Source organism: Lonchura striata, chromosome 15 (genome assembly GCF_046129695.1).
Source record: "Lonchura striata isolate bLonStr1 chromosome 15, bLonStr1.mat, whole genome shotgun sequence".
Taxonomy (NCBI): Eukaryota; Metazoa; Chordata; class Aves; order Passeriformes; family Estrildidae; genus Lonchura; species Lonchura striata.
Window position 1 is genome coordinate 12,473,603 of NC_134617.1, and position 72,089 is coordinate 12,545,691.

The following is a 72,089-nucleotide window of genomic DNA, read 5'->3' on the forward strand; positions in this document are numbered from 1 at the left end:
TGAGTATTGCAAGAGCTGATTGTAACTACCCCTTGACCATCCAGTCACTTTTTTCTTTTACTATCTTCTACCACAATCTTAACCCAGTGGATGGATGTTGCTAAGAACATTGCTAGGAATTGCTGTCCAGCTTCATGCTGAAAATGTGGACTTGTTCTTATTTCTGTGTCATACTCTGCTTTTATTCTGTCACTTGTAATATAGAGATTGGAAATCAATGAGTTTGACTACACTTGCTTAAGTGCCAGGATATTTTCCCACTTTTTGAGTCAATGTGCTGTAGCTCTGTGATAAGTAACATCAAAGCACATTTTGTTAATTCATTACTCTCCATAAGGTTTAATGTTGGCTGCTCTGCAGCTGTATTCCTTAAGCCTGTCTTACCTCTAACTTTTGATATATGAAAAATAGGAGCCTGTCATCTCAGTCAATTGGTTAGCTGTTAAACAAGGTGGATATTGTTTGAATAACTTTGTCAATACTGTTCTCTTTTAAAAGTGAAGGAATTGTACAAAATCTGGTAGAAGAATAGGAATGAACTGTAAATGTAGAATGTGAAACTGGAACCTAGGCTTAAATAAATAAATAAATATATATATATATATATATATATAAGGTTATACCTATTGGTTAGGATGGACAATACTTGCCACACGCTGGTTTCTCCATGCACAGTATGGATGGTCATGCAATGTGGATAAGATGAATCTTCAAAGTGGCCTGAATTATTATATTTTTTGCCCAAAAGTTAGTTAATTTTCTGTTTATCTTTATTGTTCTTGTTTAAATGGTGATTTGCAAAAAGATGCATGATGTCCCCAAACTAGCAAGCATAATATTCGTCAGGCAGTAATCACTGCCAGTATTTGAAGGATAAGATTATTGTAATGGAACTAGCAATGGTTGAATTAGCACTGAGCAGCTCTAAGTTGCAAGGCATTTATTCTTCATCAGGATGCAAAATTGGAAGGGCATCTCTTCATATGGTCATTTTTTATAGGAGATTTTAACAGCTATTTATTAAGGCTGAAACTTGGGTACTGCACAAAAGCTCTCATCAACTCTACTGTGTGATTGATAAAGCATGATATTGATAATTCATCACAATAGAAAAAAGATTAAAATCTTTGTTTAATAAGATTATTTTTCGTCACATCTTGAATGATGAGAACTCAACATCATAAATCTTTTTTAGAGGGAGGATCTTTCCTTTTCAGATCTGCTGATCAGATTTCTGCAAAATTGTTGACATGTTAGAAAGCAATTTAAAGAAGAGAAATACCAAATAGTCACCTTCAAAATTGTGCAATTGGACCCAGTTTGCTTAGGTTGCCAGTAAACTGCTGCAGAACTAGATTTGTCTGTAGAGCCTAGTTTTAAAACTGTGTGGTTGTAAGGAGAGGACTCCTTTCAAAGCACCAGTGTAAAGTTTTCATTCCCAAGGACTTTAATCAACCATCCTCTTGGCAGTGGTCAGTTATGGTTTAAAGGGTATTTAAGGAATAGGCACCATTTGACTATGAAAGCATGTTCAGTTTTGCTTATGTAAGAGGTTTTGGGCAAACCATAACCCTTTCCTTCTATGTTTGAAGCTGGAGCTCTGTATTAGTGCCTTCAAACTGTACAAGAGGTGCTGCATTTCTCATACTGCTCATGTTGTGCATGCAAGAGTAAAGCTAGGAAAGAATGTGGATGATTTTTGGGGTTTATTAGCCTGTAACAGATGTAAGAAATGCACATCTGAGTATGTCCAACTACTTAGAGAAACCCTTTCCATTGTTTTATACGGGTTTTCACACACCTTTTTTGCCTCTTAAATATGGAGCACTTCTTTATCAAGCAGCAGGAAGCTTTATAGTGTTTTGCACCAGTCATTTTAGTGCTACCATAAAACCTCCTTTCCCCTTCCACCTATAAAACTCATAATTTGCTGCAAACTCGGTGGAGCCATTTGTAATATTATTTTAGGTTAAGTCTTTACCATGAGCCCACTGGGTAGATTTACTCTGGAAAATGAGACTATAGGTTGAATGGCAATTTTTTGAGAGTTTGCTGCAGGGACAAAAGTTTTTGCTGTTGCATGTATACTACTATGTTTTTAAAGTAATTTGTTTTAAAAATTATTAAGTTTATTAGTCCATCATCAAACTAGCATTTTGAACTACAGTAATTGACATGTGACTTAATCCTCTGACTGTTTATATGAAACACTATGATTTATAGAGAATTGTTTATGAGGAATGCTTTTTGAGGTGTCTGAGAAATGCAGACCTAGAAAGTGCTGAGGTCTGGATGATGTACCTTGATGTAAATTTCAGAGTGAAAAACTTTGATAGAGCAATTAGAAATAAATTGAGTGACTCCGTTATACCTGGCAATCTGAAATTAATTTGGTTCATTAGTTCATTATAGCTTAAGCTTCACATTTAAATATCAAAAATGTTGTAATTTTATTTGCAGATTGGCTTTGTGTTTTTCTGCTTTCTGTGATACATGGGCAGCTGTCATTGCTAATTTCAGGGAAATGCAATCAGAGAGAGTTTAATTTCTTGCATGTGCAGCTTTTTTTTTGCTATGGTAACAAAAGCCTTATGAAGCCTTTTGTCTCTGGATCTCACAAACATATAGATGATGACCTATCCTTGAACCATAGCTATACAACGTTTTTCCATGGTGAAAGATTCTCTATTGTGAGTAAACCAACTGAGTTTGTTTTGACATTTATGAAAGGAAGAGAGGGAGAAAGCACAGCTTGGTTCCATTTAAAAAAAAGACAATTCCATTTTAAGTTTTGGTTTTGAATAGATTTGGGAACTTAAAGCTCAACTGTGCTGGAAGCTGTCCCTTAATGCAGGTTGCTTGCAAGAATGAAGTGAAATGTGGGGGACAAGCAGAGGCAGTGCTCATTCAGGGTCCCTTCAGTGCTGCCACCTCCCTCACCATGGCAGGGACCACAGTGCCTTCACACCAGTGTGTTCTGTGTTGGTACTTGCACAGATAATCTGATAAATAATACCTAAGCTTACTGTGTTTAGGGTAACTGGCCCAGCTGGTTCATCTCATTACTGAAACACGGTTTACATTAATTGCTGTTTTGGTCCTTAAATTGATTATGTGCTTGGACAACTCGGAGACCCTTAGTTTATCATGAACACTTGTCCTTGCAATCTAAAGAGGCCTCTTATTCATGCCTGTAATTGTAATGTCCCATTCCTAAACGAACTTCTGCCCTTTGGGGCCTGTGCTAAATTCTTGAAAATACTTGCACTGAAAACTTTCAGTTTTGAATGAATTCTTGTGACAAACTCAAGTAGTTGTTATGCTACTTAAGTAACTGCAGCTGGTTTCATATTCTCCTGTGGGTTTTTGTTTGTAATACCATAATTTTTAAGCAAATCTCTTCAAAATTACTTGCTAAAACATCTAGCTGGAGCAAAAAATAATGTATTGCCTGAGGTATTTGCCTTATTTAGGACATGTAGTTTGGACAGCAAGGCAATGAGCCTCAGCTTCATGAATAGTCAAAGGAGTCTGAAGAAAACACTCCATTAATTTAATGTTATGATTACCCATGTGTTATTCCTAGCCTTCAGTGGATCCTAAAATGAGGACTTGCACATCTAGTTAAATCATACACTCCTTTAAAGAATGGGTGTTCCAGTGTCTACAGTTGTTTTTTGTTGTTTTTTTTTTCATCTCTCTTTAAATGAGCATCTTGTGCTGAGCCTCCACACCTCACCATTTGTCTGTAAAGCAGTATCTTCCCTGACAACAATCCCTGTCAGCAATTCCCAAGCCCCCGGGAAGAGCTCTGGGGCAGGGTCTCTGGCCTATATCTTTCTTTAGCATTCTTGAACAATATATTTTATCTGGCTTTCTGCTTGAGCCCATCCAAAGATTACTTTTCAGCTTTGCTGCTTGCACATTGCTCTGCTGCTATGTTCCTGAATTTTGTGGGTTTTATCAGTAAGAATTTTTCCTCTGCTGTAATCTAGTTAAAGTTGGGGCTCCACTAAATCAATTGTTGATCAATTGATTGTGGAAATTAAGAAGAGGAGTTTAGTTTTGTTGCCTTTGTTTTGTCCTCATATAATTGTTGCCTTTGTAGGACTCAGGAGCTGCCCTGCACTGGAGGGTGCAGGTGCCACCAGGCTGAGCTGGGCTGATGCTTTGGCAGCCTGGGCCATCATCTGTCCCTGTCCCAAGGTGCCAGCACAGCTGTCCTCTCCCAGCCCGTGTGCTGAGAGCAGTGAGTGCCTGCAAGGGCAGGTGTCTGGCTCTGTGAGCAGACGTTCCTGCAGCTGGGTGCTGTTTGTCACTATAATGAGTTGGCTTCTCACCATCTCCGCTCTGAATTCCCTTAATGTGCTTGTAACCACCAGCCCCATATTGTGGCCACAGGCTGATTTATGGGCTCCTGTCTTGTTGACCACTCTGCCTGAGCTTCGTGCGTGCTGCTGAAGCACATGGAACGTTTGATGTGGTTTTAAAGCACCTGAACAGTCTAAATAGCACAGTGGCCAAATTGTGCCTTCTGCCCCAGTGAATATCATCTGCCCCCAACACACCCTTATCCTTTCCTGCTTTGGATCACTTAGCCAAAAATAATACTGACATTCAAAAAAGAACTTTAGAGTTCCTGAAAGCTATTGGAAAAGACCAGGAGCTGCATATGAAATTAGCTTCATTTGTTGACAAGTGGGTGAAAATATGCAAGAATAAGATTTCAGGTAACTATTTACTCCTCTCTGCAGTGTAGGTAGCTGGCACATTTTTGGAATGCTTTACTTTTGACTTTCATCCACAGGACCTCTTTCTTAGAGGGGGTTTCTGTCTCGTTGCCTGAGGATGCGGGATAGTTTCACAAAAAACTGTATCTCAGGTATTTGTAAAAATTTAGTCATTATTCCTTCAATAATACCTTTTTACTTCAGCTGGTTTATATCTAAGCTGCTTCTAAATGCAGCTTATATTTTTAAAGCCCAAGAAAATGGGCATACAAATATGAACACTTGTTAGGGAATTTAAATTTTTAACGAGGTTTTCACTTGTCAGTTCCCTTACCTGGGTTTTCCTTAGAGATATTCCCAGGGGAAAAGCTGTTACATGAAGGGCACTGCTTTGCTTGAAAAGGCTGAATAGTGAGGCTGACTGTTCTGTACTGGGCTCCTCCAGACAGCATGAACAAAACTGCTGCAAGCAATCTGTTGGAGAGGGATGGTGCTGCTGAGGCCAGGTGAGGACAGAGCTCCCCAGGCAGGGCTGCAGCCTGGCAGCACTTGGTGTTGGCTCCAGCTGATGCCCTCCTAGCAGAGGAAAAGTGACTGGGGCTACTTGGTTTTTACAGACTCCCTTCTTCCCTGTCATAATTTTTAGGGTTTTTCCTAATGAAGATTTTTTCTTCTCACAGAGACTATGGTTATTGAGAATCAAAACTTTCCCAATTGTGATGTATCCATCACATCCACACCTGCACAAAATACAAAAGCACACAAATTCAAATTGGCTGACATGAGAGCCATTCTATCCATGAATATGCTGCAGCATGGCTTTTCAATATCTACATTTCCAGCACTGATTTCTTATCAAAATTTTAGTCCATTTTTTAATGCAAAAAATATTTTGTCAATTGTTTATTATCAAAAAAGATTTTTGAAGGAGAAATCCCAGGTTTCTGTATATGAAGTGCATTCTTGTCGAAGACCTCAGCTGATCCTTCATTAGCAGATGTGTTTCTTCTTTACCAATAGAGGAATGAATTATTTATTCAGTTTGTCTAGAATTTAAATGCTGAAAGAAATATAACATTTACCTATGCCCTTTGGTAGACAACAATACAGTTAATTTCTTCCAATTTTGTCATGGACAACATAAACATGCCAGTGCCTAAACAACCAACTGGGAAATCCAACACTGCTGAGCATAATGCAATATGAACAGCACAGAATTATTCACTAAGGCTTGAAATAGATCTGAGTGCAGCTAAGTCAGTGCTGCAGTGCTCCAGGTAATGGTTCAGACTTTGAAAGTGAGAGTAACCAAAGCAACTTGAATTGATTTTGCTTCAAACAGCACAACTTAAGAGGATAAAATTGAAGGGAAGATAAGCAGCACTGTGTTGCACCAATACTTAGTGCTTCTCCTGGGGGTTTCTCCGTGTGTGTGCTTGTTGAGAAGTTCTGCAGACCATGGCACTTAAATCTGAAAGGTTACTGGCAAGGGCTTTGTGCCCAAAAAGCAGTTGGTAGGTTTTGTATTTAACTTAATATGAGGAATACGTATACCTAAAAAAAATTATGAGGTTCAATTTAATGTTTTCTTCTATGCACAACCCTATGTAGAGGGTTTGTGTGCTTTAAATATGTTTTTCTGTTTTGTGTGAGGCTGTTGCTAGACTTGCAACTCACAAGGAAGTAGTTAGGCACAGTTATAGTATTTTGAGAGATAGGTAACTACAGCTCTGATTCTGTTGGTAATGGGCAAGAGCAGAAATAATTCAGCTGGTTTGAGATGTGACCCAAAGATGTTACCTGGACGAGTGTGGTGTACAGAAAAGACACACATTCTTTGTGAGTAAGAATTATTAATGCACATTCTACAGCATAATGTGGATTGCTTAATCTGATTTTGGGCTGTTTTAGTAGCTAAGTATATATAGGGCTAGATTTTACGGAACGGAGAGGAGATATGTTAATGACAAGAGATTAGAGGACAGCAGTGAGACTAGGTCATCATAAACTAAATTGTTGCTGTTCTTTCCTAAATCTGCAGCCACTTCCACTTCAGACTGCTCTGAGTGCACTCCAGCATCAGTGAAGTTACTGCTGTCACACAGATCTTCCAACTCTCTTCTACAACTATGCCTTGGGCATTTCAGCAAAAGTCTGTCCTTTGATTTTTTTATTCCTAGATAGGTCACATCTCTGAGAATGTTTCCAAAGGTACTCTTTTAAAGAAAATAATAAGAAAAAAAAAACAACATTGTGAAATTGCTTTCTTCAATAAAGTAATTTTGCATTGTTTTCTGCTAGTTTTGGGATTCTCCTAATTCCAATTTTTTTTAGGTGCAAGCTAGAGAAGTAATGGAAAGGGAGTGAGGAAAACAAACCTTGCTACTGAATCTCAATCTGAATTTAGTTTCTTTAGTCTCTAGTCACTGCTGCACTGTTATACAGGCTACTTATTGTGAGGTACCATGCAAGAAAAAGAAATCTAATTTCTTACTGAAGTGGTTTAAAGAGATTTTTTTGGTGGTTTGTTTGTTTTTCCTGTGGAAAAAGCACTCAAGCTGGCATAGCAGTCTTAAAGGACAAAAATGGGGTACTGCATTTGTGGCTTAATGAGCTAAGTGGAGATCATGAAGAAACTGGTGAATGGAGGACGTTTATATTATTGTGAAGTTTATATTATTGTGACTGTGCACAAGGACAAGGCTGTCCAACAACAATGACAAAATCACCCTTTTAAAGTTCTAGGGGAGTAGCAGGGTTCATTATTGACAAAAGGCATAGGCTTGCTACAGTAAATGAGTTGATTGTTTGTGGGCACCTGCAGAGTGCAGGCACCTGGGAGAGGAACTGTGCTCAGTGAAGCTGTGGGTATTTACAGAAGTAAAGCTTTGCTGTGAAGAGCTGTAAAACTGCCAGAGGGCATAAACAATGTTTGAAATGCATTCAAACACACTAGTCATGAATTATAAATGTCTTTTTGTGACCCTTCCTTAGCAAACTGGCCACTGGGGTTAACTGTCATCTAGTCAGGGTTTATGACCCCATGGAAATGTGGTGTTGGATTACTTTGTGGTTCTGCAGCCTGGAGGAGATACCAACAACAGAGGGAAATAATTACAGACACGCTTAAAGAGAAGAAAGAGGAAAGAGCAGATTTCTAAATAGTTTTTATTGCATTAGTGTATTAAGAAAGGGGGAAAAAAGTCATTACTTTAAATAATAATTTAAAAACTTTAATTTCTAAACAAAAAATTTGTCATATTTGCTTTTTTATTCCTGTTATAACTTTTGATTCACATGGTGTTAATTTATTTAATGATTTGTAAATTAATTATGCCAAAGAGAGCTGCAATGCTTGTGCCCTTTTCTCAAAAGATGGTTAATGGGCTTCTAATGTTGATAACTTCATTTCTGTAAGGTGGTGCTGCAGTTTGATTTTATGCACAGCCATGTGGCTTCTTCAGCAGAATACAAGTTGATATAGAAACCATAATGTACATCACAAGATGTAGGTTGATAAAAAGAAGAAAGGCCTGTGTGTCTGTCTGTGACTGTGTGTGATAACTCATGCCCCCCAAAGGCACTGGGTCCATAATTTAGTGAGCCTTAGATAAGATGCCTTGTGAGTACTTCCTAAAGCAATGGTGCTTTCTGTGCCTCCACTAGATGGTCTGGGGCATATCCAGATAACTAAACCTTAAGATGTACAATTTTTCTAATGTTTACAGTACATGAAGCCCAGATTCAATTGGACCATACAAAAAAGTTGTGAATAAAACCATTTCTGGAGTGAAGGGGGTTTGAAAACTGCCAAATTAAGCAGTGAGTGGCTGCTTTTGCTGTGAATATGACACCTCTGATGGTGTTTCCTACATAGATCTGACAGTGAGGTGAGCTCTGCTATATTCCAGGAGAAAGATGGAGTGTTCCACAGATTGTACCTAACTAAATAAAGGTGAATTTCTCTTGATCCTGCAGTGGTCATTGTCAAACCAGCCTGACTCTCTTGGACAAATAATGTTATTCTTTTGGAGAATGTGCTGAATTGCCAAAGCATTTGTAAAGGAATCCCTGTATTCTGTTTTTTTTTTACTTGCTCTGCCTTTAGGAGATAGGTCCTTTTTGGAAAGTTACCTTGAAGTTCCCCTTGATTCAAGCCAGATTAAGGTAAAATGCAAATAAAGGATTTATTTTCATAATACCTAGAATACACAGCACAGTTGCAAGTGTTTATATAGAAGATATAAATGAAGGAATAAATAGGTGGGGGAGAGATTAAATCTGAAAATTCTCTCTTTTGTATATCTGCTTTACTGCAGCTGCTTTCCCAAAGAGATATTATCAGGGACCCTTTTTCTGTGTATTTCCTATCTCAGGGAGCATTTTTGAGAAAGTGACCTCTTGAATACTCTGGATTACTTGTCATGGTTTTCATTTCTACACAATAATTTTTAAATGAAAAATGGATGAGGTAGAAGTAGTCAGTTAGTAATAAATTACTGCTTCTTACTTCCTACATAATTTACTCTACTTTTCCCAAGCTGAATGCAGAAACACTTCATGTTACCTGATATATTTGTAGTAATTGAGTCAATCTGCATGGAAATCTTGCATTTGCAATTTTAAATTTCAGATTTTGGAGAAGGAGACCCATGAAAACTCAGTAGTTTTCTGTTCCTAGGTTATTCCATGCCTTCCACATCCCTGCCAAAGACAGAGGAGTTCCCTAGTTATTCAATAAATCTGTGTTTAGCTGGCAATTGAAGAATTCTGTGGGGTTTAGTTTAATTTTAATTCAAACACCAACATTGTCTATTTTTTCTGTCTGGAAAAAACAAACCTCAGTCCTGCAGTGACCATGGCCCACAGCTGCTGTGGGTGAGCTGACCTTGAGCATCCCCCTGAGCTGCAGCAGTTTCTCAGCTGTGGCCTGCCCAGGGCTCTTGTCACTGGTGCTGCCCTCGAGGTCCCTTCTGCCCCATGCAGGAAGGGCACCAGATAAACCTGAGAAACAAAATAAGAAAGTTGGTGTTGGCTGCACTGAGTAATGTTCCCTTTGCAGTGCTCTCGTTTGGAGTGCAGTGCTGATGGCAGATGGGAGGTGGATGAGTTATTGTTGTCAGATTATTTTTTCAGTTAATGATTATGCAGTGCTTTGAAGAACTAAAGTGCTATATCACTGTTAAGTATTATTATTATTCAGTTCCCAAAAGATCACAGAGCAGATAAGGTTTTTATGATATTTTTCCCTTGGATTTTTTACTAGTGTGGTTGAAAGCAGAATGTGAACAGGCTCTTTGGCTGTGGCAGTTTAAATGTGTGTGATTTAAAAAAAGATTAGATGTGATGTTTCTAACTATCTCATTCAAACTCATTCCAAAACACTTCATCTTCTGAGTGAAACAGTTCTCCTGCCTGAAAATTAATCCAAAACAAGATTCTGTGCTAGCTGTGAAGAGCTGGATTGAGCTAATTCATTTGTTGGGTCCAATCCATCCATACAAATGTGTGTAATACAGATCCTGCTTCTCGTGTCATTGCCTTCTTGAGACTATGCAAGCCCTGCACTGTTTTATCATCTTTAATAAAAATTGAGGCACTGATTTCTGAAGCTAGGAGCAAGACAGGGAGAATAATAAAACTGTAGAGCGAGATTATTTATGAATTTCAACACCTGTAGGTCTTTTCTTCCCCCGAAAAAGGATGAAATTGTACTCTTCTGTTATTCTGTTCCTAGCAGACATCACATTACACTGCATCTCTCATCAATATCTGTTAACTTTAACCTTGCATTATGATCTTCTATCCAAATCCCCTGGCTTTTAGAGATAGAGCCAAACCCCTCTTTGGGTACTTTGTTCCCTTTCTGGAATGCTTTGGCAACAGCAATGCATGCTCATGTATTTTTTCTTCCTAGGTTTGAAGCCACATAGCTAAAATAAATTTTCAGTGAGAACTGTTGCAGAATTAAGCCAAGAGGAACAGTTGCTTTGACTCTGAGGGAGACTTTGATTCATTGATTTGAGTCAGTGCATGCAATACAACTGAAGGATCTTTTATTTGGACTCCGAGTACAAGCTGAGTTAATTTTGGATGTGCTGTCATCTCCTGCTGCAGAGTGAGAGGTGGGTGATACCCAAATTCTTACTAGGTTTTCTCCTGGTTGGAAGGTGCTTGAAAAATACCAATTTTCAATATACGTGGTTAAAGTTTAAGTTCTGAAGAAGTTTCAGTGCTTGACAAAATTCTGTAAATTCTAATAAATTTTATTTTAGACAGAGGGAAATGTTTATCTGGGGAGAAACAGGAAACTTTTTTTGTTGTTCTTTTGTAGAGTGAAAGCTTTAAATGGTGCTATTGATTTACCATATTGAAATTTTAAAATGCTAAAAATTCACTTATACTGCGGGAAAAATTCCTTTGACATTTTCTTTCATAGAAAATAATAGAATCTTCATGACCTAGATTTCTTTGGCACAGCTGTTCTTTTAGAATGAAAACTTGTTACTACCTACCAAAATAAAATAGAAGATTCCATTTAAAAAGACCTGTTATCCTCAGTGACAGTTAGGATTTCTGGCTCAAATTCATTGCATAAGAGAAGTCTCTTCTGCTGTAAGGTTTTGGGAGCACTGGCACAGACAGTTGTGAGAGTTCTTGGGGATGTTCATAATCAACAGAACCCACTCCTGAGCATTTGTAGCTGACTCTGCTCAAAGATTGGGGTGGAGCTCCAGGTGCCATGTACAACCTCAAATATGTTTGGGTATGCACTTAATTCTTCTGAGTTTGTCTCTAAAATATATAACATTAGACAGTGGGAGAAGAGTTGAAAGAGGGAGGATACTGCACTTATTTTTGGGTTTGGGCTTGGCTTGCAGTGGATCTTGTTTCATTTTTCATCTTCACGCTTTTAAAGAAGTATCATGGTTAGTTGTGCTGTTGATCTTAATTGAAAGTCCTACAAAAATAATATTTTGAGTGCCTAGAGCAAAGGAGCTGGATGAATGAAAAGATTATTAAAGATTTAGATCTGGCATAGCCCCAGATCCATTATACAATGCAGTGGTCAGGACAAAAGGTGGGAAATGAGTACTTTGAGGCAAAACTTTCTTAGAAGATATTGTTGAACTATTTCTTTTCAAACATGTGGTAGCACAAGTGAAGGTGCAATTTAAATAAGCTGAACTGCAGATAAAGCAGCAAGGTTCTAAGCAGACCAAATTTGCAAGTGTGTTTCAATGTATTTTATACCCTGGGAATCCCAAACTACCAGGCAGCCTAGTATGCTAATACTGTGCAGCAATTGTTTTTCCTATTTTAGTGTTTTCACAGTCAGTACATTGCCAGCTAACTTCTGGCATGTGAAGAAAAAAGTGAATTTGTCATTAAGGACTGAAACTTGTCCCTAAATTCTAAATTTTATATAATTGCAGGCAGGTTGAACTGGATATTGTACAATGCATCCTCCACTGATTAATTTGTCTAATCTAATTCTGTGTGATCTGCTACCTGACTGTTTTAACACTGCAGGCCTGAGTTAAAATCTTCAGGGAATTGGAGACTGTGCTGGTTTTAACCAGTCTGGTTTGGAGGAGTAAAAGAGGACAAGGTATGTCTTTATACATTGGGACCTTGGTAATAAGTTGCAGTAGTCCATGTTTCTACTGTTAGCATTAATGTAGTTAGTTTTGGTATTATTAGAAGAGCAATTAACGCTTGCAGATATGATCAGAGATACTATCAGAGAGGAGGAATTCAATTTCACACTGAAGTTCAGCTTAGACTTTTATTTCTGAAACAAAAACTGGGTACACACCATAATTGTGGTGTTCTATTTTGAAATGTGACTTAACTCATGATAAAACTGCAATTATTCTAAATAATGCTTACATTACAACTCAGTGGGAGTAAGCATGCACACAATGTAAGGGGAGGACACTCCCTGGGAAGGGGTGATCCAGGCAGATTGCTCTCAAATCCTGTATTTGAGAGGTTTAGCAGCAACAACACTGCAGAAAACAGTTGTAACCTTGGAAAAAAGAAGACCACGAATTAGTTGTGGCTGTGAAAACTTTTAGGAAATATTGTCTCAGATCTGAAGTGACATTCACATATGAACACTTCATATGTTCATGTGGAAATACTTTGTGTATCCATTCTAAGTATTCCAACAACAAAATGTGAATACATGGAACACAGTGATGAGTAAGAGGAAGACCTGGCAGTGGTAACTGGCTGGAACAGATACACCACATGCAGATTCTCAGTGTTGGTGGTGCTTTTTGGCAAGCAATAGGTAATTGCTTTTAGACAACTGAGAAACTGATAGCACACGTATCACTTACCAACACCATGTCAAAAGAGGTGTGGTGGAAAGCTGAGAGCAGTACTTGAGACTTGCCTTGGAGTTCTGTCACTCTTTCTGTGTGGAGTTTCATATTTCACTGGGGATCCCTGACATGCTGTTCCTTATCAGGGTTGTACTTGGATGCACAAGCTGTGGCTGGGGTCACCAATTGCAGCCAGCCACTGTGCAGGAAGGATTTGTCACCTGTGCAGTGCCCTTATGGTTACAGGTGAAATACTGAAGTCCTTCTTGAAGGAGTCAAGACAAACAAAATGATGGAGCTCGAGGAAAAAATGTCATGGGGCAAATCAAGGGGGAAATTTTTTAATTTTGTCTCTCAAATAAATGGCACTCTTCACTATTTCAGGTCAACTTCTCAACTTTTCTGGAAGCAATGTTAGGGGACTCCTTGCTTACTGTGTGGCATCATGGAAAAAAGCAATTTATTACCATCCATGGGCTGAGAAACTTGGGTGCACCTATGTGCCCAAACTTTTAATGATGTTCCCTGTAGCCCAGGAGACTAACAACTTTTTCTTTTCTAAGCTGAACTTTCTTTTGTCACAGCTCAAGTTTTGGTTTCATGTTAGATTTTGATTGTTTGTTTTTGGGGATTTTGTTCATTTTAAAAGAGTGGAGTCTGATTAGAATAAATTTTCCAAATAGTTTGACGATAAATAGCACCAATACTTCCTGATAGAATTGCTCTCTCTCACTTTTTGGTCTCAGCTGAGACAGAAAACTGACAAAAACCAAGGAGGAAACCTCCAAGACATAAAACTATTTCCTCTTCCAGTGTGACAAATAATTACAGAGTGCTGATTGTCCAGCTAAGCCCCTGAAGCTCTGGCCCCTGTGCCCTTGATAAGGTAATCCTACAGGCTGTATAGAATGCCCTGGGCTAATACCATGTGGAGGTGTGGGGACTAAGCTGCTTAGGGCAGCTCTGGCTTTTGTTCTGGGCTGGTGTCGCCTCCGGAGCAGCAGGGCGAGATGGAGCCCTGGGCTGGGACTGAGCCCTGGGCTGGGACGGAGCCCTGGGCTGGGACGGAGCCCTGGGCTGGGACGGAGCCCTGGGCTGGGACTGAGCTGAGATGGAGCCCTGGGCTGGGACTGAGCCCTGGGCTGGGACTGAGCCCTGGGATGGGACTGAGCCCTGGGATGGGACTGAGCCCTGGGATGGGACGGAGCTGGGATGGAGCCCTGGGCTGGGACGGAGCCCTGGGCTGGGATGGAGCCCTGGGCCAGGACCCAGCCCTGGGGACGCTGCGGTGCTGATCTGCAGCAGTGAAGATCTTCCAGGCTCTGTGTGTGGGGGATTTTTTCTCTTTGCTTTTATACCCCAAAACTTGTAGCCCAGCCCTCCCAAAACCACCCAAATGTATTTTAACTGTGAATCAGCACTGATTATTTCTTTTTGTATGTATTTATTTATTTCAGGATATACTGTATTTAATTTTCCCCCTCAGTTTAGGTTTTCTATCTGCTAGAAATACCTTCTTCATATTGTCTTCCCTTTATCATGGTCAAAAGAGTGTTGCCTAAACTCTATGCCTCATACTCTTGAAAATGTCTGAATAGGCTTTTAAGGTAGAGATTTAGGTTTGCTTCAGAAAAAAAAAAAAAAAAAAAAGCACTAAGTGAAATTAAGGTTTTAGTAGGACTTTTTATGATGATTTAAAAGAGCTACTGGACAGAAAAAAATAAATTACAAGTAATAAAACATTGGCACAACAGGGTTTCTTAATGTATTCTTGTGCTACTTATGTAATATTGCTGTGCAGATTCAGTATTTGACAGATCTCTACAGTGGAAAAAAGGCTCCCAGAGCACCTCCCCAGCAAGTAAGAAAGTTCACAAGAAAAAATAAAATATTGCTCCTATTGACCACTAGGTGATAGCCTTGCTCAATTTATTCATTTTATCAAGGTCATTTATATAAGGATTAAAAATGTTTCACGCTGAAGCTCTTAAAGAATTAGATTCATGAAAAATAAATCTTTTCTTTCCTGAACATCAAACCCAACTTTACAGTTTTCCTAGTTTATAAATATTTATGAGTCATAACACAACCTTTTCCATTGCTGTATTGGATTTATTTTACTATGATGAGTCCCCAACAAACACACAACAGTGCACATTAAATGCACATATACTCACCTTATTAGTCTGCCTCAATGACACCAGTGCAGCTAGAACTGTTGGGCTTTGGTGTAGACTGAAGTGTTGACATTTTAAGTTTGAATTTTGTCATTATTAGTCTTCATAACCAAAGAGTCTAAAATATTTTTCCTGATGTTGCTATCTTCATCTATTATTTAATGGGCTATTTTTTAACAAACTAATGCCAAATTTTTTTATATCTCAAGACTCTGAGACACAAAAGTATTTTGATTTTGTGAAAGAATTTTCTCAAATCAGGCTAAAAAACCCAAAATATAACCTAGTTAATAATTGAAGCATTGAGCCTTCACAATATTGAAATTCTTTCTGGAGAATTTATTAAGGCTTCTCAAGACGTGACCAGCAATAGCCTTTGTAGATTTATTAAGTTAAGAAATATCCAACATTTATAGTACCAAGGCAAAACCAGTAACTTTGAAGATTTTTCTTAGATCCATTAGATACATTAATATTTGGTACTATTTTATTAATTCTCTACCATATTGTATCTCTATCTTCATATATTTGAGGAGTAATAAAAACTTCATGATAATTTCTTTTCTAGAGCAAGAAAAAGGTAAATACTTGTGAATGAATCCTTTGAATTGCATTCAGTACAGCTTTAGTGTCTCTGTGTCTTTGCTCAGATGTGCTGACAGTCTGACATTGAAAAGTAGCTCTCCACATTGCCTACCTTCACTTTCATGCCAGAAATCTCTAGTAAAGGTGAGTATAGAATAAACCAATTCTATGGAAATATTATGCATACCACTGTAGTGCTAGAAGTGAAAGCAGGACTCCAGAGAACATGCTGAAATCCATATTCTATGAAAATGTGTCTTTGAAAATTTGCATTGTTCAGGTTTCATTTATTTGTAAATCATCTGCTGAATGCTCACACCAGGATCTTCTTAGCTTTGCCAGAACTCAACTGCCACTTTTGTAAAATCACTTTCACATTCTTTCCTGTGAAGCTCTGGGCATGTAGGGCCCAGTAGCAGGGCGGAATTTTTGGAAGGATTGTCATGATGCAGATGATCCATTAATGATACTTGCATCCCTGTTCCAGTCCTGGCAGCAGTTACTCTTCCTTCTCCTACCAATCTGCAGAGTGTGCTTTCCAAAAGGCAACCAAATCTGCTCTTAAGTGAACTTTTATTGTTGCTTTGTGCTTGGAGTGCTCATGCCTGATGCATTGACAAGTGGATGTTGAAATCAGGGAACTTTGTCTTACCTGGCCTTGATGAAAATGCAGAATACTTTGCCTTACTTTGGGGAACCAACTTCACTGAGATCATGATTCAAAAGACATTTAATCCTGTTTGCCTGTGGTCAATAGCAAGCTTTCCTTACTCCTAATATTATTTAGAAATAGGAAGAAAGAAGAGTTATCATGTTAGAAAAAAAAAAATTCAAATAAAAACCAAAACTAACCCTGGAACAAAACATGCTAATTGTATTCCAGAGGTGAGTGTGTGATGAGTTTTAATGTGTAGCTCATTAGGTCATTTTCTTTAAACAAAGTCATCTCCTTCTCGTCTGTCAAAAGACCATTCCCTTTTCTCTGACACGGCCATCCCAAAGCAGAGCTGTATTTGTGACACCTGTCCCATCTGATCCTCCCCTGCCATTGCTTCCATTGCCTCATTGTCCAAAATAGCTCACACCACTTCAAAAAAGAGAGTACAGAAGATTGATGGGACTTGGAGCTTCTGGGAGAAGGCAGCTGGAACTGGCTGTGTCCAGATGTGGAACAAATTTGGAACAAGAGCTGATGAATTTGAATTAACTGAGAGGGTCAGAGAAGGTGGCTTCAGAGAAAACAAAGAACATTGTCATTTTTTATCTTTGAAGAATATTAGCCTGATGTCAAAGCCATCTACAACCCATCAATGTGTACAAACTTCAGCCAGGAATAGATAGGAGAAGACAAAAAGCAACAAAAAGTAAGGAAGGAGGCAAAATATTTCTGAGGCTCTTTGTGAGGAGTGAGGAGAAATGAACATGTGCAGCCCTGGATGGTGAGGCACTCAGTGATGGGCAGCTGGAAGGATGCTAAGTGGCATCTGCAGTTACGATACATTCCCATGTACCACAGTCTTTTAAAATAGAGTTCATTCAGATATAGGCTGATGACTGGTCTCAAACCTCTCAAACTTGACTTTTTATGTTCCTTCCATTTCCTGCTGCTTACCTCAAACCCAGCAGGCACTGGAGAATATTGAGTAATGCTGTGTCAGTAAAACTGCTGAACCTTGGGCCAGTGCTGTGATTTCTCATGTCTAGCTGGCTGAAATTTGATTTCTAGTATCACTGGATGGCTAACTTTACTAGGTTTTGTATTTGTGCCTGTAATAGGAATTTTGTTTTTAATGAGAGGGAAAGAAATACATGCTGCTACTTACAGAGCAGGTTTGAACTCAGATGGGGAGATACCAGAGTTGTGCTGTCATCCTTCATAGTTGCATTTTGTAGTATACTGAGAATGAATGAGCTTTTGGTACTTCCTGTAGAAGTCATATTTCCACATGTTTTTCCTGGTTCTGTGGTACTGTTAGCTGTACTTATTCTTTAAGTTATTGGGAAAACAAGGCTAATAAATTATATCCTGGTAGAGAAATAGGGCTCAAATCCAAGCCTAGTTTAGAATTCATCACCATTTTGACTGGAAGTGTTCTGTAGCCATGCAATAACTATTTGTGTATTAAATTTAAAAAATGTCCTAGAAATGAGTGACTCAAAAGTAGCAGTAATACAGAAAAGCAGCAGGAATACAGAAAAGCAGCAGGTAGTAAGGATGGCATGGTAACACTGCTGAATTAGTATTACTCAAGATTTTAAAGTTGTTAGGCATTTGGAAGACAATATATGGGGGGAGACACTGTGTGAGCTGGGTCTCTTCTAAGGAAAGACTTTGGGGAGGATCCCATTGCTGTTTTCAATTACTCAAAAGGATTTTATAGAGAAGATGAAGACTCCTGGAGGGGTGTAGTAAAAGGGCAGAGGAGACCAGACATAAGCTAGAACAAGAGAAATTGCACTTGAATGTGAGGGGAGAGGAGCAGATCCCAAAGTGATGGTAGTCAGCCACTGGAGCTAAGAAAAAAGGTTGGGTGATTTCCATCCACAGGAATGTTCAGAACTTTACTGGATATACAGTAATGTAGTCTTGCCTTGGCTTAAACTTGAGATGGTGTCTAGAAGTCCCTTAAAATCTAAATCAGTCAGACTCTGCTCTCCTAGAGAGAGGGATTATCTTGGCTCTTGTTGTACCTCCTGGTACACTGAGTGCCCATAGCAATCTCCAGTGACTTGCAGAATTCCAGCTTCCTTTTGTCAGGCTGGGGAAAGGTGGGGTTCTGAAGGGCTCAGCAGGGCAGGATGTGCAAAGGGGTTGCACTGTCCTGTGAAATGCAGTTCCCTGTGAGCTTTCTGCTCTGCACAGAGTGAGCAGCACAGTGGGCTTCTGCTCCACCTCACATCTGGAGAGTGGGGGGCACAGTGGCACCAAAGCCCTCTGCAGGGGCTTTGCAGCACCTCCTGAAGAGCTGGGTGAGTCTGTGGGCTCAGAACTTTTTGAAGAGCTGGGTGAGTCTGTGGGCTCAGCAGGAGCTGGCTGGAGGCTGCTGCAGGCAGTGGGGTGGTGCTGGGGTCACCCTGGGGCTGCATCCCCATTGCTGCTCCTTGCACCCCCAAAAAACAGCCATCGGCAGTGCCAGCCCCGCTTCTGTGCCTTGTGTCCAGGGGAAATTGGAAAGTGTTCATCTTTCTGCAGGGATTGTCTGAGAGGCAGGCAATTTGTATGGATCCTGTGAGTAGTGAGTTGATATTTCAGAATTACTTAGGTAAGCCAGTTTAGAAGAAGCCAGCCATCTTTAGAAGAGATGGTGTGGCTTTTAGTAATCATTTGTTGGAAAAAAATAATGACTGTAAAGATCATCATATCACAATCTTCATTTCTGCAGTGTGCCATGCTTTATTTTCATGTGTATATCACTTTTAGTTTAGATTCTAATTACAGTATACATGCAGCTATTAGAAATCTGAAGCTACCAAGTGTTTCAGATTTCCTCAATTCTTTGAGTACATTCCACCCCACTGAAGCTGCATAGAAGCTTTCCTGTAATTTTCAACTCTAATACAAACAAAAGTAATTTCTCTGCTTCAATAGATTTAAAAAGTAATTATACTGCACTTGAATAAAATAATCTATTTCTTTTAACTAGTGTGTCAAAGGAAGTACTGATTTTTTTGTGTTATTCACATCTACCAAATGTCTTACATGTGTCCAACAGAAATCTTAAAGAATAAAAATGCTTTTTAGAGACTGAATTTCTTTTTCAAAGATACATTTAGGGAAAGACATACCACACTTAACCTAATCTTTTGAACTGCCATCCTTATCTTAATATTTCTTAAATCATGATGGTAATGTACGATGCTTATGATTGAAGCATATATATATTAGTTTCTGGAGAATTTGATATCTTCTCCTTAAATAATTCAAATTATCTGCCTTTATACTGGGAGCATGAAAACAATATTGAATTTAACAGTAAATTAGTGAAGTATAGACATTCTTATCTCTTTGGGAGAGGTTTTATCTGAAAATTAAGATGTGAATGATACATCACGTAACAGCTCCTTTGTAATTTTTGTACTCTCAGTGCACTAAGCCTGCATTTTCCTGATTCAACTAGGGCTTTATATTTCTTAATTTGTGAAGATTTGTAAAAGCCACAAAAACTTTTTGCACCAAGTGTTTGCAAATAAATAGAATATCATAAAGCTATCACAGCTTTGCCCTTTCCCCAGAATTAGCTAAAAACCACTCCTGCTGGTACCAGGTAATAAAATGTAGAATAGTTCTGAATTCTGCAGAGGCTACATGGGACAGGTAGAGTTCTTCAGCTTGTATTTAGGAGCATGAATTGAACCTGTGTCAGTAGTGGGAACCTAAAAAATTATTACATTTGAAGTTTTTTTATGGGCTCAGAAGCACTGTTTCCAGGCAGGAACTTTTCTGAGTGAATTTCAGCCAAGGGTTCGTGCTGTAAGTTCCTGTACTCTGGTGTCTTGATTTCTGCAGTGATAACAAACACCAGCTGCTCTCACAAACTGAAAGGATACTTCATTTCCTTCACTGCATACACTTTCCCTGTTGTATAATCATGCAATTTCATGGATAGCACCACTGGTTGCTCAATACCATTGCATATGAAAATCAGGTGATTGTGAAGTGGTAAATGTGTCACTGTGTTTCTGTTCAGTGTAATGTAGCACTAGGACATGGAAAGGCTCCACAACAGAAGCAATGTCAACAACTATAATAGCCCCATCTATCTTAATCTTAAATTTAATCTTTTTGTATCCAGGAGAAAGGCACTCATGAGAGACCAGCGACTGCGTTTCTTTTGTTTAATCAGTAACGATGGCTGGAGTCAGGAAAGAGAATTAGTAGAAATACAATGTGAAAGCCTAACAGGTGGTTGGGGTGAGAGTCTGCGAGTCCTGGCACGCATCCAAGCGACCTGCACAAAGGTGTGAAAAGGGGAAAATTAGTGATAGAAGATGGACTTTAGGAATCCCCAGTTACTGACGGGAAAAAAAAAAAAAATGTAACTGACATCTGTTACTCGTTTCTCTATAAAATAGGTAAGAATTGCTCTGCTGTTATTATGTGGAAGAAAGTGAGCACTTGCCATTAAGCAGAAGCTTTCAGGTGTGACTTGTTGGGAACTGAAGGAGCCACGTGTCCCCATCAGTGCAGGAAAGGCTGTGGCATGAGAAGAATTGGCTGCTCAGAAGGGAAATGTGGACACAAAGGGCTCATCCCTGCCTTACCTGAGGGAGCACAGAGCAGCCTCAGCATCAGGAGGGCAGCGTTTGAACCCTGCCGTAATGCTCCATTAATGCATCTGACTGCTTCATTAAGCACGCTGGCACCACAAAACAAATGTGCCATCCCACAATGAGAGCTGCTACCTGCTGATGGACACAGTGACTAAAGGGCAATTTCTGATGGCTGGAAAATAGCCTCATGCCTCCTGCTAGAGCAACTACTGGGCAAAATATGTGAAAATTCTGGTAGATTAGCCATATTCATAGTCAAATTCTGGTACCATGTGCTCAAACCCACCAACACACCTTTCCAATCACTTGATTGTTCCACTGTTGCTGTGGGACACGTGAAAGCACCACGCAGACTACCTGCTGTTTGCAAGGTAAAAAAGGGACGTTTATTATTTGACTTTGTCTTTTATACCTTCCTAAGGGTGACATTGGATTGGAGAGTGAATGGGCCACCTCTCCAAAGACATTGGACAAACTACTAGTACATCAAGTGTTCTCCACCCCCATAAAAGAATGTAAACAATACGTTGTTTACAGAAATTGTGTGGGAAAGTTCTCCAAAGGAATGTAAACTCAGAAGGCTTTCGGAAGTCTTAAGAATCAGGGTGACATCCCACAGTATTTCCTAATTGCAGGCTGTCAGAAAAGTGTTAAATTGGGGGGGGTTTATTGCATAGTCACTCAAACTGCTGGAACCAGGGTCACAAACCTACCCGCATTACCATGGAATTAAGTGTTTTAAACTAATCATTTGGGTTTAGAAGAGAAATACAAATTCTTTTCAGGCTCATTTAGGCCCAGTGATTTCACTTCCCCCCTTAGTTCTCCTCACCTAAAATCTTTAACAAAAAGAATATGTTTTTATACCTTCTTATGCCTCTCTAGTAGTACCACAAAATCCTCTCTGCCCACAGCTGGAATCCTAGACACTGTAGTAGAAATAGTAAACAAGCAGGTATAATAGCTGCTCTGCACTTGTAAAAATGTCTGTCTTAAAATGATCTTGGTGAAAAAACCTTTTCCAGAATAAGACTGTTATTAAAAAGAGTATTATGATATAGTGTTATAAATAAGAATACTTATTCCTGAATATATCCATATTAATGCTGTATAAACAATCTAAAACATTTCTGTTTGACAGGGAATTTTCAAGCTGACTTTTCCTGACATAATTTTCATTTTATGTTATTTCAGGAGAAAACTTAGCTGGTTCTCATCAGAGTACATCAAATACAACACTCCTTCTGGTAAGAATATCTGATTATTTAAGTTGTATTATAAAATGTAGCTCTCTGGAATCTGACACATTCAGCTGTTTTTCATTTTCAGTAACTGCATTTAACAGTTCCATCTTCCTTTCAGCAGCACTTTAATTCTTTTTATTCCTTTGTTCCTGTCTCCTCTGCTTTCCAAATTTATTCTGCAACTTCATGAACAATGCTGTAAATCTTCCTGCAGTCAGTATTTCAGACAGTCACAAGCAGTACGTGGTATGTGAAATCCAGGCTTTCCAAGATCTATTTTTATTTATCCTCTTGTGTTTCTATTCATTTAGTGAAGTTTTTGGCATCATTTGTGATGCCAAAATTGAACATGTTGCCTTAGAATGACAAATATAATAATTTTTCTATGGAAAAGGAGAATGTTCAGGAGACACCTAACTGATTCCACTGTGTCTTTCCATTTAAAGAACACACCACAGGGATTTTTCATCAATGTCCCATCCTTTCTCTTTGGGAAGACCATGCTATGCTTCTAGTTCAGTGGTTTTTTGCATCCAACTTTACTATTTTTTACTGGTTCTTTTTCAATAAAAATTATGCTTTTGTATGCTATATTTGGGATTTGAGAGCACTGTCTATGTAGTTCTGTCTTATTTTGCCTTCTGTGTTTTGGATAATAACCTTCATATCATGGTGTATAATACTGTTATTGCACTTAGTCCTGATGTTGCAGCAATTTTTTTTCCTGCCAATGAACTGAGGAGAGGAGGAAGCTGCTGCTTCAAATAGTTTAAAACAGTATAAAGGAATATATTGTAGATCATCTCTTGCTTTTGACTATTCTGTGTTTATAAATGGAGTGCTGAATTTGTGGCAATTCCAGGGGATCTGGAGGCCCAGATGTAAGAATTTCATATGTGCAATCCTACAGGAAGGAAGAAAACCTTAAATCCATACCTTTAGAGAATTGTGCTTGCAAAGATAACTGTCCTCTCCTAAATGCATGCCTTCATATTTCAGTATAAAATATTTGTGCATAGTGTGTAAACAACTTTTAGGTTTAAAGAAATCCCAAACAAATAAAAAAACAAATTAATACAAACTTCTGAAAACTGGCAGCCCTTCAAACTGATTCTGAACTATAGAAAAGTTTGGAATTTGACAGTGATTCTGTTGGTTGCAATGCAAATATTTGTAAAAGATTGCATGTTAATACTGATTTGAAAGTGCTGCAAAAGAAATGTATGAAGGGGATTTATAGACAAAATGCTTGATGTCAAAATGTGGGTTTTTTTTTAGTTTGTTGGATCCATAGAAACTCTTTCCCACTGTTGAGAAATAGAAAAATTGAATGCTGACCCTAAAAAGGCTCAGTCACTTCATCTGCGTCAGTGGGAGGGTCCAGATTTTTCATCTTTTGTTTGCTGGTGACAACAAAAGTTCTATTTCTATTTAATTTGGCAGTCTAGGAGAAAGGATTTTCTTTTCATTTTTTACATTTTCAATGAATTTGTGTGATGACTTGAGTTGCTGAATGCTATTTTTATGCCCATTTTCTATTAGAATCAGACAATTTATTCAGAAAAACCAATTCCAACATGTTATAACTGGCACTGCAATCTGTCCTGTTGTCTGTGGGCATGACCCCCTCAAGTCCTTCCAACCTCAATTATTCCCTGATTCTCTGATTCATATCAAAGTCCAGTCCTGTGAGCCTAATTTGTAATAATTTTTTGCCATCAGCCATTCTACTCTAAGCTGTGCTGTCTGCAGTCCTTTTTTTTTTGTTTGTTTTTTGGGTTTTTTTTACTTCTATTGTATCCCAGATATGACCATCTTTTCTCATAGCAGAAGTGCTTTTAAAAGAAGTATTTATATTTTGTTTTATTTTAAATAATCTGCAGAGGAACTCATTCATCTAGAATTAAAGAATATAGTCGAACATTTAGATTGATTGAACTTAAATTGACTTTTTTTGCTGTTCCAAAAGATCTCTTCTTGTGATTTATTTCACCAAAACTCTTTGTCACCTTTCTTCTTGTGAAAAGTCAGTAGTCCAGGAAGACTTGTGTTTTCTGCTGCCTTGAATAACAGGATTTATAAATTTAATCCAGCAATAGGTTTTTATTTTTGCTGTTAGTCACACCCTCATTCATCTTATGATCTCCTGCTACAAACAATTCATTAAGCTGCAACATATAATAATGCTTAAATATGTAAGAATTTCTTACTTAAATATGTAAGAAATAGACAATGGTCACTTGCCACTGCACTAATGTGCAGTCACCTCTGGAATAAGAAATTAAATAAGAAATTGTCACTTCACCTCTGTGCTTTCAGAGGGTCAGTATATGCAGGTGAAGTTTCATTCAGGATTCAGAGAGCTGAGAATGTAATTATTTTAGTAATTAATTTTATTTTAATTGGCATTTGCCCAGTATCCTTAGTCAAACAATGCTCCTAATATAACAAAGTGGGGAAAGTTTTCCCTTTCCCAAGTGTTGTGGTTTTCTGTCTTAAAAAAAAAAGTATCACTAAGCAAAATAAAATTCAAAACAACAAACCCATCCCTTCAAACAATCTAAAGGGAACTTGGAGACTGGACTGTGACTGAAATGACAAAGTGTCCCCTGCTGAGTGATGGATGCATCTCTGCATTACTCAGGTATTGATTTGAAGTCTTTCCAACATTGACTGGAATTAGGTCACAGTATTTGACAGAACTTTAGCTTAAGACACACGATAAACTTGGATGCCTCGGATATTTCAAAGACGTTAAGTTGATATCAGCAGGTGACACTTTATACCACTGTGATTTAAATCCCTCACAAATCGTTTGGCAGCAGCAGGAAAGAGAAGTAAGTGGAATTATTAATAGGATATTGAATGAGGGAACACCTGTTTGTCCAGATGTTTGTTTAAATAGATATGTTTACCCTTTCACTGTATAAAACAATTAATGATTGTGTTTACAGTCTTAAAATGAGTATTTCCCTAATTTGAAATATATCAACTTTAAAGATTCCAATGGCAGAATTAAGAAAAAAAGATAATTTTAGTACTAGCTAATCTTTTTATTAAAAAAAAAAAATACTATATTAAAGCATCAGGACTGGTGCAACACCATTCAACTGAAATCTGTTAATGAAATGACATTTCCAGTTCAGTCAATTTTCCAGAAATTCCTTGGTTTTGTAGGATTAATTTTGCTGTTAACCTCAAGGAAAGTTAAAGGAGTCCTGACAAATACGATCCCTGTGGGTTCCTTGCCCCAGAACACCTTGTCCAGGTAATAAACAAGTGTGGTGCTGTGTCCCAGGGCAGGATGTGTGACAGGGAATGTCCTTGGTCCCTGCCATGTAACTCTGCTGTGCATAGGAGTGAGATCAGCAGGAAAGGCTGGGAGATGTCCTCAGAACCCAGGATTGTGCTCCTCCTCTGCTGAACCTTTCTTTATCTGTGCAGGAAGAGCTGCTCCCTGCAGGACACCAAGGCAGAGCTACCTCCTGTATCTGCACCCCACCTCCCTCTGAAGGATGAAGGAAGGGCTTGCACCAATTCTCCCCATCAGTTTTGCCCACTGCTGTGATTCTTAAGTCCTTTCCTCATTATTGGTGAGCAATTTGCATTTTAAAAGTAGGAAGAAGGGAAGAACCCTGTCATGAGGGAATTTGCAGGTGTTTGCAAGCAGGTAAAATCTAAGTATAATTTATGTAAAGGTATAGGTGAGTCTTTCTTAAACTACTCCATGTGATGCTCAGATGTTTAGTACTTCCTCTGTTGCTTTAATCACAAAAAATATTGATTCCTTCCTTTCAGAAAAGCTGGCAGCAGCCTTGTTTTTCTAGGATAAGGCCCGAAGTAAAACACGGTGGCAATGTTTATCTGTTACTTTTTGTGAGCCAAAAATTTAACAGCTGCCCTCAATTTGGAGTCTTCTGCATTAACCAAGGAGAGAGAAAGAGGTGAAGGTCATAGTTATGAAAATAATTTTGGGTTTATGATATTCACATTTACACTTTGAGCATTTTTAAGAAGAATCTTTTTTGTGCCAAGCAGATGGAAAGGCTTATAAACCATGAAGAATGGTACAATGGAATAGAGCTTGAATTTCTAGAATTCAATTTCTTGAAAATCCCATCCTAAAAATACTGACACAATTTCACATTTTTATGTAAAATGCAAGATTTTTCCTAATGACTAACTTTCACAGAAGTGCTTCCTAATTAAAGATACTAATAACTTTAAAAGAACAATTAAAATTGTGGGAAGAAGTTCTACTGAGTGAGGACCATTTGCTTTAATCCTTGAGAAATAATAAGGAAATGAGCTAACACCACTTACCATCAGAGTCCTGTCAGAGGCAAACAACAGAGGGCTGAGAAAGATGTGATAATGGCTCAGGATGGGTTGGATCACACTTTCCCTGGCCAGCACCAGCAATTATCAGTCAGGTGCTGTTTTCACTTCAATTAACTGCACCATTACTGAGCTACAAGAACTGCAGCCCAAATAGGCAACGCGTTTGCTGGCATTTGTCCTGAGAATGGACCTGTTTCTATAGCTGTTCTTACGTAGAAATTAGGATGTTTTTATTATAATATCGGGTTTTTTTCTCTACCCTCCCTTTCCCCCCAGCTTTTACTTTGGCTTAATGAAACTCAGAGCATTTCCTTAGAAGAAAGCTTGTTCCATAGGAGTGGTTTGGTTGGTTTGGTTTGGGGTTTTGTCCCAGTACTTTCTTTCACAGCTACTCTTATAATCCATTTTCTCTCTTGTTTTCTCCAATTATGATTTAAATTTATAGTCTTCTCTTTGCAGCATCACCAAAAAATAGCATCATGCACACACACAGGACAGCCCATCTTGCTGAGATTTTTATTTCTCCAAGAACATTCATATGGCTTGTGCCTCCTCCCATGGGGAAAGCAACATGGGCCAAAGTGAAGCATCGTTCAGTTTGTGTGCGGTGCAGACATTTATAAAATATTTTGAAAAAACCCCAAACATACAAGGGGAAAGCTCCCAGTTTACATTAAACCTGTTGTACCTCAGCTGTTACCAAAAGCCACAGGAGGCAAGGCCATTGTTCTCAGAATAAAAAGTTTTGGCATTGAACAATTTCAGTGTTTGGCTTAATGATCTTACAAATCCAACATCTGAAGATTAAGGTCAGGATTTCGGCTGCACCTCAAATAGGAAAATGCCTGCTGGGTACTGCAAGGCACAGGGGCTCACATTGTCTAAGAATTTTGATATTGGTCCAAGCTTGATAGTGAAGCATTGTGATAATCTCCCATTATTGGGGATTGCTGCATTAGGAGATTACTTTTTGAAATCTCATAACTTTTTTTAACTTCTGCATCAATTACATTTCATATCCACATATGCACTGGATTATCTTTCATACATAAGCAATTAGTTGAGAAAAGAAAAAAAAGTACTCCTGGAAAAAGAAAGATGAGTTGTTAAAAGAAATACCATTACAGATGTTGCTTCACTATTAAACTTTGAATTATCTGTTAATTTTCTACTGAACGTTAAGGAAAAAAAAAAAGTCAAAAGAGAGAGAAATATTTCATGTGAGAGATAAATCTTAATAGGATTATGAGTTTAATAAGAAAAGTAATAAAAATTACCTTCTCGAAAAGCAGAAGGAATTATTAGAATTTCCCCTTTATCTTGAAATTAAAGGTGGAGCAGGGTGGTAATGGGGGAGTTGATTTGGAATTTGTTTTTTAGTGAATTGCAGAGCAGGTGAAAAAGAATAGGTTTGGTTGTTTGGGGATTGAACATTGAAGCTAATAATGGTAATAATGTTCTTGTCTTTTTGATCTATAAATTGAAATTGCAGCAAAAACTGATGCTTGGACAAAGCAGTATTTTTTGACATAAATTTTGGAACAGAAATCCAGGACAATTTTTTTCAGTTGATGTAAGAAACAAAAGCTTCTAAACTTCTGGGAAAAAAAAGAATTTAATGAGAAGTGATTTTTAAAAAAAATATTATTTCACTTTGGCATTTGAATCCAAATAGTTATCTTTCAATGAATTTAAAGTTAAAATGTCACTTCATTTTGATTTGGTGGCTAAAAAAACCAAATTGACATTTCAAAATTAAATAAAAATATCATTTTGAATCAATGTTAATATGAAAGGTCACTTGGTTTTCATAGCCAAAAAATCCTTCTGGAGCAGAATATTTCATAGTTAAGCAGGAATTAGGGTTTTTTTTTCAGAATGTCTTACAGAAAAATGTAAATTATTTTATATGCATGAGCATCAGCTCTCATTCACACTATTTGCATGAGAAATATGTTGTCTGACTGTACCAATGCTACACTTTGTTTGAATTCCATATCTGTGTGTTGGAAATACTTCCCAACTCTCAGCAGCTGGAGCTTTGTTAGAAATGTGGAAATGGGCTTTCCACCTGTGCTGCACCTTCCATGTCCTGTAGGTGCTCACACTGTCCCTGCAGGCCTCTAGCTGCGTAATCATTGGCATTGACTCCATGATTGCAGAAGGTTGATCAACTGTTTTATGATATCATCTCATATTATACTATACTTATTAAGAAACTCAGTAACTCTTAGCTGGTATGATACAGCTTTGACCTAATTGGTCAAACACCATCCAGTGTCTAATTAAGAAATTACTCTTTGGTAAACGAATCTCCATGACACATTCCACATGTGCACAACAGCAGGTGCAGCAAGTGGAGATAAGGATTGCTTCTCACTCTTTCTCTGATGGTCTCACAGCTTTCCCAGGAAAATGCCTGGGGAAGGCTGTGCCTCTCTCTGTGGCAGGGAGCTGCTGCCACACTCACGCTCCTGGGAATGCCCTTCCATCCTCTCCTTGTTTGTGATGCCAGAGCTCAGTGGAGCAGCCCCAGGGCAGGAAATCTCCTGTGCTGGCATCTAAAAATCAAACACGGGGTGGGGAGAGATTGGGGACCCTCTTCTCCACACCTCAATCCTGCAGGAGCTGCTGGGTTTTGTGGGCACAGTGGTTTATCCCTCAGCTGGGGAACATGCAGATAAAGATAAGATGATACTCAACTATGAAAGAGTTCAAAAATATTAGCTTTCTGCCTTTATTGTTTTTCTTGTTTCCTTTCGCAAATGAGGGAGTCTCGTGCTGTGCTTTGCAGTGTACTCCTGCTTGTTCTACAGAAATGTTTACCATTTTTCTCAGCTTTTGCAAGCAATTACTGAAGATGCAATTTTGTGCTTAATGAGCAGCTGAGCACTGAACCTTAAAAGAAAAAAAAAAACTTCCCCTCTCCAAATATTAATTAATCTTTCAAGTTAAAATACTGTAACCCAAGCATCCAATTTTAAACACTCTGACTCTAAAATACTTTTCAAATGGTCAGATCATTAATTTTCTTTCAAGGGCTCACAGGCAACACAGAATAAACAAGCAAAGTTGTAAGGTTTTCCTGCTTGTTTGGTTTTGTAAGCTTCCTTTGCTATCCACAATGCCCAGAAGTTTTCAGATTAGGATGCTGTTAGTGCAGCTGGAGGCTGACCAGCTCTTTCCCTTCCCCTGCCTCCATAGAATCTCTTGGACTGGCTCTGGTTTCCCCTCAGGCTGGGACTGGCCTGTGTTCCAGGAAGGAATTTCCAGCTTGTGGAGTCCCTGCCTGCAGCTGGGACCAGCCTGGACATGGGAGCAGCTGGTTCCAGGCCTTGGTCCTTCAAGTTTTATTATTTCCAAGAACTGGCAAATCTGCTGCACCTCCTTCTCTGGGGTGAGGCAAGTATGAACAGGCAGTAGAGCAGGGAGGAACTTACAACCTCTAGTGTCTGTTTCTCGTTAAGTAAAATTGATACTTGATGGAAGCTTGTTGTCCAAGTTAGTTTTTTTTTTTACAAACCAGTTAATGAAAGAGGATAGATTGCTATACTTCAACGTTTGCACTTGAAAAGAGAGAAGAGCTAAGTTTCTGAGGTTTTTTGTTCAAGGTCGTTTGGTTTCTCTAAAAGCTTCTGAATACGTACTCTTTATCCTAGCTTGATTGTCACTGAACTCAAGCTGTACAAAGCCAGAAGACAAAACAGGTGTAGATAAATCAAACTGGATGATAATTTGCATTCCTCTGGTGACTCTTCCAGAGAAAACAGCCACAGCCACATGGGTGCTTTGAGACTGGCAGCTTTGCCAGTAAACAAAGGTGTAGGTGAACCACATCTTTGATACCTGAATCTAGGGAAGGGCAGTAATGTTAGAATCAATCTCAAAGAAAAAACCACAACCCAAGTGTAGTGAACATGTGTTTCAACAGAAACACATGGCTGGGTTTTATTCTTGCTTTGCTGGAAACACTGAGAGAGAGTAATGTGGGTTCCCATGCTGTTATGGAGGGACATTCCAGTTTACTTTCAACAAGTTTATTCTAGCAGGCAGTTAATTATTATTATAATTATAATATAATTATAATCAAGAGAATTGAAAAAAATGCTGATATATTGCATAGTTTCATAGTAATAATATTACACTGAACATGGTATCCACAGATTTCCAACTATGTGCAGTGAAATAAATCTGATATTCTCTTCCTATGGTTTTCCTGTTAAGAATGAAAATACACCATAAGATTAGGTAGGGAGAAATATCAGTAGGATCTTGGAGTTATTCTGATTAACAGCTGAGCACTTCCAAGCCATAAATAAATAAAAGAAAAATATATATTCAGCTTGTCAGCCTCTGGGCAAAACTGCCTTTGGTTGTTGCAGCCCTCTAGGTAGCATTACTAAAAAGTGTTAGCAGAAATGCAAAAGGAAAAATACTTTAGTATTTTTCTTCTTTTTTTTTTTTTTTTTTTCTTTTTTTGACACCTAAATTTTGCATTCATTTCAGGGCTGTGTTTGAACAAGCCAGAGGATGTGGGTGAAATGTTAATATGTTGTGTGTGTATATACATGTACACAAATGCTTTTGTTTGGGGAATCTGTACATAGGATAATATGCTTAAGTAGGGCAAGCCCTTCTTCCTAGTCTCTTTTTTTTTTTTTTGTTTCTTGACATCTTTTTCAAACAGTATATGTATAAAAGTATTTATGAAGACAATACATTTGTAAGCAAGATAGTGCAATTTTTAAATGTATTTTACTGGCTATTACATTATGCTGCAATAGATTCTCTCAGTGCTATCTAATCTTAGAACTGTACCATGCAGTGAAACCTCCATGAATTATTAATTCCTAAAAGGGTCATATCAGAGAATATTTTCAATGGGATGGTTCAAAATGAAAGTGCAGCACTGGGCAGAAAAGTGACTGCTTAAATGAGAGAAAAACTCTTAGTTGGCATAAAGACTATATTGTATTGTGTTATTTTTGCCTTTTCTAGGAGTGGCATGTGTGCCTGTTCTGCCCTGAAAAGCTTGGGTTTTCTACTTTTTTTTTCTTTCCTTTTTTGCTCTTTTAACTTCTCTGTGTTGCAGGATCTGAGTGTACTTTCTATTTCAGTCTGTATTGTCAACTGAATGCTAATCAAAAAGTAATAGCAAAGTCAAAGCTAGGAGGATAGTGACTTTCTTGGTTGTACTTGAGGCCTAATATTATCCTGAGTATCAACATATTTATTATGAAAAAATTAAAATATTGTTATGAAGTCCATGATTGCATACAGTTTCTATTCTATCCAGTCATGAGGAGCAGGGGGGCTGCTGCCTTCTAGGAAAGATCCACAGCATTTTTTCAAATGGCTCACGAGAAAGGGATGTGCCATTGAGCTTGCTCTGCTGCTGAGGTGGGCTGGAGAATTTGGTGCTGGCTTTCCCAGTCTGGGGCTGGCCATGCTCTCTAGCCAGCACTGAGATTCCCATAGCTTTCCACTCCTGAAAGGGCTGGGATGGACTCACAGGAGGCAGTGCTCCAGCTCTCAGGAAGGAGCTGTGACAGGCAGCTGGAGAGATTAATTTGCATCTTTAACTGACAAGGCTCTTTCTGAAGTGAACATCTGACCACAACTTCAGATTTATGAGGTCTTTTCCCATGTTGTGTGTAATGCACTGACTGCAGTCAGGTGAAAAATTCATCTGTGACTTCCTCTGGGTTGTTTCCATCCCATCTGTACAGCCCAGTGAGAGCCTTCTGAAGGGTGTTTACTTTGAACATCTTATGTCTTTATTAGCTAGAATTTTTTCAAGGTTTTTAGTCTATTGCTAAGGGGAGGTTTTATAGTAAAAGGATGTCTCATTTGATCTCTTAGTGTAATCTGTGCATATAGACCCACAGTAGAGAAAAAGCAAAACAAATTCAAAAATGTCCATATGGTTTAGTGGCTTTGTTTGAGTCTTGGTAGAGGGAAACCAAAGGTCTTTTTTGTCTTTTTTACTCTGCCCTTGTAATGTATGGCCATATGTTTGTAAGGGGTGCCACGCATGTCCTTCAACACAGAAACATGTGTTGAACTGGGAAAGCAGCTGTAATGAAGTCTGCTCACCCACGTTATTTTCATGAGTTATTTTTTCTGAGTAAATTTATGCCTGCTCTGAAAGTTATGTCTTCAAAAGGAAAACATCTGAATGGGAGATAACAAAGTGTCTGCAAAGCCACTGGAAGAGTTTGTCCTACATGCAGATTGGCTGCACTTGATGTCGATAAGAAGGATATTTCAGTCACATAAACAGATGGAACAGGAGTGACACTTCTGGTCCCCCTCTACAGGATCATGTTTGACACTGGCAAACAGAAGTGGGTTAGAACTCTAATGCAAATGCACAAATAGATCTGCAGCTTCTCACATTGGCCTGTAGTGATAACAAACAGGTGTTTTTGGCTTAATGTTTGCTTGTGAAGATTATTACCACAGCTTTGGTAATACATTCATGCTGGCAAAAGTAATAAACATGATTAAAAGGCCTCCTTCGATGAGTCTTGTCCCTACCCAGTGAATTCATGTCAAATCTTTATTGACAACTTGACCTTGAAAATAAAAGATAATGATCCTTTCTGACACTTCATTTTCCTACCACTTTATTAGCTGAGGGAATCTGGCACAGAAACATTAACTAGGCATAATTAATTTGCATTGATGACATCAATCAACCTCTATTTAACTAATATAATCAAGTGCTGTAATTTGTTTCCAAATATGATGAAAGACATAGTACTCTATGTCCAATGACAAAAGGAAGAAACACAATGTGAATGTTATAACAGAAACTTTGTCTACACAATGTGGAGGTCCAAAATAGAGAGTCAGAACAAAATAGCAACTATTTTGCATTTGGATGTGCTTCTTTTTACCTTAAATGGCAGGCAGAACACAGCACATTCAAAACTAACAGTCTGCTTTCACTGGGGCAGGTTATAGATTTTTATTGGGAAGGTGGTAAGTGCTGGTTGAAACTTGTCAAATTGGAAATAAATTCTTTTTTTTTCTTCAGGTGGGAAGGCATATTTTTTAGCAATTTAGTGATAGCAAAAATATTATTCCCATTACATCTCCTTTCTACCTGCTACTATAATTTTTTTCCCTGTTACTAGGTGGGGAATAATGCAGAATGTAATTGTACTGCAAATAAAAGAATGGTTGTACCAATTGCATAGTGGATAAAAAGATGGAGGGAGCAGGAGGGCAAAAAAATGTGACTTCAAGTAACACAAAATGTCAGCAATATAGGCTAAATAGAGGTCCTGATTATCATAAATGACAAATCTGCAATGGTAATGTGAGTATCTTATTGCTGTCATTGTGTTAGTGCTCCTTTAAGGGTCAAACTGCTGTAAACAGAAGATTCCCTCCAATGCACCTATAATTACCTAAATACTGTAGTGATGAAAGACAGCAGGTATCTTTTGAAATTATCTGATTCTATCGACATTATCATGGAAAAGGGTTGTCCACAAAACTTTTTTTATGTAGTTTTACTTGCCTGAAAAGATCTTGAGTAGAAATACAAGGAAGAGGATAGACTATTTCAAAAGACAGGATTTCTTCTATAGAGGAATTCTAAATAATAATGAGACTTAAATATTTCCTTAAAAAATCCTCCATGCAGCTTTTTTTTCCATGAAAAATATTCCTCTGTAACTCCAGCTAAATACAGAAAATCATTAATTCTCTCTAGTTCAAGGATACAAATGGGACAAAACACATCAGCACAAAATAGCCACCAGTGGCAGGAAAAGCTGGGACACAAAGTATTTGTCAACACATAACAAACATAGAGACAGCACAAGTGTTTTTTCATTTTCTTTCTAATACTTTTATTGGAAATACATATTTGTATGAAAGAAGCATCTCAGTAGCTGAGATAAGTAGATATTTGGATAGAAGCAAAAGAAGTTCCTCCATAGATAAAATAGTTTAGGCTCTGTTCACTTTTTTTTTCTGATTCTAAACCTTGTTTTTAAATTTCTTCAGAAACACATGATCAAACTGTGGAATCTTTTTTTTTTTTGTCTCAAAATAAATAGTATAGCAATATGAATCTTAAAGTAACTGAAGGGAATTGATCATAGAAGCTCTGTGATCCTCATCACCGGTATTTGGTAATTCCCCCTGGATTGACATTAATGGCATTAGAGCTCTCCTACTTCAGTATAATTACATTATCACTGATTTTATTTACTTCTCTGGCTCATTTTGCTTTGCTATCTCCTCTCTCATTCTAGCCAGCTTTTCTTTTTTATGTCCTTTATATCCATGTCCTTATCTGTAATATTTTACAATGGCTTTTTGTCATTGCTCAGGTTCTTGTGGATTTGCCTGCTGGCCACTGAATTAGAAAGCTGGCTGCTTATGTAAGCAGGTGAGCTGCACATTCCTTTATCAGGAGTGCTGTATCTAACACATTGGAGTTGGAGACCAGGGGTTATTGAAGTTAATAGAAGTCTGGCTCTAACAGCCTTTTTCTAATAATTGATTTGATTTGGAGAGATGTTGTTTGTTCATATAATTGATCTTTCTTTTTTTCTACATGTACTTAGTCTAGTTTCTTGCGTTCATTAGCAACAAACTTTCATCTCTATGCTTGTGATCTGGGTAATAGATTCTTGTAACACGTGATGATTTCTGTCACCATTTGGGGCCAGAAAGAAAACCAGGCACTCATGTATCATAGTGGAGTTCTTGTGCAGAGCAGGTTGAAGTCTTTCTGTTCCAATATTCATAACCCTCAGCTTGGTAAATTTGAAGTTATGCCATCATTTATCCAGTACAGTAGCAAAGAAACAGTTTACTAATTTGCAGTAGAGAAATGAAAAGAAAGAAGCATAACCTCTAGCTGATACAATAAATGAATCATTTATACAGGGCACAATAAACACTTAGCTGTTTCCATTCCTGGTTCTTTTACTGAATTATTTTCCTTCATTTTCTTTCTATTTCTGAGTGCTGTTCATATTAAAGGGAAAAAGGTCTCTATCTCCCAACTTTATTTCCTCATTGTTATTCATTGGTCCAAAGAAGCTGAGATGGGCATCTCAGTTTATTTAATCAATAGCTCTCTGCAAGGGAGGTTAGGAATCATCTCTGTGTATCAGAACTGATATGTAGCAATGCCCGTCAGAAGAGATTAGTAGGTCCATGTCGAGGTGGAAGCAGCAGGGTAGAATGAAATCTGAAACTGGGTTAAGTAATTGGGTTCTTGTTCAATAAAAGTGCTTGTTTGTGTGTTGTAATGAAAGATCTTTGGTGCTATGGACGTCTGAATCCAAATATCCTCCGGATTTTCTGACGGATAAAGTGATAAGGGTGAAAGGGATTTAATTTAGGACTGCTGAAAAACTTTAAAGAGATTAGAGAAATTCGTAAATGTGCTCTCTCTCTTTCTTATCGTGGTGGCTTTTGTGTCTTACCAGAGGCGAACGGGTAAGGAGAGGGACCCAAGGTCAGGGTTGTCAGGGTTCTGATTTGGAGTGGGGCTCTTCTGGGGATGCTGCTTCTTTCAAATGCCCATTTGAAGTGCAAGTGCAGAAAATATAATGTAGAAATTGTTGGCTTTCTTTGGGTTCCCTTATTTTGGACTTAGGAGGATGATAATGCATTTTTTTTTTCCAAATTCATGATCACTATAATTTGGAATTTTATTGAACTAATTACTTTTTTATTATTATTTTATTTCTTTATGGGATTGTTTTCAAGGCTTGGTTACACCCTCGGATCTCTGGTAACTCCACAGGCCACATTTCTTAAAGCTTCGACCTTCTTTTTGCCGTGTTTTATTTAGGTGTTGCAGTTTGCTCTGACTGCAAAATTATGTTTCTGTGGAACTTCTCTAGAAAGTTCTCCAGATTCATTAATTGTATTTATATAGAAAAAAAATAACAAACATAAGAACAGAAAGCTGAGAAAATGGATAATGAAATCTTGTCTACCTTTAAGACATTGCTTGGAAAGTTATCTCTGAATTTTTTCTTTGAACAGAACTACAATGTCTATCTTAGACCCAAGTTTTGATCACAATTTTCTATAAGGGTTGTCTTTCTGCATTACTAAATCAGCTTTGGAAAATTTATCAGTCTTCTTGAAAATAGACTGGTTTGGTTTGTTTTTTTTCTCAAAGTTGATTTAATGTACTTCTTTTGCCACAGATTCAGAATAGTTAACAGACAGAGTAAGACCAAAGGTTTCTAGAATTAAAATGTTTGTGGAAGCACCTGTCCTTGGAAAACTCTCTCATTTTCCAGGTACATATGTGCACATATATAAGGAGAAAAAACCACATGCTTCAAGGAATTTCAATGTGAAGCACTTCCCTTGACTTGTTTATGGCAATGCTTATTTTACAATGTTGTTAACCTCAGGCATTCTGACATTGCTCGCACCTCTTGTCTATGGCATCCTCTTCCCTTTGTTCCTTGAGATTACAGGGATCCATTAGGGAAGCTTTGTTTTCCTGGCTTTTGCTACAGTTCCAAAGAAATAAATAGAAATCTTTCCTGCTCTTTTGTTCAAAGAGGATTGCTATAGCAAACACTTCCAGAATTGTATTATAAAAAAATTAGATTTGGAATGAAGATCAGAGTTGGTAGCCTGTGGCAGCTCAGATGATCTGAAATGCTCAAAGAAACCTTTCCTTGTAGTGGGGAATTTTTTCAAAATGTCTTGCTCCTTAGGATATTTTCAGGGACAATAATATATTACTTCTAGTTTAAAACAAAACTAAAACAAAACCCGAAACAATGAACTATTCCTTTCCATCATGTACTGGAGAATCCTCTGCAAAAGGTGACATAACCCTGCCCTTGTGATTGCCATAGTCCATCCATGCATTTGTCCTCAAGGTCATTGTAGTGGGATAGTCATGGATTTAATCAAAATTGAAGATAGATAAGTTATTAAATGTTTACTATTTCTGCAAACAATAATATAATCTGATCAGGTCTTAAAATCTGACATTTTTCATTTAATGAATCAAGATTTGTCTGGATTTCTTCACGTTTCAGTCTCCATGCAGTGTTACAGAACAGCCAGAAGAAATAAGTCTCAAATAAACTTTTCCTTGGCTTGTGAGGTCAGGGGTGGCTGCATAGCTCATTAATTTCCGCTGATATTGACACCAGGTGCTTCACTTTAAGAACTGTGTATCTCTTGCCTTTGCCTGCAAGTGTAAAAGGATATTTTCAATATTTATTTCCTCCTGTCTACTGACATGAAGCTCTGCCTCTCAGAGGACAAGTTGAAGTCAGATGATCGGGCTGTCTCTGCTTGTCTCCATGTGGAGCTGCAGGAGAGGATATAATTGATGTCCCTGTTACAGACAGGGGAACTCCCCTGCTCCCCCAGCTCATGCCAAGGCCATCTCCTCCCAGCCTGGCAGCCAGCTGTGGGGATGATCTTCTCCTTGTTTTCAGTGATGCCAAAGGGAAATCCTTCCCCTTACATCTGGGTACAGCCAGGGGCACTACCCTCTCCAGTGGTGCTCTTTTTGTCACCTGGGGAGGGGTGCAAGCAAGTTGTCACACTCACAAAGGAAAAAAGCTGTCCTAAGTGACAGTCTGGCTACTGCAGCTAAGGGACTCCTGACACCAAAGGAGGGTCAAAAGTGGCTTTTTTTCCCCTCCCCTGACATGCTCTGTATCTGGGTGTTTAGACCTTGATCACATTTTTAGCTTCTGCCCTCCAAAGTCCAGTCACTGCCTCCCTGCTGACCCTCCCAGGGGGAATGCTTCCTTGCAGCCCTCTGCAGTGTCCTCTTTCCTTATTTTGACAGTGACTCCCAGCGGCCAAGAGCTGTAGCTTGTGTGCTTGATAAATGATGGCTCTTAGAGAAACATTTCCATTAAATGTCTTTTTTATTTTTGTAGTGGGCTAATTGTATCGAGTACTGGTGGCATGTATGACTAGCTGTACATGCACAGCTTTCCCAAGCCATGCTAATTCTTGAAAATAACCTTGATCTCTCTTTTCCCCAATTAATTCAAGAAATTAAAATGAAATAATATTTGGGAAAAGCATAGTTGAGTTTGCGTTCTAAGCTTTTATTTTTCAAAAGGAAGTAGTTAATAGCTGATGAAAATACTTTCAGGTACAAAAGTGGACATATTGGCCTCTTCTGAGCATTTTTACATAATTGGAATAGGATTGTTTCAGTGAGAGTATTATTTATGTCGTTCATTAGAAGAATACTTTGCAAGCTTTTTTTTTTTCTTAAAAATAACAAAATTACTTGATAAATAATCACAACTTTTCATTGGGCTAGCTGATGTCAAGAAAGCAATCATTTCTCAATGCTCTATTTCCAGAGATAAAAAGGTTTATTATTGGAAAAAATGCTTACATTTATTTTCCTTATAAATATATAAAGAAAAGCCTTATTCAATTTTTATGAAAAATTAGCTCTCAGATGGAAGTGTACTTTATGGTGGAAAAAGGATGATTTGCTCTGCATCAATTTCTGTGTTTGTGTATCTGTGACACTTTTACAATGATGAAAACCCACCCAAACCAGCTATCAATATGCCACCTCAATAATATTTTTGTGAGGGATTTAACTTATGTTTCAATTTGCTGTCAAGATCTGTCCCAAGGTAAATTCAATGTAGTTCCATTTTTTGAGCTACAGCCTTCCCAGGTGGCCAGTGCCAGTCTGAAATGCCCACCCAGCCCCAAGGCTGCAGCCCCGCTCACGTGGAGCAGCACAGTTCTGTTTGTGTCACCGTGTCCCCTCAGGAGTGGCACTTAGCAGCCAAGTGCTGGCACTCAGTTCACCATGGAAAAGCAAAATCAACAGCTGTGGCCAGAGATGTAGGCCTGCTTTATTCCACAGAATGAAATCTTATTCTACTCTGCATTTTTTTTTATTGCGGCAAGCGCTGGTGAAGTTTTTTTTATGCCTTTTTTCTTCCCAGAATATATAGCCTATATTAAAAACAGACAAGGATTTCCCTAGCTGGCCAGCCCTATACATTATTATTTCTAGTGATAAAATGCCAAAAGGATAATGCAGCTTTACACACCTAATGACAGGGGGGTTGTCTCTTAAAACTGACATTATTGAACAACTTCACAAGGCTGGTGCTGATTTAAACCAGCTTATGTTCACAACCACGATATTCAGCCTGTGGTGGTTAATCACAGACTTTGTAATGAAAAAAAATGCTAAGAGAGACTTTTGAATAGTGGGGGGGAAAAAAGTCAAAAACTTTAAAGTAATTGATGCATTTTCTCTGTTCAGGATTCAGTGCCAACTGTTTGAAAAACATGAATAGGGAAATAGCATGTAAAATAGTGCCCTTTTAATGCATGTTCTGCACACCTGTGTAAAGCAATCATTGCTCCTTTTCAGCACAAATTCCCACAGTGTTTTACTTCTTCCAACCACTGTTTCATCAGAAGGATAAGTTATTTTCACCTTTCTCAGCTTCAATCTCAAATGCTATTAATATTATCAGCTAAGCAATGGCTCTAAATTCTGTCCTTTACTAGTGGAAATATGGATGCTTCAGATCACTATAAATAATGGCCCCTCCTGGGAAGAAAATATTTCCCTCAAAGTGAGTAAGTAAATGAGAAATCACTCGTTCCCTTCCTCTGCACTTGTTGAAAAAAACAAAACCTTATTTTAATATCTAAATATCATACAGAGGAGGAGGGTCACCTGCAGTAGCTCTTCAGGTACCATAAATCATTTGTCAGAGATGCAGCTGAGAGACATTTGAAAAGTCATGATTATAGAAGGTCTGTTTTAAGTGCAGGGGAAAAGAACCTGTAGTCATGTTCAGCTAGAAATAAAGCTACCATTTTCTTTTTTGGGGGAATAGCACTGTAAAGATGCTCTCTAATGACATATTTATCAACACTTTTGTCACATAGGGAGAAATAATTGGTGCAATTAGTACTTGTGCTAAGTTCAACAGATAGCTCTTCTACATGTTGTACAGCTTTAATTGAAATTGTAAAATTCTTTACTCTTATTAACAGCTCTTGTTGAAGTGAAGACATCAAGGAGCTGATGACATTACCTTATTTTACTTCTGTCATTCCACAATGATTAAAAATCTATATATACATGATATTTTAAGCTGTACCCCTCTGGGTAGCAGCTTGTTACGCTGACCAGGAGATTAACTTGTAGACAAAACTAATGGGGTAAAGTGCTGTTCTTAAGGGGGAAAAGCCCTAAAAAGCCATTTTCTCTTAGGTTTATAACTAGCACAAACCATCTCACTAGGTGCATGCACTGAAGAACAAGCTCTGCCAGTGAAGCTGGTTTAGCCCTTTCTGCCCTTGAATGTTTTTGCAGCAGAGCTGCTTCTACAAAGTCAAAATCCAGACATGACAGGCTGGAGGTGCCATGTACGATTCACAGCTGTTCCAGGTGTGTTCCAGGTGTGTTCCAGGTGTGTTCTGGGGCCCTTTGCGTGCTGGGCTTTGCCCCAGTGCCATCAGAGCAGGGCTAGTGAGCAGGAATGGACAGGAGCGTGGCTTCTATGCTAATATGTGTAAGGCTGTTTAAGACTGGGAATGCTACAACTTTGGATCATAAAACATGGCGAGGATGAAATAAATGTCTCCAGGAAATGTTGCAGCTTTCTGCTTATACCACCACCACAACAGCATAGCAGTTCTAGCCTTTAAAATTCAGCTCATCCAAACCATGTCTGCTTTTTGTTCTTCCCTTTTTCTTCATTATACTATTCAATCATCCAACCCATAGTCTTTCTTGCTCTGGAAATTTTAAATAATATGAAAAGAGAAATAAAACTATAATCAGGATAAGTTTGAAGGAGGAAAAAAAAAAGAAAATTCTAGTTATGGAAGAGAACATGGTATCATAAAAGCATTCAAATCAAAGAAACAGTGAATCAAGAGATGCCTGTCTGAATGCATGAGACAGGAATTTTGGTGATGTGTAATTTATACAAAGGCACAATTTATATAATGTAATAGCTGAGAGCATGCAGTTGTGGGCTATCAGATGAATAATTGTGATTCCACAAATCATGTGTCAGGAGCCCTGGATGGTGGATAGGAAGAAAAAGGAGACAGATGAATAGTCTGGTAAAGAGAAAATTTTATTTATAAGCAGCATACGAAGCAGGTTTTTTTTTCTGTATTTTTGACCGCAAATTGATGTCTGCAAACTTTCTTTTAAGCTTTTTTATTTATGTGAGAAAAACTCCTCTTAACAGGAGAAAACTGTAGCAGAGGCAAGTTAAAAATACTTGTCATTTAATCTGGGTGAAAAGCAGAACACAGTGAAAAGATTTTCTCCATCTTAAATTTTTCTGATGCTTGGACAGATGATATCTGTGAATCTGCACGCTTCTTAAGCTAATGATGAAGCGATGTGTGCTGAGTGAGATTGTCAGTGCTCTGGAGGAAGCTGCTCTACGTTGCCTGCTTCATGTTGGGCTGGTTCAGGGCTGCCACTGGGATTGCAGGGGCTCTGATGGGTTTGTCCCAGCTGAAACCTCAGCCTGCTCAGAAGGGCTGTGTCCCTCTGGCTGCCCAAGCTGGAAATCTGTGCTGAGCCTCTCCACGGTGCCTCTGCCTGTCCCATGGGGCCCTTTCTGCAGCTGGATGTTCCTCAAGCCAAGCGTGGCTGGATTCCCTTCCATTCCCTTGGCACTGATGTAAATATCAGCTGGATCTGTGGGTAATTTCATTTACGGAGGGGAATTCCAATCCACATCCCAGTGTTAGATTTGTTGCTGATATTTTGTTTTTCTTCATTTTGTTGGGTAGGAATTAATGAAGGAGAAAGAAGAAAATGTTTTTCAGTGATCATATGTTTTCTTCTTTTCTACAGCTGTAAATGTGGAGAATGTAAAAAATACTACAGAAATATTTTTTTTCCCAACTTGTTTGACTCCTAATTTTCTACAATGTTTTTTACCTACTACTTCCAATAAATTTTAAATTACATTTTTTGGCTTCACTAAATCTTGTGAATGAAGCATCAATGGGGGAACCTTAAAGCAGAAGATTATTTTTTTCAATAGGTTCTACATTATATTTCTAATTCTGAAAACTCCTCATCTAAGGAAGCTCTCTCTTAGGACATACTGCAAACATTTCCAGTTTGTATTACATCTACCTAATTCAATAGTATGAAAATCTATTTCTATTAGGCAATCTATTTCAATAGCAATCAGAATTGCAGGGTCAAAGGAGAAATAAATAATAATGTAAAATATCTTACCCTGCAGTCCTGGCTGTAGGATGGCAGACCTCCACATCAAAACACTGACTTTCTGTCACAACTTTCGTGGTCAGAGTCCTGTGGGAAGGTTAGTGAAAGCTGCAGTACCAAAGAAGTAATCCGAGTTACACTTGGTTCTGGTTTGTTAGCTTTCCTCATTTTTGAGAGAAAAAGGGAGGAGATGAGACTATAGGAGCAATAGGTATGATATAAGGTCCAAGAAGGTATAGTGATTTGAAAAGTCTGAGTGGCATTGACCCAAATATAATCTTGCTAGTAGCTTTCTGGATAGGAGAAAAAAAATTGATTTTCTTTTTTTTTTAAGCTGCTGCTGTATGATTTCTTAACTCTTGAGGTTTTGCTTTTGCTGTATTGATCTCTACTGATGCTTATCTCTGAGTCTGCATGCAGTCTATCCCAAATAGTTATCTGCCCAACCCTTGAGTCCAGTGCAGGCTGCCTCCAGTTGACCTCAGTTAAACCTTCTTGCTTTGTCAAACATCAAATGCACTGAGAGAAGTCAGCCCTGCCCCGGGATTCTGATCCTGACTGTTGTGTGCAAGGCCTTGCTTGTGGAAACCTTTTTAGGAGGAAGTCCAAACAGTGGTGGTGCTTTGGATAGAGGTTTATATTCCTTTGCAAGGTAAGGAAAAATCAAGGCACATTCTCTTTTGGCTTTTCTTCACATTTGCAGAAGACTCCAAGGTGTGGATTCTGATCTTATGGTATTCTAAAACAGGATGAGCCCTTCTGAGCATAATGCAACAATATCAGTATAAAACCTGAATAAAAGTGATCACAATCTCTTTCTCAAAGCTCTAACTTTAGAAGGTGAAGTCCTTGTGACAGCTCGAAGCTAAAAATATATTAACTGATTTATTTAGTATCTCTTTAAGGTCAGAATGTTTTTTTAATATTTTTACTTGGAATGAAGGTCATAGGTCCCAATTAGTAATAAAATAAATTGGAGCTCCAGTAAATTGGAGCATACCAATATTTTTTTAAATATTTATGGTATTCCATATATTAAGCTTAAGGTTACTGGGTTGAGCTGTAGTTCTCTGAATGTAAAATTTGGGGGCAGGAGAGCAAGAGAGACCAAAAGTACTATTCCTTTCATTATGCTCTATCTGAAATAAGTAGTATTTGACTCTACAGCTTAAGTCATCTGACATTCTGTAGCAGATATGAGAAAATCAATGACAGAAGCAGTGTTGTGTAAATACATATGAGAGCATAAACCAGCAAGATACTTCACAGAGTTCATGCTGTAATGTTCTGTAAAAGTCATGTCAGGACACTGGGATCCAACAAAGTGCAATTCATAATAATAAAATCCTTAGTACTTGCCCACTCGAGTAGTAATGTCCATTACTTAAATTCTCTGTTCCTCTGCCAGCATTTCTTGCCTCCACAGAAAGAGATAGATTCCTTTGCATTAAGAAAAGCAAATAACCTTAAACTTCTTGTTCATACCCTTCATTCACAGAAAAATAACTTTTTTAAGGCTGGGTTTTTAAAATACAGTAATAGATTTGAGAGGTATTTTCAAAAACAGAAACTTGATCAGAATTGCTAGCTTTGCTACAATTTCCTGTTTCCCTATTACTCCTATAACAAAGAATTGCCCTGAAACAGTTTCTGTGCCCTTACTCAAGCCCTACTCCTTCTAAGAGAGTTCATAGGAATTGCTGTAGATCCTTTTTCCAGATCTTTCTCAAGAGAGTACAGTTGTGTCTGGATGCTCACAGTGTGTGAAACAATTGCAGGATTTGGGTTTATATTTAGGAACTAGGACATACTTTTGCTTTTCAACATGGAAGCTCAGTGGATGCTGCTGATCCGTACAGTGACTGCAGATTATGTGAATGAGAGCTGAAATGAGTTTTCTGAGCTGTATGAAGAAAGACACCTTCCCAGGGTATTTTTAGCTCCTGGCCTTTTATGCTATAGAAAGAGACATTAATGAGTGCATCAGTCACTGTTACATGCATGCAGGACAATATCTATGTTCATAAGAGATAACAAAGCTGATCTCAGTTTCCATAGAGGTGAGCCTTCACAATGTCCTCTGATCATTTACAAATGACATTTGATTAGCACTTAGAGATGGAATCATCTTTATGTAAACTTGGTGCTGCTGTGGGAACCTGCTCAGGTGCCCTTCTTTGAGATAAGGCTAAAAATACATTTCCTTTAAGAGGCTGGACTTGGAATGTGAAGAAAGAGTAGGTTTAGGTTTTCCACACTGAGTGCAGATGCTATTTGATGCTTTCAGACAGACTTCATGGTACCCTTTCTGCCCAACATTGCATTACTGAGTGTGCCTCTATAGCACTGAAATGATTTGGAACAAATTCTCTTCCTCTGTGGCAGTCAGCCGACTCCTGGGAAGTTGAACCAGTAGAACTGGGGTAATTTTGTTGACTTTAAGGCTTCCTCTGCTTCCAAACAACACCCGTGCTCAAAATGCAGCCAGTTACCAGCACAACTGCTGTTCTTTTGGATTGTTTGACACGCACGATTGATTTTAATTTGTTTAAGGAGCTGTAAACAATTTCTTTATATGTGAGAGGGATGCGAGTAAACAGAGGATTAAAAATAAGTATTGCTTGCATATAAAACATAGATGTGAACTTTTACAGAATTGATTTAATTAAGCATTTGTAATGCTTTAGGTGTTGAATTGCATGCATTTCTGGTGAAGGCTGTATAACACCACTGCTAAATTCATGATGAAGAACTATCACTTCTCTTAGCATTCAGGGAATTAGCTTGAATGCTTCTGGATTATTCCAGCTTTAAAATTTAATTGTAACTGTAAGTCTGAATGAACTCTTACTTGCTGAAATGTGTTAATAACTACTGATTTATTGCAATAGTGCTGGATAAAAGAGCTTAAAAAAGCATATAAATTAAATATCAATTAAAATGGGGTTTATGATAGTGTCAAACTACACTAAGGTTTTCTTGAATGTTTGCTTTCAAATTTTTAATTTAGAAATGTTCTTTCAACAAATAAGCATGTGGCAGTGTCAAAGAAGCACTTTCACAGTGCTAGTTGAACTGCTATGAGCAAAGTGTAAAATCAATAAAGGAAGTTGATTGTTTTGTAATATCCCTCTATTTCCCCAGCAAGTCATAATAACTTTTGCAGTACAGGGTGCATTCCTACTGTTAAAAGTAAGAAAAGGTGTTCATAGAGTACTTCTCAAATGTGTAGTTGGAAAAATTGACCATTTGAAGGTCATTAGATTTTCTGCTTTTCTGGGGTTTTTATTTTTTTTTTAATAAGTCAGGAGTAAAAATAAATTTATTAATCTGCCTACATAACACTAATATTTAAAAATATAGGAAAAAATTATCTAAAATATGTGACAAATCTTATCTCCTCACGTAATTTAAACAATGGTATCAGCCCTAAGACAGGTGAGCAGGAAGAGCTTTTTTTCATGATGTCCCAGTTAATTTGATATATAGGTGTATTATCTTGTAGAAAGCTCTTTGCAGATTTGCACATATTAGTAGTGCTGTATTTTGAGTGAGTACAGCTACACTGTGTGTACACCTGGAGTCTGAACCTGAGATCTCACTTATTACTTTCTATTTAAATGAGCAACACACAGGAATTGTTTTAGCATAAAGCTAAAACATGAAAAACAACCCTTTTGTAAGGAGCACTTGTTTCATTTTTGGGCATTGTACCTGAAAAAAAAAAATATTGAGTGTTTGGAGAAGGACTGGGAGACAATAAAGGATAATCATACACAGCAAATTCAGTATTTCCTAAGAGGAGAGGAACTGGCATTTTTTGGGGCAGAATAGTGGAAACTGAGTAGACTTATTAAAACTCTTTAAATATGTAGTCAACCGCTGCAAAGAGAAATGAAGATGTATTCTTATATTTATTTGGAAAAAGTGAAGAATGTATCCTGAAGGAAAATTGGTTTTAAAAAAACCCTTTTCTAACAGTAAGAGAGCTGAAGCATTGAAATATTGCTTTGGGAAACTGAGGAATCATGGTTACATAGAAAGTCTTTTAGAGAAGGTTATGCAAATTTCTTCCTGAATCATAAGCTACAATGAATGGATTAAATGGTCTAACACCCTTTCCACCTCACTTTTTCCCATATTCTGTGATTATTGTATCTTTATGCATAAGGATGTGGTATGGGTAATAAGTTTTTTTGGAACCAATCTCTGTCTCGTGGAAATTACCAGAAAGAAGCTCTAACCCACAAATGACTGGAATACATTTATGTCAGTCATGATTTTGAGCTTCTTGCATTATCCTTCAACAAAGTTAAGTGAATAATTTGGACTGGTAAAAATGTTAATAGAAAATGATTGCTCAACTCGAGAAGCAGGCACAGTCCTAGGGAGCATATCTAGCCAAAAATAACTGGGGAGTGCTTCTACAGTTTGGTTAGAAAAGTACATTAGATTTTAAAATTACTCTGTCATTAGTGTGAGTAGGAGTATTTATATATTTATCATGCTGTATTTTTTCCTGCACTGGTTCATGCTTTTAATTTTATTGGGTTGAAATTATGCCAAGTTTAACATTTTTAACTACCTTTGAACTACTTCAAATGGAAATAATTTCCCCCCTTATTCTTCAGTATGTTTCCTCTGCTGAAAATTGCAGTATGAACCAGTGTAGGTAAAAAGTTCTGTTTAATGACAGTTGAGCATTTTCAGTATTGAATAAAAGAAGAAGAAAATTAGTTTATCTTATAGGGATGTTCTGCAGTGGGAAATCCAAATTCATTTTGATTCAGTTCAGATTGGAATGAAACTAGAGAAATTAAAGGTCTAGTATTTGATATAATGTTTTAGAACTTTGGTGTGCCCCATATCAACCTTGTAATATCTGTTACATCTTCTCTTAAAATAACAACTTTTAATCTTCATGCTGGAAGTAGATTTCACAATGAATCAAAAGCTTTGTAGAAACTGAAGCCTGAAATTCTCCCAAAAGCAACTTTATGTGGATTTTAAAAATCACAGGCACATTTTTATGCAATACTATTTCAAATTATTTTGCTCTCCCTAATGGAAATGTAGGATTCCCTAAATAATGAGCAAAATGTGGTGTGAAAAATTATGTGTTCTGGAAACATTAAGTGAAAGACAGAGATTTGCAGAGGGAATGAAGTATCCTGCCAGTATGCAAAATTATTTCAGGCCAAGAAAACGGAGTCCAAGCTGTTAGACATACTGTGGGTATCCTGTTTGGGCAAAGGAATGAAATGCTAGATTGGAACATTCTCTAAAGTGTTCGAACCCAGCTGGTATTATATTTCACTTTGTGGTTTCTAGCACAGTCACACTGACAGAAGTTTTCAGCTACAGTTGGCAACTTCCAGAATGCAATTCTCTTGAGGGTGGTGAAATTTGCCTTCAAAATCAAATCATGAAAGGTCACGGAGCCAAACATGTCAATAGAGTCTGCCTGAATTTGTTAGGTCTGGGAAAACCTGATGGGATCACTGCTCTTAACGTGGCTATGCAAATTGAGCTGCTAATTGCAGGTTGGGGCAGCAATGTGTGGTTCTTTCCCTTGCTTTGTTCGGATTCTGCCTGAGCTCAGCTGGGAAACTGAGCCTGTCCAGGACACAGGACCAGCTCCTCCTGGACAAAGCCAGCAGTGCAAACATGCTGCATGAAAAAGCTGTAGATGGTATATAAAATCTGTGTGAAGCTCCTCTTTAAATGCCAATACCGTGTGTGTAAGGAATACTGCATATCTAGCATTTTAAATAATAGGGATCATGTTTTAATTATTGGATTAGACTGAAGTAATCGCCGGTGTTGTGCAGCTTCATGGTCATAAATTCTGGCAAAGATATTGTGCTGAAGTGGTTGACTTGTTATTGCATTTTAAAATGCTACAGGCAGGAGGAAAGTTTATCAGCTCAAAAATCTTCATTTGTCAGAAAACAGTAAATTTCAAGATAGCTTAATGTTTGAAATCTAGGATACAAAGTTTGTTACATATGCAAATATTTCATTTCAGTAGAATTAAAAACAGTTTTAAATTAAACTGGGATGGTGAGAAAAATTGCTTAATAGATTTTTTTTTTTTTTAAACAGAACTGGATGTCAAGAATAGATATCATAGCATGCACTTTATAAAACTATTACAAACTTGGTAGATCACAGCAAACTTTAGTATAAATAACATTTTAGACTTTTCACTTACAGTTGTATGATTGTGTTTCATTAAAGACTGCTTTTTAAAGACAAGCCAATATCAAATCATTGCTCCTTATCAATTCTGTAGACAATCTAATAAATTCTAAATCTTCAGCTAAAAGCATGTGGCATGTACTGAATCTGAAAATACAGGCACTTTTGAGAGTCTCTGCAGGAACTGTGAAATCATTAGTATGTTGTGTCCAATGCCAAAACCGTAGAAAACTACTATATGCAGGAAATATTTGTGCAACCTGACTTTGCTCTTAGCCATGGATGTATTGAGTCAGGCTTTGAATGGACAGTGAATATGCCAAGAGAACTTGAGACTGGCAGAGTAAAAGGGCAACACCTCAGCTCCTGCACTAAAGCTGCTGAGACCACCCCTCTGAGCACACAGAGGACAAAGGAAACACAGCTGACAAATGTGCCTCAAACACTGTTTAAAAATGTCAGATTTCCTGCCTTCCCTCTACCTGCTCCTGTGGTTGGTGGTTGAAATTTGAAAGTCCTAACAAAATTTGACAAGGTGAGTTGCAAGGCAGTGGAAATGCAAAGGAACCTCAGTGTGGTCTTCACCCTGGAGATGGTTACAGCTGCACCCTATGGGATGCTACAGCTTTATTGATACCTAATGGCACAAAATATATCCCTTGTTAAGGACACTTTTGCCTCTCTGAACTGCAAAATCCAAATAATTTAAATTTCTGTGGATGTTTATGTTTATGAGGACTGGAAAGCCTTTATGGACATGGTCTGTCCCACGTTTCCTATCAGGAGGGGTATTGATGCTGTCCCTCTTTGCTTTTGGAAAGCACTGAAGTGTGTAAGACTAGTTTAATTACTGAAGAAAGGTTTTTCTCCAAGCTCTTTCCTCCAAAGACATTTGGATACTTCTGGTCAGGATCTGGATTTTTGGGGTTCTGGAAAAGAGTGTCCAACTCTGAGGCTCCCAACATAAGGAGAGATTCTGCAGGAGGGCCAGGAGACGTTTAGGGGCTGGAGCACTTTTTCTCTGGAGCCAGGCTGAGAGAGATGGGGCTGTTTTTAGATAAATTTAAAGCCCTGGGGAGACCTCACAGCCCTTTCCTGTGCTCAAAGAGGCTCCAAGAGAGCAGGGGAGGGACTTTGGATAAGGGTGACAAGAGGGGAATAGCTTCACACTCATAGAGGGTGTGTTAGATGGGACATTGGGAAGAATTTGTTCCATGTGGGGGTGGGGAGGCCCTGGCACTGGGTCCCCAGAGATGATGCAGCTGCCCCATGCCTGGAAGTGTCCAAAGCCAACTTGGATGGGCTTGGAACAATCTGGGATGGTGGAAGGTGTCCCTCCCTGTGGTGGGGGTTTGGAATAAGATGAGTTTAAGGTTCATATCAACCCAAACAATTCTGTGATTCAATGTAATGGTTACAGGGAGCACAATGCACTCCATGGTCCTAAACAGAAGCCTACTGCTTAAGGAATGAGTGAAAGGAATAAAATGAAATGCCAGTGAAAGTGGGTAGGGGCTAAAATCTGTATTTTAGCAGCTATTTAAGACCTTAGGGGCACATTTCTTATGAATTCTAATATTTGCTCTTTCAGCAATTGAAAGAAAATTTGAGAAGATCTTTGATAGATAACCATGGCTATGAGATGCAAGCTTAATGAGCTTTGTTATTCAGTACACTTTAAGTATCTGTTAACTCATGTCTAAGCTGATTATAACTGCATTAAAAAATTCCCTTCTGTGTTGAAATAGTTGTAGATCCATCTGCACTTCCTTTGATATGTACCAAAATGCATTTCCATTTGCACAGACCTGCTCTGGTGTTATGGAAGGCAGCAGCAATAGCTGTTACTGAAACTTGATGCTTAAGGATTAATAGCAAGCATCCAAACTGAAAGATTTTTTTTTCCCTCGAAAAATCTGGCACATTGCTTCATGATTTCCCTTCATTTTGCTAAAATAAAATAATAATAATTATTATTTTAAAATAGTTTATTTCAGAATTCTGTGACTCTGGAGAAGTAATAATTTCAACAACCTGAACATATCCCGTGCTTTTACTCTTTTTGCAGTGCTGTATGATGTCTACATGTAGATCACTGTTTTGCTAAACCACACCAGTTATTCAGAAACATTTAATTTTTTTGTCTTAGAATGTATTTTTAAATACATGTATTAATGCCAAATTAATTATGTAAACATTTCATTTGTATAGACACAGTCAAGGCTGTAACTTTAGCTACATTATTGGTTAGGTGTTATTGCTCCTGATTCCAGGGTGAATGAACACTTAAAACATTTCTGCTGTCAACAAATTTCATTATGAATGTAAAATTAATTGCCCACAAGTTTTTTCCCACAATATCTTTTGGTGTTAAATTTCTACGAACATTCATGCCAGTTAAAATACTTCTGTCAACAAAAGCAGAAGAGGGAATACATTACCAAAACAAGTTTGTTGAAGAATTAATCTTTGCAAACCTAGAACAAATATTGGCACATTAATTTGTTCCAAAAGCTAATGTTTAAAATACTGGTATTTCAAAGCTGTCTTTGTCAGCTGAAGCATATTTTGCAGCTATTAGAAATTAATAATTAGGGATATAGATGCTAACATTTAACTAAAGCCTCCCTCTCATTTTAGTAAAGTACTGGTTTGCTGTCATCTTGAGAGACCTCACTGCGTTCAAAGAGCTTTGCTGTGTGAATGGACAGTGCTGTGCACAGTTTTTCAGTGCATGGTGGATGTTCAGCACCAGAGGAGCTTGGCTTTGTCTGACGCCACAGCAGCAGCACCTCGCTGAAAGCTGGGGATGGAAAGCAGCTGGCAGCACAGCCGAGGCTCAGTAACAGTCTCTGAGTGTGTGACACACTTTGTGGTGGTCACTGAGTGTGTGACACACAGCGTGTGATGGTCACTGAGTGTGTGACACACTTTGCCTGGTGGTGACTGAGTGTATGACAGTGCCTGGTGGTCACTCTGTGTGACACACACTTTGTGGTGGTCACTCTGTGTGTGACACACAGCATGTGATGGTCACTTTCTGTGTGACACACAGTGCATGGCAGTCATTCTGTGTGTGACACACATTGCCTGGTGGTCACTCTGTGTGTGACACACACTTTGTGGCGGTCACTGTGTGTGTGACACACATTTTGTGGAGGTCACTGTGTGTGTGACACACACTTTGCGGAGGTCACTGTGTGTGTGACACACACTTTATGGTGGTCACTGTGTGACACACAGAGCCTGGCAGTCACTCTGTGTGTGACACACACTTTATGGCGGTCACTGTGTGTGACACACACTTTGTGGTGGTCACTGTGTGTGACACACATTTTGTGGAGGTCACTGTGTGTGACACACATGTTGTGGTGGTCACTGTGTGACACACAGAGCCTGGCAGTCACTGTGGGGTGGCTCCTTCAGCCATGGCTGTGGTTCCAGCTCCAGCCTGGGTCCTGCAGCCCGGAGCCCGCTGCTCCTGCAGGATGGGTTTGTGCTCTCAGCGAGCACAGGAAGCAGCTCCCCTTTATCTGAACCTCACGCTGAAATGGCAAGAGCATAAAATATGTGCTGGGAGGGAAAATGAGTCTGCAGTCTCAAATAACATAGAGCTGTGGCAAGTATAACTGGCATTTCAGCAAAGGATAACTTTTTTTTAAGGTATTCTGTACTTTGCCTATTTCTTCTTAGAACCCCACGGGGCTGGCAGTGCAGACCAATGGTAGAATGAAGGCATTGAAAATAAAAGTTCTGCAGTAATTTGCTTTCTCCCTGGGCTGACCTTGCTCACAATGCTGATGGCAGAGGTGAACTTCTGGCTCTTCTCACCGAGGCTCCCAGCTGAGGTGGCTTAAACAGTTGACAGGGCAAATGATTGAGGCCACAGTGTCAGAGAAATGATCGAGGAGGGTAGGACTTGCTCACTGTGTGAGGAGCAGCGTGGCATTTCCCTGACAGAGGCACAGAATGGCACCTAAGGCTGTCAATGGTGTCACTTGGCTGACCTTGCTCGACCTGCAATTTCCTTAAGATGGAGCTGTGCTGAATATGGTTGCATTTTTCTCCACTTGTTGTCCTACAGTGTCCACAGAGCTTCTGTACAGCATGCACAATCTTTTCTCAGTATTGTGTAGCACACAGTGTCACTTAACTATAAGTTACCCTAAATTACTTTTTATCAAGAAAGTCTTGTCCCCTGACACATCTTCTAATTAGACTAAAATTTTTGATTAGCAGCATGTATTAAAGATCCATTCCTCTTTAAGTTTCCCTCCGGGCACCTGCTGTAGTGCAGGTCACCTTTTACCATGCTTGGGTACAAAGTTGTGCAAGATAATTTTTTTTTATTTTTAATACTACAGGTTGTTGGATAGGCTTGCTGGATAAACAATCAAGCTTGTCCTCCAGGGACTCACTACAGTAAATATGTTACTTTTTATGTTCTGTATAAACTTTGCTCTGATTGCTCTTTGAGGACTTGAATTCACTTTTCTGCAAATATCACTTGACTCATGATCCATAAGAAAATAATAAATTAATTTTGTCTGGTATATGTAACTCAAAAACTAATGTGAATTTCACATATCCAGTATAGTAAAATGTTTCAATCAATTAATATAGTCCAAATCTCGTGGAAGATCATGGAAATCCAGAATTTAAAGCAAGATATGTGGAGAAAGTGTCACTAGTTTAGAGAACCTCTTCTGAGCAAAGCATCATGTAAATTATTTATTGTGATTTATTTTCTCAGCTTGAAAACCTTCCATCATGTTACTTTTTCAGCTCTACAAATCTAATAATTTGACTTTTAGGAATATCAGCTTATCTTCCTCATTACATCATAGCACTTTTACAAAATCCCCTGCTTGTTATACCAAGTAATTGTTTCTATCAGCATTATCTTCTCTCTTCATATCCATCATCTCTGAGAACATAGATTGCTTTGCCAGCTCTGTTTTACCCTGTCTGCATCATATTAATAATGGCACAGATGGAAAAGTTCTCTGAGGTCACTCAGTACAATCCATTTCCTGATGCAATGTTGGGCTTTTATATATTTTCCAATATATGTAGCCTGATGGTAAAGGAGTCAAGTGACTGGATTTTCACAATCTCATTCCAGCCTTAATGCAGTATATTTTTTTCATCTATCTTCTTCTCCTTCTTCCTTCTTACATTTTTTGCAGCAGCTAAAAAGTGCTTCTTGACAGATAAGAAATTGCATAGGCTTATGAAATCTGTGGCACCGTGTCAAGCACATTGTATTCTTAACAGCATTATTAATATGTTAACAGGTGGAAGCTTATTATAATTCAGTGCTTTAAGTGTAAAATATCTAATATTCTTTTCTTTTTTTTATTCACCTTTGTAGTTTCCAGTTAATTTGATTAACAGCTTTGGCTGATAACTTCTTAAATTGTTTTGTTTCACAGAGACAAAATACTGTATTTTGAAATTCTTTTGGTTTTGATTCTGCAGCAGCACTCTCTTTGGCCTTTAGTATGCACAAAATCTAATTTGAATGATTTCTTTTTTTTATGAGTGTAAAATAACTCTTTAATCTTGATTGCCTAATAACACTGACAGAAAACAAGGAAATGAAAAAGGTAGGGAATGTCAAAGCAACTGAAGCATTTTCTTGCTCCAATTCTAAAAAGTAGCTTCCCGTATCTTGTCAGCAGGCATTGCATCAAAATAAGAGATTTTAACAATTTTCTGACTGATGTAGCCACTTTTAGGCTTTTTACAGGGCAGCTGTTTAGAGTGGTGAAAATTGCCTAAGAGATGGAATAAAGCAGGAGGGAAACTGCTCTGTTCAGGCCAGCCTGTGCATTTCCTCTCTCTATATCATCTCTCTCAATCTTCACCTCTCTTAGAGTGTTTATACTGATTTTTCTACTCCAGCCACCTGATTTACATATAAAATATATAATGATTAAAAAATTATGATTTATAATTCTCAAAACCTATGAAAGAAAAAGGTCACAGAAGACTCTGAGGTGACCTTTTCAGACATAAAGAGACTTCTCTCCCTCTTAGAGAAGGGAACAGATTTGTCTGCTTGATCCAGTGACCTGTTCACTTGGTTTTATGTCCTCTGTGCTGAGCTGCTCCCCAGCCACTGCATTCTCACCAGGGCAGGTGTCTGTACCAGCCCCAGGCTGCTCTGTTTGCTCAGGTGACACACCAAAAATCTGACTGTTCTCTGCAATAGTCCTCCCACTGCAGGCACCAGCACAGACACACATCTGTGCTGTGTGTCAGCTCTGTATCCTTATTTTTTTCTTTTTCTCATATCTGTCTTTGAGTTTTCATTTTGAGTATCCTGTGGAAGCTCTAATTCTTTAACAAAGAGTTGAAATAATATTGGTTAAAATATACTTTATATATTCAAGTATTCAAATAAAAGATACCAAATCCACTGGCATGTATATCTGTATAAAAACAGTCTAATAATGTCAAAAGTGAAAGTAATTTGTGGTCTGGCAAATGTCCTTTCATGGCCAAATGACTTTATTTAAAATATTCGGTCTGTTTCTTCACTCATTCTTCATTTAAATAAGATCCATGGGAGAAAAATTCTCTCCTACACAGTGTTTGCAGAGTACCTTGTGGAGCAGGGCATTATTTTGTTGTCTTCTGGAATTTACATTTGCAAATATAAGTTAAGGAGCCTACAGTTATTGCACACAGAATTCCCTAGTAAAATTCCTATTTAGCATGATCTTCCTAAAGGCACGTCTCAGATACACTGCAGAGATCCATTATTGATCCCTCACTCAGGGTACCCCTGAAAATGCAGACCAAGACAAGCCAGAGGTTTAGTCTTGGTTTACAGTAGAAATTCTCCTCATGTTAAAAATTCTACCTGATAGTAATGTAAATAAAATTTTATTTTATAAGGCTTCTCTATGAGGAAATTAGCACAATGAAGTAAGGTATGTTCAGTGTAAATATGTTGACATTATTGGACTGGTATCTATTTAGGAACTAGCAAAACCTCTATCTCTAGAATCAACTGTTTTACCAAGGTAAGTGTTGTACCTAAGCAGACATGATGATAGTTATACTAGGTGACATTTTTAGGGCTTATTATAATTTGCAGAAGACACCTATTCAAACTATTTGAAATGTTAAGTATATGTTACAGTTCCACGAGCACTTAAAGGTAATATAATCCTGCCTCGGGAGGAAGCTTTTCTTTCCCTTCCACCCGTTTGAGCAGACTGAAATGAACCAGATGAGATGTTGCTGTGGCATAAACTGGTTTTATTCCCTGCACCCCAGCTTGGTTTGACCTCCATCAGTTCCCTGGGGGGTCATTTCAGAATGGCTTGAAGACTTGCACAAAGGAGAGGGCAAAGAGGGGAGTGGAGCTGCTCAGCATGGAAGGGGCTTCTTTTCAATCAGTAAAATTTCTGCCAGGTTAAACTACTTGCAATACTTCATGTTACCTCATACAGTGTTCAGGGGATGAAATGAGGCACATGATTATATTTTGGAGTTCTCCAGCTGTCTTGTTAATGCATCTCAAGTTTCATATTGGTCAAAAGTTTTCAATGATCTTTCAGTTGTTTGCATCTCTTTTTGCATATTTGTGAGACATCCTGTCACTCATATTTATACTTTATTACTGTTTTGCCAACAAGCTCTACTGGAGGTAATTATTTTCAAACTTATAAAATGAACTCTGCATATTTTAATAATTCATTGAGCACTACCATTAATTAGGGTTTTCACTTTTTTTTTTTTAAGAAACAAGTTTTCTATCAGATTGGGTCTGCTTTTCTGGCTAAATTTTTCTGTGAAGTTGTAGCAGTGGTTACATCATCCTAATCACTCAAAAGAGCTGGCTTCCTGAGCTTGTGTTTATTTGGTTTTTCTAACTTACACCAACACCAGTTTCAACTCTTTTTATTCTTGTGATTACTTTTTAGGGACAAAAATAGTTCCTGCTAGTTGATACTGCGATGATATTTTATACCCTGTAGGAACTCTGCAACTACTGAGAATATCAGCTTCTAAATTAGGATTTATTCAAATCTTGTGTCTTCTGATACTGAAGATAAATTGAGGGTGGATAAAGGAAGGAAAGGGACCATAGTTATGCACTGTATACCATGTTTGACACATCAGGCTACAACTTGCTAATCTGGGGTCTGAAATGTGTGTGTTAAAGTGAGAGTGGCTCAACATGTTCAAAGGTGTGTCTGTGAAAAGGAGAAAGGAGTAAAGGTTATTTAATAAATAAAATGTCCAGGTGTGTCTTCCAGTGTGATAGCCATCACTTTGTGTTCTCTTAACAACAGTTTCTGTTGATCTTTTGCATTATTTTTGAAGGGTGCTGTAATTATTTTGAGGTTGAAATATTTGGGTCTTTCAATGCATGGCTGCAATCTAATGGTATCCAACTGCATCCTTGCCTCAGGGTGCCTTAGCTGTGATCAGCAATGAAAGGGGCTTCAATCTCAAATTAGTAGGGAGAGAGGGAGGGAATTCAGGTTTATAGAGAAGACAAAGCCCCCTGATGTGCTTAGGGGATAGAGGGAAGGAGATCTGGAGGAAAATCATGGGGATAGGTTTGGTAGCTGGGCTGCAGAGCCTTGGCATGGAGAGGGTTGCCATGGCTACTGGCACTCCACGAGCCAGGTGTTGGAACCAGAAAGGAAAATGTAGCTACTGCATTCAAAGTTATGACACTTACTATGCTTCTGCTCTTTCTTTTAAAGGTTGATAACTGTCATTTTTCACCCAAAATTGGCTCTTTTGGTGAGGTTTCGTGTGGAATTTAGATGCTCCTATGCCGTCTGTGTGAATTCCTAATTTGATATATCTGGCTTTTTCTTTGGGTTTTTCTTGGAAGGATTAGAAGATGAGAGGAGAGTGAAAGAAGAGAGGGATTTTATTGCAAGGCTTATTCTTTTCTTTCCTGTGTTTTGTTTCTGAAACAGTATATGTAATATTTGTTTTTATTTAAAGATTAAATATCCCACTATTCAGTCCAAATTAATGACACAGGCTTCTATTTTGATATTCAATATACTGAATTAAATATTAATTATTATTTGGAGACTAAAATTATAAATAAGTGATTATTTAAAAGGTCTGACAGCCTATTCTGTATCATTGCTCATATAAATACTGGGTCAGCTCCTGATGGCTCTACCAGATAGCTTCAAGATTAATGTAATACACTACATTGAGTATGATGCTGACTGAAAACCTTTCAAGCATTCCACATTGTGAAATAAGTAATTTCTTGCAATTACCCTGGAAGTGGCAGTTTTATTCACAAACAGAATTTTTCTAAAGTTCAGTGAGAGATGTATATAAAAACAATTGTGATTCTTGCAGTTGAAGCATGATCTACAGTGGCCTTACACATGAATGCTTAGTGATTATTTGAGTGACATGCTTTATTTAAAGAATATAATGCTCTTTCTCAAATGCAATGTATTGAAATCCTTGCTCATAGTGGGAGAAAGAAAAGAGAAATAGTCTTCCCATTAATAAGTGAAAATGTGACTGCTAAATGCAGCAAATGGAGCCGATGATTTGTTTTGTGTCAGTTCCATTTGGTTCTAATACAATTATTGTTGACAACTATTTTCTTGATGAATATTGTGAAATATTTAGAAAGGAATGAAACAACTTATTTTGAAAAAAAAATCTGCTCAAACATTAACATATGTATAACATAGGTGTGACATATACAGGTGAGTTCATACATATATGTAAATTAAAAGATTTTAGTCTTTGTACAACTTTTTAGAGTCCAAGATGGTTAAAACAGTCCATTATTCTACCTTTGTGTCCACTGTCCATTCCTTAAGTTAGATCATCTGTAGTAATGTTCCAGAGGCCTGGAAATACTCCTTCAGAGGTATTCTATATTCTCCTCCAGTTATCATTGCTCAGGAAAATACTATGCAGATCACTGGAACCCTCAGGAATTTTTGCCCAGTGCCTGAATACAGTAAGTCTGCAGTCAAAAACTGTCACTCAGTAGATGCATAACAGATTTTTTTTGTGTGTGATAGTAATGACTATATGATAGTAATTATGATAGTAATTCTCATTTTTAATCCATGTTCAATGAATTTAAAAAAACACATTATTTTTAGGTACTTGTGGTGTTTTGGAATAAATAAATCCCCAAGACACTGTAGAAATGATTCTATTATCTAGCCTTGTAATTGTGAGTTCAACAATTTATAACTGGGTTTGTATGTCATTTTCATTACAAAATTCCTTAGTACGATAAAGTAATAAACGGGTAGGTATAGTGGAAGTGCAGGTATTAAAAACAAATAAAAAGTCCAAACAAACCTGTGACAGGCAGGATTTGGATCTGTGTTGAGGTTTTTCTGTGTTTGTACATGCATAGCTAAAGATGTACTTCTTAGGGTTCAACAGAAATTTCTAACAGGGTCAGATCACTGTTTTATCTTCAGGCAATAGTTGGTTTTAAACTGCATCTCCTCTGTTGTTTTCTCTCTGTGATGTCAAGAGAAAATAATCATCCTGGTAACATCAGCTAAGTAGTGTTTCTGCTTTGGCACTGGGGTCCAGCAAAGGATTTACCCACGGCATTTGAGCAGCAGGAGCTGTGCAGGCTCCATCTCCAGAAAGCATGAGAGTCAAAGTCATTGCTCAGGCCAGTGAAAGATTAAATAATAACATTCATTTTCTTTATTAAATGTGCATGTTGGATGTGAGATTTTTGTCAATATACCTGTATCCTGGGAAGTGTAGTAGTGGCTGAACCTTAAATCCCTTGCAAAGCCCAGCATATGATGCAGTTTGTTTTTCCTCTACAAAGTTCTTGGTGGAAATAACAAAAAAGAAAAAAAAAATTTGTTCCACATCAGAATCCACATCCTCACAAATATCTTTCTGGCTTTTGTCAGGCAGTGCTGTCATCCTCTCTTTTTTTATTGGTACTTTGCAAAATATCCTCTTTCTCTCTTAACCACATAAAGCTCTGTAGAAATTACTCAGAGAAACCTTATTCAGTACAAGTGTTTTATATTCCTCCTCTGTAATATTTTGAAGTGCTAATACAATGTACAGAAATTATTTCAGGTTTATATTCCATTGATATCATGGAAGTGTGGCTGTCTACAGCAAGATGGGAGAGGGTTCTGTGAGGAGAGATGTGGATGGGGAGAGCAGGTGGGAAGCTCAACTCTCCAGGCACCAGGATGCAGCCCAGACTCCTCCTTTGCTCTTGGCATGTACCCAGAAAAGAGGGACTCTTGCTAAAATACCCATCTTGTAATCCTCAGCCCTCCTTGCCCTTTGCATGTTATGATTTTCTTGCTGATCCTATTTCAGAGACTTCATTGTGTTGAAATTCTTTTGCGTCTTTCAATCCCACGTTGATTTCTTTACGCTGGTGAATTGAAACAACTACAAGTATGCATGAACCAACCCATAAGTAAAGTATGATTCCTAATTTTGCTGGGAATGCCATGTAATAGGAACACCCATAATTGCCTGTGTTGCGTAAAAATAATTCTAGTTATATAAGCAGACGTTAAGGTCAATTATAGCTCAAGCCACAATGACAAGGAATTCACAAAGAATGCATGAAACAAGCAATGTTACAGTATAACCAAACAGCACTGATTCAATTAAAATAACAAGAATTTATTTTTGTCAAGTTAAATTGAACATAGATGTAAACTAGCTCACCAATACCAATGAGTTTGAGTTACAAATTGCACTTTTAGTGTACCTGTGAAAAAATTGTTCCTCTGATTTTGGCAAAATTGCCTGAATATTTGTGACTTTAGCCTCTTCACTTCTCTGAATCTTTTTAGTCAGCTTGTCACTTCTAGCTCCTGCATCTTCTGTAGCCATGGGTTTGACAGGTTCTGTCCTAGTGCTGCACACAAGTTTTCCCAAAAGTTTTCCTTGTTTGTAGCTGCAGTTCATTTGGCCTGTGTACAAACATATAAACAGCATTTCATATTATGTATTTTCAGTTCTGTTTATTATTTCATGCAAATACTCAGCTTCCCTAGTTTGCTTGATGTGGTATGTTTCAATTAATTAACAATGTGTATGTATGTAAATTAATTTTAGCTTGTGAGATAGTAAGTAGAGTTCTAAGGACTGAGTGGGATCTCTGAAATCTATCTGAATTAATCTTTGCCTCCTCTGATATGCTTAAATAGCTTGTTACCCAGTCATGCAACATATATTATATACAAAGTTAGACAATCATGTACAAAGATTAATTAATCATGGATTGGACAGCCAAGGACTTACCTCATCTCAGTTAACTCTAGTGCACTGAAGTTAGATTTGTGCACAGTTTAAAGTAGTTAATTTTGTGGTCAGGGCAGAGACTGAGGGCTTTATGAAATTGAGCATCATTCAGATTCTGTGGTTTTTAAAAGTACATAGCTGTAATAATTTCTAACATTTTATTGGTTTTTGAAAAATTAAAAGAAATTTAATCAAGGAAATCTATAGTCCCTCCCAGAATGTAAGCATCCTTTGATTCACTTTTTTGGATCAAAACAACAGCTGCTTAGAAGACAGAATCATATGACAACTAGCCAAGACCTTCCAGCATGATATAACTAAATTATCAGTCTGTTTAATCAATGCCATATATCCTCTGCTAGAATCAATATATAGCTAAGATTAAATTTAAAAACCTGTTCTAATTTGTCATATCTTGCTATTTGATATTTTTCTGTCCTTTTAAGGGACTGCTGAAGTGATTTACTATGAGTGCTTTTTTCTTATTGAGGTTAGAGATTATGCTGGTGAAACCTGGAATTTATTATTCAAATTGTAATTTGTTGCTTGAAGCAGATTAATCTTTCCCAGGTTATAGAAATACAAATCTGCTTTGCTCAGTGTAACAGTGAAATTGCCAACATCTGGTAAGAAGCTCTGAGGGAGTTATCTCCATTTTCCTCAGATCCTTATAGGGGTCTCTCCAATTCCTCTTCACTGACTTTCTTATTTATTGCTGTACCCTGCTTCAAGACTAGGGCAATATCATAATACATTTTAAATTGATTATATCCAAATGGTTTTGCTCTCTTTGAAAATGTGATTTCTCTGTTGGTTCCTGAATGTGCTGGAGAGACCAGGTTATCTCACCTAGCTTTAATATGAGCTTCTGTTCACACTTTATCCTGGGTCCTCCTGTTTTCCAAGTGTTTACACTGAGGATAAAGAAATTTCTGGCATTTGTGACAGAGGTTGAAAAGCTTTCAAAAGTCTCTTATTCCTAACAAAAGCCTTTGGGATAAGTTAATTACAGCAATTCAGCATAAGATGTTACTGCAACACAAACAGTACGTAAATGTGTAAAACAATAACTGCTGTTGGCCACACAACCTTTTACCTGTCTGTGCATGTCAGCAAAATGCTGCAAGCAAAGGCTCCAGCCTGTGTTTGAAGGTTTTATGTCCATGTTTTGTGGGCAGGCAGCTTTCCCAGGTGTGTGCCCAGATGTGCTGTCCCCAGGCCCTGCTCACATCACCACACTGAGCCTCGTGTCCCCAGAGCTCATTCTGGCTCTGGCTGAGCTCTGAGCTGCTTCAAAACCAGCCTTGATTTCAGCTTGGTTTGCACCTCTGAGCATTTTGGAGGATGTATGCATTTGCATCTGTTGTAGAAACTGCATGGATAATTATTATTGTTTTGGTTTTATCTTCTGGGAGTGTTTAATTCTTAGATGTAAATTATGGAATAAAATAAAATCACATTGTTTCAGTTCATCTTGCAAACTTGACTTGCTGTTAGGACTCTCGGTGATTAGCAGTATAAAAAAGAATGGGATTTGACATGTGGGTCACCAGCTGCTTTAGTCAAAGAATGGTCTGTGTGAAATAGTCAGGAGCCTTTGGTGCAATACACTGATGTATCTGGTACTTTTGGTAATAGACACTAGTAGGTTTCATTATCAGACCTTTGCTTTTACAAGTAGTGTTCTTTCTTGAGTGATTTACATCTGAATCTACATGGATTCCAAGCACTGAAAGATATTTTTGTTTAATAAGGTGTCTGTATGTTTGGCTCCAATACTTTCTCAGATATGAAAGGTGATGCTTGTGAACACAAGCAGTCATTCTCCAGACTAGAAAATATTTCTTTTGGGTGTTATGGTTTCCTGAACTTCACAGAAAATCACCTGCTGCAATCACTGCAGATACCAAAGCACTGCCTCTGCTGCTGTTTTCAGCCCTGCAGTGCAGCCAGCCCTGAGCACAAGAAGAACTTCTCTGAATGTCCGGGCTGTGTACAAGGACAGGACAGGTTTGCAGCTATGATGAATATGCAGAGGCAGAAGCTCATCAGGGCATGCTTAGACATCTGAATCTGGAGTTAGATGCTCTGTAACAAGTAAAACCTGCAAGTAAACCAAGATTTTGAAGGAGTTCAATTTTTTGTAGTAAGCTGAGATGTCTTATTTATGAATGTTTCGACTTTTTGCCATTGTGAGAAAGGCTCCATGTCATGTTTCCAGACAAATTGTTGACTAATAATTTTTTTTCCAAGAAATACTGGCTTAAGAAGAGTGATTATTATGCACAGTAGGTATACATGAATTATTTATCAAACATGTTTCTGTTCTCAGTGAAACCACTGTTGATCTACTTTTCTAAGTGCTGTATTTTAGTAGTCATTTGCACACAAAGCTAGTCTTTACTTAAGTAAATGTTTATCTATCACTATTTGTATGAAAAATGAAAGATTATAAACAGAATTGATCATGCTGTTTTGATGATGTGTTCTATTTTTTTTAATAAAAACTCTATTTGACAAAAATATTCTAGAACCAAAGAAATAAAATCAGGTGTGGAAACAGATCTCTTAGGGAAAAAAAAAGTCAAAGAAATGGTCCAGGTGGGTAGCAGCAGTTGCTTTTGGATCATCCAGATTGCACTGAAGCATCCTGTCCAGTTTTTGCCTTCTCCTGTGTGGAAATATTTCTGCCTCCCATATTGGAACATTTTCATTCTTTATAAAAAGTGACTAAGAAATACTTGATGCTGGGACTGTCATCCCAACTGATTTCCCTGCTCACTGGCTGTTAGCTGTTCAGAGGCACAAAGTGCTGTTGTCAGAAATTTTGAAAGGCTTCAGTTTGTCTTTGCTTGAAATGAAAATAAGTTTTTGCTGCCACATTCATGATGAAATATTTTGAAGGCATCAAAAGAGTAGTTAGTGCACAATCACACCATTTCATAAAGCTTACATATAAAAATAATTCTTAGAGTACACTACTAAAGCAGTATTTTAATCCTGGAACAAGACATTAGAATTTCAGCTTTTTAGGGAATCATGGAATCACACTCATTTAGGTTGGAAATGATCTCTCAGATCAAGTCCAACCATTAATGCAGCACTGCCAGAATTGTCTGGTGGGTCAATCTCAGTCTTTTTATATGGAAGTAATTAAAATAATGTCATAGGCACTAAAGGAGAGGACTGAAGGCAATAGAAGGCACTGGACAAATAGTGTTTCATGTGTTGGAATTTCTCTAGAATGGATAATTGAAAATGGGTTTCCTGTCCTTAAGTTAGCTCAGTCAAGGAGTTTGCTGGTTTTTGGCTGATGGTGCATGCCCCTACTGGTGGCTCTGTGCCAGGATTATCGTTGGTGTATTTCTTGGTAGATCAGATGAGAATGAAGTGAAACAGGTAGGAAGGGGAATAAGTGAGTCCAGTTGTGCAACATCAAAAGCATTTAAGCGCATTATTCAAATTAACAGTCATGAAGAAATCATTCCTCACTCTGCCTTGCCTTTTCACTGAATTTTGGAGTCTGAAGAACAAAATATGGTTCTGTGGGGTAAAAGATAAAAGCATGGGTTTAGCTCCTTAGGATTTATGCATTCTGAGTGGATACTACTATATGTAACCAAGTAAGGTGCAATTTAATCCTCTAGAGATCAGCAGAGACCAAGACTGAGTTATGAATGTTAAGTCAAGGGAAAAAGGTTCCTAGTGAAGCTTTGGTTTTAGTGTAGTCAATAAAATTCATCATGATCATAGGGCTTGCACAGACCTTCTAGAAATGAATGAATATTAACCTTTAGGTCTACAAAGAAAAAATTAAACCTATCACTATTCTCTGAATAATTCTAAATTACAGAGACAAATGTGATCCCAGTACTCTCAGCTCATTCACTTCCACACAGTTGAGTGCCACTGGTGCTATTTGAAGTCACTGCTTGTACTCAGGCAAGAAGAAAACTCTGGTTTTGAGGAGAAAAGGAGAGGGTGTCCAACCACCCCTGTCCCATCTGTCCTTGAGGAGCCTCGGGGGACAGGGGGCTCTCTCAGAAACCTGAGGTTGGGCAGGAGATTGGTGCTGGGGGGTCAGAGCCCAGACCCAGAGGCAGAAACTCTCTCATGTGGGCATGTGCTTTAACAGAAGGAATTAAAACCAACCTCTGCCTTACAAAAAAAGTGAGTAGCTCAAAGGTCAGAGCATGGTACTAGAGAACTGCTTACATTTCAATGCAAGGTGTTACCTAGTGCCTTAAAGGATAAAAGCTACCAGAAAAACATTTACGGCTACACTAATTGACCCCTGCTGTGATTTGTAGTTCTGCTAAACAGCAATGTAAAACAACCCAATAAACAAAACCTCTCACATTCAAGACAACTGTCAGTTGCTAAACATACATGAAGGGATTGTTTAGCCAGCCTTTTTCACAGGCTGTCAGGCTGTAACAGGGAATTTGGAAAAGACAGATGACCCTTCCTCTGCAAAGTTGATTTTGACTATGAACTTTAATAAAACAATTTGCCTCCTGGGCATTTACAGATTGTGCAAAATCTCTTTTCAGGTAAAGTACTTACTTGATATGCACAGACACATGCAGTGATCTCTGAGATGGAATGAGTTAACTGCAGACAGGGATGCAGTCTTTAAAGCACAGCATGATGTCGTTATTTTCCTATGCAACCACAGTAATAAAACCAGACATTATGGGAAGAATATCTTTGTTGCTGTGAGTTGTAAAGAAAAATGTAAGGAGTTACTTTAGTGAGGGGAGAAAGGAAGCATCACACTGGATTGGCTGGGAAGGAGCAATGGGCTTCTGAGCCTGTACATGTCATGCAAGGGGGAATGAGGTGCAATCAAGTGCTGTGATCTGTGAACCAGTCAGGACAAGGAATGAGCATGAAAGAGCTTTTTTTCCCTTGCAGCATGACGCTCCAGTTGTGATGTAAATGGTGATTTGTAAAGCTGGAAGTGACAAATGGCAGCGCTGTGGCTGTCAGGGGTTCGTTAGCAGTTCTGTGTGTCAGCCCCAGCAGAGGGATCACAGCTCCCTATCCTAACAGGGAAGGCTTCCAAGAGCTGCCAGCTGATTTCTGATAGCTGCAAGAAGACAATTAAACTAAATCGAGGACATTGTTGGGAAGTTTAAAAAGTTGGCGTTATGCACTACTAAAAAAATTCAAGAGAAACTCGACAGCAGTTGAAAGCTGGAACTGGCACCATGACTCGGAGAGAGCAAAAGTTACAGTCCTAGGTAGGCATTCAAAGAATAATGAAGTTTGTAGTATCCCTAGGGAGTAAAATAACATGAGATGTCTGCATGTCAGCAACTCACCTACAATCTTTTCCCTAAAAGAATCTTGGATTTTGGCACCATCTTCACATCAAGAAGCATTTTTCCCTGTTGTAAAAAATAATTAGTATGAATCACATGCACATGGAAATATACCACAAGAGAATATCAGCAAGAGAAATCAGCAAGGGTTTTTCCATGTTAAGAAGAAAATTTAAACTACTGAAAAAATAAAGTAGATTTATTGCCAAGAAAGTCTGCACATCCAGAAAAATACAGCAGTCATGGGCATTTTAGAATGTTGCATAGCTAAACACTGGGTGACTTCTGAGTCAGTGTGGATTGGGGTGGTCTGGCATGAGGCTACACCTTCTGTCCTCTGCGGGTGGCAATGTCTGAAGTACAGGTGTGCACTGTGCCAGGTGTTGATCTTGGAGGAAGGAAAGTGAGGACACTTTCAATGTTGCACACATGCAGTGGTGAATGGAATTTGGAGTTGTTAGTGGTTATGGAAGAAGGCTTTGCGGTCAGTCTTTTGTCCCTGCACAGCATTTCTGCAGTCTTTTTTAAAATGAAATTTCTTTTCCCCTGTGTAGCTCTGTAAATGTGAAAACACCAAGAGAGTTCAAGTAATTTTCTAAACGAGTACAGGCTGAAATAAGAAGCTTTGCTTTTGCCAGACAGGAGCACCTTATAACACTGAAGAAACTGTTTTCACCAAGGGTCAAAAATGATAATGAACTTTTTCTCCCACTATCTCTGGAAATCTTATAACTTAACACAGATGCAATGCCTGGACATCTTCCCAGAAAGGCTCAAGTAAAATTATTTATTGCCCATAAAAACAACATAGTGATATTTCCCTGCTGCTGTTAAATTTAGGATTGATGGGATGAATAAAGTCAGGGCAATAGAAACTTCCTATGCCAAGATGAAAATTGAAGGAAGAGTTAATTCCAAACCAGACCGAATATTCAATGGTCTAAGAAAATGATTTAACTATTATAATACACAATAATCTGATACAGAACAACTTAAATATTCACATTCAGGAAGGGAGACTGCCATCTTTAAATGTAGCATACATTAAAGGATTAAAGGATTTTCACACCACAGAGTGCATCTTAAAAGAACTGGTTCTTAGCTGGACTCAGTTCCAAGAGTTCAATGTATGGCAAGAGGAATAAAAAAAAAAAACAGAGGTTGGAATATTAAAAAAGTACTGTTTCATTCAATCTGTACCATTTGTGTTGTGTATCTTTGCTTTTCTTAGGTTTTTACCTATTTCTTGAGGTACTATTTCTAGCCAACTTTCCTTCACCTTTTCCCCAAATGTAAAGGATTTCTCTTGATAGTAGAGAGCTTCTGCAATAGTTACACTGGCATGCTTGATGGTTTATTCATCTTCTCAGCTGTGAGAAAGGTAGGCACATATTGTAATTTTATCTTGCTGTGTCAATAGGTTGAGTAATATAAAATATTAATATATATTCTGAGAGGATCTTCATTTTTTTCTCATTATTTGATACACTTGTGCAAATGCCTACAATGCCTGGGAATTGGCATTCATTCCTGCACAGACATGCATTAAAATTTCTGAAATCAGTGCTTCCTCGTTACAAGGAAATAAGCACTTCTTATCATCACCTTTTGAGGGGTACACACAGAGATGTATTTTCCTGTTGTGATGTTTATTATGAAACTGATGAATACTTGCAATTTACTATAAATATTTATGGAAAACAGAAAGAGTTCAAGGAATTAGAAGAAAACAAAACTTACTTATATTCTCCACTTTTTTTCCTCTACTACTTGAGATTTGTTTTTGAAGTGTGTCAATCTTTGAGATGTCCAGATAGAAGAGCCTTTGAAAAACTGTGAGTCAGCTTTAATGTCTGGAGCCACCAGAAATCCAGCTTAGACCCAAGAGGGTTACTGACTCCCAGTTCTGAGTGCACTATAGATGACAGCATCAGGCCTAACATGAACATTCATAAGCATAAAGTGGTGGTATATGCTCCAAAAACAAATTCCTTGTTACCCTCTCATTAGTGCAAGATACATTTTCTAATAGCTGGTTATCAGAAGAAATTTTCTCACTGAATTACTTTAATTTTAGAACTATAAGCATTTAACAATAGCTTTGAATGGGCATTACAAATTAGTGCCAGAACCCCCTTTGGCTCATAGTGAACAGCACAGTAAAACTTACATAAGATTGTGCTAATTCTGCTTTGGGTTTTCCTCTCAAAAGGACTCAGTGGAGGAGCACCTCTGCGGATGCATTTTAGAGGAATATCTTATGCATAAGGGCAAAGATAAAACTGACTTTTCAGGGAAGCACAGATTCACTTCAACTTAATTCTGTTCTTTGCAATAGCTCAGAGAGCACAATCTGGAGTCTTTATTTCAGTTGCTCACGAGCTCTGCTGCTTTCAGCTAAGCCCTTCCTCAAATCCACTGATATTCATCCCCCTCACCCCCTACCTTGTTTTCCAAAATCATATGGAAAATTTGTGATTCCTCCTTTAACCTAAACTTCCATTGTAGCAACACCTAAGATGAACTGAGGAAGCACATTCCTACCTGTTACACTGGTTTAACACCTTGTCTTGCCTGAATTGCTATTGATTTTAAAGCAGGATGTGGGTTGCTATAGCAATCCTGTACTTGAACATTCAAAGGAGAATACCACTAAATCCATCACTTTATAAATTCTACAAACTTAGGTTCTTAGGCTAAAACTTTCAAATATATGTTTTAAATCACATTTCTGGTGATGATTCATTTCAGTTGTTAGGTTTATGAATTTGTAAAATTAGGGAGTTGGGCATTTTGTACATGTGCCTGACCCAAGATGCTTTCTCCCTGACCAGATTGCTCATAACAAAGAGAAAAGGATCAATTTCATGCATGTAGTCTCAGGGCAAACTTGTCACTCGTGGAATAACAATCGGAAACGGGTGACAGTACTCACACCAGCTGCTTGACATCCCGGCAGGTGCAGGAGCCTTAGGAAATGTCAGATTTCCATCAGAGACAGCTTCAGAGAGCACAACTAGCTCCAAAGCTTTAGGCACAGCCATCACCCCGGGCCATGGCTGACACCCCAGGCCACTCAGCCCTTGCTTGAAACCATTGCTGAGCTGTCACTTTAATAAATGAGTAGCCACTTCCTTTTGATCAGCATTGTCAGGGCTTATTTCAGAAGTGATTCTGATTCCATTGCACAGCCCAGCCCAGCCAAAGTCAATCGGTACAATTTCAAGGTGAATTTATTCGTTCTTTATAAAAGTTCTATGCACGCATATATCAAGACAGTTGCATAAATTGAAATAAATAGACTTGGAGCTGCATAGTCTCCTGGTAATTGAAATAGTTTCCCTTCAGTGTATTTGTAGTAATAATGCTACCTTTATGAAGACTGGACTGTCTACAGATGGGAAAGTGTGGAATTATCATATTGATAACATATTTGGAAAATGGAATTGGGCCTAACATGTTGAAAAGGATAGCTGAAAGTTGCCCTTGTCATCATGAAAGCCTACCATCAAATGACTATAATTAATTCCTTCTTCCAGCTTTAACTTTTTCTTTGTTTTTAATGCAGATGTTAACTTTGAAAACAGAGAATCTGATTGGTAATACATGAGAAGCTGCTTTCTCCAAAGCATGTTGTGTGAACAGCCTGTTTTCTACAATTTAAGGATAGGAAAAAACAAGTAGAAGAGGTCAAAACTGTACTGTTTGGATTTTTTACTTATTTGGTTGATGTATTTATTGGTAGATCAGATTAGAATGAGTGTTGCAATATGTCCATGAGCTCTAGTCATCTCCTTAGTTTCATTTAAAAAAAACAAAAAAAACCCAAAAAAACCTTTCAAATGTTGAAAATATGTTCCTTTATTCAAAAAAGAACATGAAGTGGGAAAAGGGCATAAAAATGTTCTTGGTTTTCTACAAGGAGGAAAATGAATAGAAGTGAGGGAAACAGAAGGCATCAATTAGAAAGCAACAGTTCATTACTCAGGTGACTTTTCAAAGCTGGCAAGTACATCAGCTATCAGAAGTGCAATTCTGCTGTGAATCTCTTTTCCAAGTGCTCTCAGCAGACATTGCCAGGGCACTGGAGGTTTTAGAAACTTTTAAAGGAGCTCTTGCTGTTTTAAAATTATGCTTCTAAAATAAAGCCCCTCAAAAACCAGAGCAATTATCCTGACCATGAGAGATGAAGACATTCATTCTTTCCTCCTTGGGCTGCTGTAATGTCACCAAGAGCTGTGAGGGTGGCAAGCTTCCTCTTTGGGATGGGGAACCCTTCCCCTGAGTCCTGGTGAGGATTTGCAGTGCCACCTTGCCTGCAGGGCTGGGAGCTGGTGGGGATTTCTCCTTTGCTCTCCTTTTCCAAGGAGGAAGGAGTGGAACTGGTCCAGGCTGCAGATGCTGCCCCACGAGCTCTCTGCTCCTGTGGCAGGGCCTCAGATGAAGTTTGAGCAGTTTGGATGCCCAGTGGAGAAGACCCTCCTGACCCAGTGGGAGAGCATGGAAAAGGCATGGGAAGGGCAGGGATCTGCAAGAGAGGCCTGGGGAAAGGAAAGGGAAAATCCAACAGTGTGGGAAAGCAGCCAGTGGAGTCAGTGGTACTAAGTAATGAGCATGTACTTAACTGAGGCAAGGAAGATAACCAAGTGCTCCAATGCTTTTTGTTGTCTTGTTTTCATTCTCACTCCTCTCCATACACTCTTAATTACCATGTTAACAATGAGCCCAGGAACGACTGAGTGATGGGGTAGAATTGTCAAGATGGGGAATTAAAAAAATGGAATTCCAAGTTTTCCACAGAAGTTAAGGTACAAAGAACTTTTTGAAATGTCAGCTCCAAAAGTCCACTGGTTTTATTTCTTTTTGAATCATATATTTGAAGGTGAAGAAAAGATTTCTAATAACCTTGCACAGTAGCTTTCATTCTAGAGCAAAATTTTATAGATCACTTTAGTATCCCCTTAAAAACTGAAGTTTTTGTAGTGGCATCAGCTCCTTAACTGGAACAAACTGTGCTGTGAAATAGGAAAGAAATATATGTTTGACTTTGGGAGATTAATGTTTTCCCCAAATTTTGATTAGTAGGTGGCAGGACAATATAGCATTGAACTGTATGCAAAGATAACTGAGATTTTTACCAGAGTAAAAGATGAAGATGACAGTTGTAATCTCTTCAATCTCATAATTTACTTGAGTTTTGGGCAAGTCTGAAATGACTGAAGTCTCTAGGCAAGGCTTACTCATTTGAAAAACATTATACACAAATGTGAAATCTGCAAGTTTTACTCCATTCTTATCTATAACTTGTACAGCTCAGGGGAACTGATCTACTTTTGGAATGTAAAGGAAAAATTGTGGAGT